Source organism: Lissotriton helveticus, chromosome 3_1 (assembly GCF_964261635.1).
Source record: "Lissotriton helveticus chromosome 3_1, aLisHel1.1, whole genome shotgun sequence".
In the NCBI taxonomy this organism is placed as follows: Eukaryota; Metazoa; Chordata; class Amphibia; order Caudata; family Salamandridae; genus Lissotriton; species Lissotriton helveticus.
The window spans coordinates 1,613,067,544-1,613,139,632 of NC_136061.1; positions in this window are offsets into that span (position 1 = coordinate 1,613,067,544).

Consider the following 72,089-nt stretch of genomic DNA (forward strand, 5'->3'; position numbering starts at 1 on the left):
CATTATTTATGGGAGTAGCTATTGACCTGATAAGCCGAGTGGGAAAATAGATTTTCTTTAATATCTCCAACAAGAAATCCCAGCTTCGCTGTTTGAAGGCTTTCGACATCGAAAAAAGAAATGACACCTAAAGTATTGATATGGTACGAGGAAGCATTTATTGAACAATGGGTTTGAGTAGCTAGCTTGTGCCCAGGTAGAAAACTAGTTTGATCCTTTCCGACTCCATTTCTCAAACAACCGTTGAAAGTCTTCTGTTCTTCAACACACCCACAAGTAATATGAGGGGATATTGTGATTGCCACATTTATGCCCAGTACCCTCCTGTGGAAAACTCCTGGCCACCCACTAACCAATGAGATTACCATTCCCAGATGTGACCCTACTCACATTTGCATCATTTCCTTTGTGTGTTACTGCTGACAATCCCACAGTGACCCTCTATTTCCAAACCCAACATGGCAAAACGTGTCCTCTCCTGTACAGAGGTTCTGTGTCCCTCCTCAAGATGTGGCCAGGGTAATGAGCCACCTTACTTTGTAGTTCCTCAAAATAATTTCTGTTGGTAGCCCTTCTCCTACTGTCCCACTTGGTGCCATACTGCTACTGCTAGGCTCGACAGAGATAGGGGCAAGTCCAAGTGTTAGCTACATCTGCCTGTGACAGGGTGGGCTCCTTTAACATTAGTTAAGTGCCTGTCAGAGAAATGGAAAACCTTCCCACTCCCGAAGCCTTTGTCTCATCTCTGGGAGCAAGTTCACATCGGTCAGTTATACAGCTCCTAGATGTCAGTTTGAAGTACATGCAAATTGGATTCAAGAGGCTTTGGGCAGGCAACAGATACTTTTCTATAAGTACTTGTTTTAAAATATTTCTTACAAATTTCACCATGGAACTGGGTTTGGTATAAATATGTTAAAAAGTACAAACATGAACTCTGTAGCTGCTTTCCAAGTAGAGATAGCAAATATTACATTTAATAGTGTATCCCATTGCTTTCCTATAGTGTGCCTAATCCTGCTAAAGGGAAAATAGTGATGAGGGCTTTTTCTTTGTAGGGTCATGTCTAGTATTAAGGGGCATACTTATTAAGATATCATGCAGTACAGCGCACCAAGTCACATTGCTGCACTGAGCTGTGTTATAGGGAAAGGGCATAAATGTGTCGTACCTAACAATATAAGGCGCATTCCTGTCAGTTCCCGGTTCTGGCACACAATGTGCTGCCTAGAACCATTGCAGGCACTCTTGTACCATGGTGAAACTGGAACACAGGCACTAAATGACTGATCAGCAGGAGAAAAGTGCACTGAGGTCTGATTCTAGCAAAAACACTCAAGACAAAAATCGGGGGGAGGGGCAGCACGCAAAGGATGATTAACTATTGTGTGGTGCCCGCCTCCCTATAAATATGTGTTTCTACTTGCTTTATCACTTTCAGAGCCTCCAAAGCTGTTGCCACTGTTGTGCTGGGAGGAGTCACGCTGTGCTTGGTGCCGAATAAATTTTGAAGAGGCGTCCAGCAGTACGGGATCCTCCAACACTGTTGCCACTGTTGTTCTAGGAGGAGTCAAGCTGTGCTTGGTACCAGAGCACTAGATACATTTTGAAGAGGAATCCCGCAGCGGAGGACGTGCATGGCAATGGCCCAGGCGCTGCCCGGGCCAAGACCGGGCCAAGATGTGCCCATCTTATCCTGTCATAGTTCGGAAGAGGCTGGGCTGGGCCACCCCCTCATCTTTCTGGAGCCTGGACTGGGGAGCCTTTGGAAGTCGGTGAGTGATTTCGGCATTTATGGGGTCTATTTGTGACTTTGTGGCCTCCTAGTTTGCTGGCTCCTTCACAAAGAAGTTCCTGCATTCTTACCCTTCACATTTTTGCAAGCTTGATTTGTGAACTGTGGACACTCCTTAGTATGGGGAAAAGAAAGTTGGAAACAGCGCTTGGTGGTGACACAATGTCCAGGTCCAGGCCCAGAGCTAGCTCATCCATACTGTCCTTCCTGAACCAGGCAGCGGGGGCACTAACTGATGAGACCTCCAGCAAAGAAACAGAGCTGGCGGCTAATCGCCGGATCACAACACATGACCCTGTCATACAGACAGAGGGAGAGGCTGGTCCTACCCAGAGTCAGTTCAACATGGGAGTATCATCTACACCTCTTCTTTCCCTGAATGTCCCCTCAGCTAGGCCCTTTAGCACTCAGGCTTTTCAGACCACAGCCAAGAATGACACATTGAAATGCCCTGATAAACCTTGTAGATCATGCAAAATGGGTGCACAATGCAAAACTTCTATCCCTGGTCAGCCCTCTTCTGTTAAACCCACAAGGAAGACCACACCTGGCCCTAGGAAGTCTTCAGCTGTGTCTGCACTTGCCAACCATACAGTGTGTAGTCAGAACACAGCAGAGGATTCCTTTGTTGTATCTTTTAAAAGTCAGGAAGCCAGGATCGTTACAACCTTTAACGCCCTTGACTCTCAGATAACTGCTCTTGAGCAAATAGTGGGGTCATCAAGTGGGACAGTGAATAACCTCCAAATAAGCATTGGCAGCTGGCTCAATGATCTCAATACCTCTACATCATCCATCGGTAGTAGAACTATTCCTAATTGCCTTACTAACATTGTAAGGGCAGGAGCACCCTCTCAGGATCAGGCCCAAGTGCAGGCTCCACCGACTGTCTCCTCACAACCATCTCCAAGGGTTAGTGCTGATTTTCAACCTGCACCCCCCGGCACAGCTAATCATGAGTAGAGAGCCTCAGTCAACTCCCAGGCTACTACCCGGGGAAGTCGTCCTAGCTCCGTTTTGGTTGCCCCTGTACATCTCTAACCACCCCAACTACACACTGCCCCCTCAGTATTACAATACAGTTGCCTCCGGCGGCTACTCCCTACATCGTTGTGCTGGCAGATGAACCCCCTTTGGAGAAGGATATGCAGGACAACGACAACCAACTTAAGAACAAAGTAGTACACTGGTTGGCAAACAGGGTGAATGCTTACCAGCCTCCCACCCAGATATTGGCAGAAAAGATTACAATGGTCAGGAGGGTGGGTTGGCTGGGTCAAACTCATAAATCATTTGGGGCGATTGCATCATAGTGAATTTTAACAATTCTGCATGTGCTGGCTTGACCCTTCATGCCCTGGGGAATAATGGTACGTCAACAGATCGAATATCTTTTTTTGTTGTTTGAAATCTTTATTTCCACCAATAAGATCATAAAAGATGTACACACATCACAATCACATAAGATTTATACAATTCCTCAAGAACAATGATTATAAAAATTGGTCTCATCGCTATAAGTCAAAATATCCACAATTGGAGCTAAACCAATATCCAAGTGCAATTTATTTAAAACGGAATTAAGAATCCGCGTCCTGCTTGAGAAAGCGTGAACGTGTGTGCCACATTGCCGTTAAATACTTCGCCATTGCGAACACTATCTGAGGAGAAGAATCAGTCTTCAAAATTCTGTATGCCGGTAAAAAGTTTCTGAAACCCATATTTTTAAGGAGGGGAATAAGCCAATATTTTCTGATTTTTTGGTAGGGTTCACAGAAAAATAACACATGTAAATCATTTTCTTGGTAGCCGGCGGTGTAGACCATAAGCTTGTAAATTACCTTAGTGGTAAAGTACCATACCGCCACTGCAGAAAGAGCTTCCTGGTTAGCGCGGGAGTCATACCATCCAAAACACATTCCAAAGAGTAGTAGTCTTTGTTTTGGATGAATAAGTTTGTCAGGGAGCCCACCCGTGTCTCATTCACAGCAACAGTAAGCTTTAGATCATAATAAGCTTTTGATAGTTCTTTCCGTGAGATCCTGGTGCTTGCATTTTCCGGATCAGTCCAGAGTTCTGATAAGCCAAGGGTCTCAAATGTCCTTTTTATATAGGTTAGCCATGGGATAGCACTTGCATTTGGTACAATTAGGAACTCCTGAAGCTCTGTCCTGTATTTGGTGAGATCGTTACTGCTCCAGAGTCGTCTCCAAAAGGTTAGTGGGTTGAGTCCCAATTCATCTGCTATTGGCCTGATGTCCAGGTCGAGTCTCAAAGGAAGCAGCGGCGTACTTGTGGGGAGAGCTACCAACTGCCTGATAAATTTGTTTTCTGTATACATCAATTTTTGAGCAATAGTATGACCCCACAATTTCCCCCGTATGTGACTGCCCCCCTGGCCTGTGATTTATAAATTTGAATGATTGGTCCCAGTGGGCGGTATGTAGAGTTCTTCACCATCCTTGAGATGCCACCCACTAGCTGCACAAGTTTCATGTTGGCTTTAATCTTGTGTGTTTCCCAGGTCATTTTCTCATTTAGAGTTACCCCCAGGTACTCAAACGTGGAGACCCTCTCTAAGCGGACTGTACTCAGCATAGCGGTAGGGCGTGTTGAGGGGGTGGGGTTTAAGATCATGTATTTTGTTTATAAAGCGTTGATCTCGAGTCCCCTTTCTATGCAGAATTCCAGAAAATCATCCAGTACCCTTTGGATTCCCATGGGGGATTTCGACAGCAGCAGGGTGTCATCCGCAAACATGATGGCGGGCACCCTGCTGCCATCCAATTTAGGGGCATCAATGTCACTGATCCTGGACAGGTGGGCAATTACCCCGATCACAAAGAGGCAGAACAGGGTCGGTGCAAGCCCACAGCCCTGTCTCACCCCTCTGTCAACGGGGAATTTGTCTGTGAGGTCCCCATTCCTGCCACACCTGACACGTGCAAAGTTGTTCTGGTGTAATTTAACTAGGATGGATAGGATATCTGCTGGGACACCCATATCTACCAATACGGTCCACAATTTTGATCTTGGCACCAAATCGAAGGCGGCTCGCAAGCCCACAAACACCGTGTACAAGCTGCCGCCCTCGATTAGTGCAGTCTTCCAGTAAATGAGGTTCAGACGGAATATCTGATCGGTTGTAGATATCCCCCTTCTAAAACCTGCCTGGTATGGGCTCAAAATGTCACATTCCTCCATCCAGCTTTGTAGCCGATCCAGCATGAGCCTCCCAAAGAGCTTCTGGGACACGTCTATGAGGCTTATGGGCCTGTAGTTGGCTGGGAGCAGAGGCGAACCCTTCTTAAATATAGGAACAACCTCTGCTCCCAGCCAAGTACAAGGCACATCCATGCCCCTCAGAACTGCATTGAATAATACCAATAGGTATGGAGCCCATACATCAGGCTCCTGTTTAAACAGGTCACCTGGAAGACCATCCAACCCCGGCGCTTTGCCCAATGGTAGGCCCGCAATCGCCGATCTCACCTCCTTTTCTGTGAAGAGGTCCCCCTCTGGATAATTAGTGACAGATGGGGATGGATAACATTTGGCCCCGCTTTCCTCTGTGTAGAGGGACTGGAAGTGTTCCTGCCATACACTTGGTGCAATATTGGGTTCTGTTGCAGGTGCTAGGTCTTCGGACCCCGTGTTAACAATGCGCCAAAACTTTCCAGAATCCCTTGCAGTTAGGGAACTGGACAGTTCCTCCCATTTGTTCTGGTCCCACTCCATCTTGGCACTGTTGACCATTTTCTTGTATGCCTGTCTTCTAGTCTGTATCTCTAGTCTGCTTTTGCCTTCTTTAATAGAAGAGATGAGATCCCCCTTTGCCTAGCGCCATGTGGCGTTATACCATGTCGACCGGTGGTAGGCAGCACCTCCACTATGGGCATTGGAAAAGAGATCTATCGCCAGGGTCCTAACAAGTTCTTCAGCCCCAATAGTTTGTAGGTTTCCCGGGAACTTGGTTCCACACTGAGGACACCAACCTTTTCTAGTATTGGGATTATTCTCGTGTAAAGGCTGGATAATTTTTCCCTACTAGTTGCTAATTTTTCCCACCTTACTCTCTTTCTATTGTTCTCGAGAAGGAGGCCTGGATTTGGGTTTACCGCCACCATGGTATGGTCCCTACCCTCCTTGCCAGGGGTGGCATAGTCCAATTCCAGGGCGTTATGGTCACTGTCTGTTCTGGCTAATACCCTAAAATCAATGATGTGTTGCCAAGAGGACAATTGGACCAAGACGTAATCTATTCTTGACTCCCTACCCACTCTATTAAAGGTGAATTGACTGGGGTTATTAGATTTAGTGCGACCATTGCACGCCCTAAGACCATGTTTAAGAGTTAGGGCGGTGATCTGTAGGGCAAGTGGGGTCCAAGCTCTAGGGGGAGGGGCTACCGTTGGAGGAACTGACCATCTTGCATCCTCTTCTAGTGAGTACCCATCCAGGAGGCCAGCAAGAGGCTCAAAATGTGAGTTGAAATCCCCTCCCACCACGATTGGGATCCCCGTGGGTAGTTCATTAAGGAAAGCTGAAAGTTCCTCAATGGTGGTCGATTCTCGTGCTATATTTACTGATCTAGAGTAAACATTTATCAGGACGAGTCTACGCGAATTTGTCCAATCGAGCTGCACAGCCAATATATCTTGACTTGTCAGCGGGAGGCGTGTGGCCCTGCATCCCAAGTGAGTTGCTACCCATACTGCAAGGCCACCCGAAGGGCGTCCCCTGCCCCCCCATATTGCGGGGATATAAAGTGTTGCAAAGCCAGGGGGGGAATATTCTTCCCTCGCCCAGGTTTCTTGGAAAAGACAAATGTCTTTTGAGTCAATGAAGGATATCCAATCAGGTTGGTCCCATTTATTTCCCAGACCTGCCACACTCCATGATATAATTTTCAGGGAGGGAGGCCTGGGATTTGCGGTTGATGCTGGAGAGGGGGCATGGTCATTTATGTTGCCCGTGAGCGTTGTTGCTGAGGTCAAAAGTCCTCATGCTTCTCCTGCTTCCCTGTTGCTATTGGGGAGCTTAATTGTGGTTTTATTTGAATCCCTACTAAGATTCATTTCTTTGATCTGCCTAGTCTCTATCAATGCTTCATTTATAGAACTACAGGGTGTGGAGGTTCCCTCGAGACCCTCTCTATGGCAATGGAGATACTCCTTGCCATGGGGCCTTACCTGTCATTCCACCATTTCTAGTTCACTGTATCTATTAAATGTGGTAAAGTATATCGGGTGATGGACTCTTGGACGGTATTCTCCTCTACTTCTCCCACCCCAGGCCCCTCCCCTACCATGATAGGTTTCCCAACCCTCCTCCTCCAACATTGGTGGAAAAATCGCTTGTTGTTGGGTTATGGGGTAGTTGAAATTCACTCTCTCGCTATGATCCCACCCACCCCCCCTCTCTGGGACACTACCCCATCTCTACACATCCCTTTCGTAGGTCAATGGGGGATAGAAGAAAGAAAGGGGTAATGACTTGATGTTACTCCCTTGGTTATCCGGGTGCAATCCACAAATATAGGGGGCGGTCCTCGGATCTCTAAAATTAATCAGGACACAATCTCCATGGATGGTTTTCTTTGAACTGCCTACCCATGGAACCCTTCTGACCATCAGGACGTCACCTGTTATACCTTGCGGTAAAGGTCTATACATAGATAGCCAACTAACCACCTTATTTTTCAGGGAAGCTGTTGATTCCTTGAAGGTGGTTTTCAGCTCAGGAACCCCTGCTAAAATCACTGTATAGGGGCTTGCCTCTGGAGGTAAGTACACTGCTCTAAACTTCTTGATATTCCCAGGTGCCTCAACTATAGGGGGTATTGATTTGTGTGATTTATGTGACTCATTTGGGGCTTGAGTATTGTCCTTAGTATGGTTGGGGTTAGTCTAGGGGCGGGGATTCGGTAGTTGCTAGTTAGTGGGTGGATTGGGATTATCTGCCTTGGGCTTGGGTTGGTTAGTCGTGCTTGGGGGGGGGAATTGATTTGGCCTTTTGCACCAGAGGGACTGCCCTATTGTCCTTTGTTGAGCTTGTTGGGGCATCCCTTTTATTCTTTGGCTCTATACCCTCTCTGCGGCCCCCACTATCTATTTTTAGACTGTTTGCTACCTGGACAGTCGATTTTTCTATAGCTACTAGCCTAGCTTCCATCTTTATTAACCGCGCTTCTAGAGGGGTTAGTAGGGATCTCATGAGAGCACCTATATCTGCTAACGTGATGTCCTCACTAGAGGTATCGAGAAGGTGCATGTTGTTGTGTTCTATTGCCTCTACAAGTAATACCTCAGAAGGATGTTGACTCGGTTGTATGAATGGGTCTATTTTTTGTTTTGATAATGCCAGGTCTGTTGGTCTCGGGATTAGGTTAAGCTTGGTAGTTTTTGTCTTCTTTTTCCCTTGGTTTTGGACATCTGTTTTCCTTTTGGGAATAGCTCCTTCCCTTGCCCCCTGCAAAGAATTATTAGGTATGCCTTTGTCAATGATTACCTCTGGAACGAGGGCTACAGTAGTTGGTGGGATAGAGTGTGGTTGACTCTGCGGCAAGTTTAACATGCTTATATCAGTATATTCACTCAGGTCCTTTGCAATACAAAATGAGGTAGAGTTTAATGTATCTGTAATCATAGGAGACGTGACAGTGCCCAATGTCTCATTATTAGAGTCAATGTTTGATGTAAGATCGGCTCTGTTGGCAGGGGACTTAGCATGTGCCAGGGGGCCCTTAGAAGATCTCCTCGCCCTATCTAGTTCTTGTGAAATGCGCCTCTCTAGGACCGTGATTTCATCAATCAATTGAGTGCCAGCTTTAGCAAAATAGTTTTCCAGCGTACCTTTAGCAGCACCTGCTGCAGCCAAAGTGCTTTTACTCCGTGTCTCTCTAGTGGTCATCTTGATACAGAGGTTTGTCCACTCTTTGTATGTAGATGTGCCGGATACACAATAGAGCCAAAGCAAGGGGGGTGGCCCTGTCCCGGTCTCTCCCGTCCTCTAACGGCCTCAAACGGCCCGCCCTTTGCCCGGGCTTCGCCCCGTGCTCCGTCCCGCGCGCATCCCGCGTCGCGGAATGGGCTGGGTAGTTTTATACCTCCAAGGCAGGTGGGCGTAGCCGCTGCGGGAAGAGGCTGCAGGTGTGTCCTGTCCCTGCCTCGCAGTCCCGCAGCGGTGCAAACAGGGAGAGCGGCACGCCCGAGAAGCGGGAGCCGCGCCTGATGAAATCCGAAGGTGAGCCTCCAATGGTAAACAAGAATCCGCCCGGTTGTTCAGCAATGAGTGGCACCCGCAAAGCGAGTGCCGCGAAAAGTTATAGGCAGGCAGGAGTGCGTAGCCGCTGCGGGAACAGGCTGCAGGTGTGTCCTGTCCCTGCCTCATAGTCCCGCAGCGGTGCAAACAGGGAAAGCGGCACGCCCGAGGAGCGGGAGCCGCGCCTGATGAAATCCGAAGGTGAGCCTCCAATGGTAAATAAGAATCCGCCCAGTTGTTCAGCAATGAGTGGCACCCGCGAAGCGAGTGCCGCGAAAAGTTATAGGCAGGCAGGAGTGCGTAGCCGCTGCGGGAAGAGGCTGCAGGTGTGTCCTGTCCCTGCCTCATAGTCCCGCAGCGGTGCAAACAGGGAAAGCGGCACGCCCGAGGAGCGGGAGCCGCGCCTGATGAAATCCGAAGGTGAGCCTCCAATGGTAAACAAGAATCCGCCCGGTATTTTCCCCGTGGGATTTTTATACCCACCCATAAACCTCGATGCCTTGTCCAGAAAAGATTGTTGTTTCACCCAGTTAAAGCTGCGCTGTGAGCCAACTATTCCCTGGGCTCCCATTGGCACTCCCATCTTACAACTTTTTAACCGTTTCCTTCCTTTGAGTGAGCTTGAAGACCCGCTGAATAGTCCCTACATGGTAGGCAAGGCACAACCCTACCTGAATGAGGCCCTGACACAACAAGCCAGAACTAAAATCCTCTCTATGAGACTGTGTACTCTAGGAATCACTGAATTTAACCCCACATGGGCTCGTAATGGGGAAAAATACAAGCTGCAGACTGTGCCCCTAAACAAGAGAATCCTGGCTTCACCTTTTATGCTGCTGCCCCTCCCTTACGAATGAATGCCGTCAACTTCTCCGCCCAGTCTGCATCATCAAGGGAATCTAGACATGTCGCGAAGCATCAGCCTTGTGCTTTTCTAGAATAACCACGATGACCTTGGCGAGTCTTGGGAAATTCATTCATCTGATTAGAATGGCTTTAAAGGCAGCAAACGATCACAAACAAACCAGTAGTACGATAAGGGGATCAAGGCAGCCTCCCCTCAAATGAGTCATGATCCTATCCATCCGCCCTAAGAGAAATCGCACCACATCAATGGCTCTCTGTAGGAGAAAACCATCAAGGCCTACGAAGCTGTCTAAGAAACTTGGTGTAAGGACTTATGATAAAGACATCCGGGGCTGACGGTCCGAGTGGGTGCAGCGGAGAGGGGCTATATTACTTGAACAAAAAACTTTTTAACCAGCAGTCTTTACAGTTTTAATGTGATCATTGTTTTACTCACCAGTTTTATTCTTTCTCACTGCAATGATTATAATTTATTGAACAGTTAATAAATTCATATCAGAGCTTGAAGACCCCAACTGACTGGATCCTTCACTTCATATTGGCACTCGGATCCCTGCTACCCTGAACCAGGAACCTATTATTAGGAAATGATACTCCATTGCAGTTCTCAATTGGATCATTGCCGGGGTAAAGAGTAAGCTCACAGATGTTGGGTGGCTAAGTATGATAAAGAGCTATGGGCCAGATGTAGGTAGCCCTTTACTGGTCGGTAACGGCCGAAAATCGGTATTTTCGGCCGTTACCGACCGGTATTGACCATATCTTTGCCTTTGACAGAGTCAACAATTCCAAGCTCTGGTCCTTGATGGAACAGATGGATGTAGACCCAGTTTTTATAAGATTTCTGTGTGGTTTTTACACTGATCTTTCAGCCAGGATCAGGTTTGGCCCCAATGGGGAATATACTGAGCACTTAAAATTGCAGCATGGAGTGCGACAAGGATGTATTTTAGCCCCCTTTTTTTCTATATCAATCACACAGAGCAAGCCTTGATAGTACCAGGTGTTGATGTTCCAAAAGCAGGAGTTTGTCTTATACCTGCCTTGCTCTATGTGAATGACACTGTTTTAGTTGCCCGTATAGCTAAAAGCTTACAAAAACGTCTTATTATTTTTATTAACTTTATGATCAGCCTTGATTTGTCGATGAACTTCTCCAAGTCCCATGTTATGAAATTTGACGCCTCTAATACTAAAATGATTAAACATGTCATTGAAGGCCAACACGTCAGTCAGGTAGAAAACTTCAAGTATTTGGGGTTTTACTAGACGCAGGATTAAAGTGGAACTCACTTATATCTCAGAAATTTTTGTCTTTTAACAGAGTAACATTCAGCATTAAAGATTTCTACCATTGGCTCAGACGCACAAACATCCAATTGGTCCTTGAAATTTACAGGGGCAAGTGCATCCACTTAATGAGCTATGGTAATGGACTATGGGGTTATGGATGGGTCAACCCTCTCCAATTAGCTGAAAACACATTTTTATGAGGTCTTTTAGGGGTCCCTCAAGCATACCCTGATATTGTCCATGAGGAGTTAGGCTTAGACTTCCTCATCGACCAGCTACGCCTTGACCCTTTTAAGCTTTGGAACTCGATTTGGTTAAAGGAGGTTCTTAGTTTTAGCAGATTAATTCTGCAGGACTGTCGAAACTTGGAAAAATCCTCCTTGATCCTGTGGCTGGTGTATGTGGCAGGTAACCTGTGGGCCTAAGGGTGGTCCTATCTGTATGACAATCACTCTGTTTTAACTTGCTCTCAGTGGGCAAAAAGGCTGTGACTGCTCTTAGGGCAAGCTGGCATCAGAGCGCGAGGACCTTTCACTCTATGCAACATGCAATTTTAGTGCAAACTGTCAGCAACATAGAACCATATTTAACCTTTTAACACATTATCAATGTCTTCGGTTGACCTATTTCAGTTTGAATTTATTTCCCGCCTTATCCTCTCTAATCACGGTTGTTTTCCATACTTGGACTTGTTGTGCTGTGATTGTGACAATATAATGATTAATGATACTTTTTTTCTTTTTCTTTTTTTGAAACTTTCTTTATTGCTTTTGTGGTATAAGAAACATGAACATTACATTCTCTCATCACTCAGCTACAAATGTACGGTACATTCTCAGAAATGACAATCATTTGGAAGAAACGACTTATGCAAGTCTGCAATAATACATGTAGTGCAATACATCTGGGAGGTAATACGGAAGTCCGGAGTTGGTCATTCAAAGTACATCGTGAAAAAGCAGTGATCAATTCAAATGCAGTGTGCATAGATTATCATGGAGCTAGCGGGGCCAAACTGTATACATCTACAATGTGACCATTCCGTACCCACCAGAAAATACATTAGTTAAGAAAAAGCCAATGTGTATAATCTTCTGGACGATGGGCCTAGTACAATCAGAACTACACATGTATCCTCCCCTCATTGTCATCAAGCTCTGCACTTTCTTGTCCTCCGGCACACTCTGTTAGATACACCTGTAACGGGCCCCAAATATCTTTGGGCCTACTACGAACAGGTTGTAGTTCGGCATAAACAGCATTCTGATCTTGACAGTATATAATGTCTTTCAGCCAATCTTTAAATTTCGGAGCTCTCCCCCTCCCCCACCGACATGCAACCCTTCGCTTCGCAAGCAAAAAAGCAAGATCAAGAAACTTTCTAGTGGGCCTGGGTGTCTGCAAAGTGTAACCAAGGAGCATGATGAGTGGGTTCCTGTCCAAGTGCACCTCCAGCATAGTTTGCAGTGCAGCATGTACTTGGGTCCAGTACTCGTATACCCCTGGACACTCCCATGCCAAGTGGAGGAATCCCGCTCCCTCTGCGTGGCACCTTTCGCATCTATCATTATCTGAAAGCTAGAATCATAATTTCCTGGCTGGCGTGTAATAGAACCTCTGCAAGAACTTATAATGAATTATCTTAAGTCCACAACTAGATGAGATGTTGGCAGTAATGCCACAACAGTAGGTCCACTGCTCTTCAGAAATGTCACTACCTAAATCCGCGCTCCATAACTGGCATGCATTGTTCGCAACGCTATTTTGTTGCATTCTAATAGCATTGTATAGTCTAGAAACTAGATGACGACTTTCCGACGGCGTGAGCATAGTGTGAAGTGGCATCACTATTTCCGGCTCATCCAGGTAGTGCAGCAATATATCTTTCAGTGCTTGCCTTAATCGTACATAATAAAAAACCTCTAAAGGTGTAGGGTGTACCTCCTGAAACAGCTGCTCTTGTGTGTGAAATTGCCCATTTAAAAACAGGTCTCCCCATGTGGCGATCTTGAGGCGTCTACACAGCAGTCGGAAGCCCGTTTCCTGTAAAAGTGCTATCCGGGGGTGATAGGCGAGCGGCATACGTGGAGAATACAGCAGGACAACGTTTAAGACCCTCGCCACCCTCCTTCAGGCATCTATAGTGCAAGTCACCGTAGTGTACGAAGTCTCCAGTATGTCTATTGAGCCATGAATCAGGCCATTTAGCGGAAGAGGCTTTGCTATCCAGTCCTCAACCGCTAATTGCGGCATGAACGGCGTCGGATTAATCCAATGATAAGCGTATTGTGCTTGTGCACTCATATAATATATCTCAAAATCTGGGACATCGAATCCTCCCTTGCTATAAGGCTGAGTAATGACGGACCATTTCAACCGCGGCTGTCTGCCGCCCCAGAACAAACGAAGGAGTTCCGATCTCAATCTTTTAAAAAAATATGCACCTGGAAAATAAGGAATATTCTGAAAGAGATATAAAAAACGTGATAGTATGACCATTTTGATTAGGGATGCTCTACCCGCCATAGACAGTGGCATCGCCATCCAACGGGTAATGTTATCTGCCAATTTGGTAATAGCAGTGCCATAATTCAGTCGAAGAGTCTCCTCCCTATCCGTAGACACCATGATACCCAGGTAGCGCAAGTCTGATCCACACCACTCAAGCGCGTAATCCAGCGGAAATCGTGTAACCGCTGGCGTGAGTGGAAAGAACAGCGACTTTTTCCAATTAATATGTATACCCGAGAGGCGCCCAAACACCTAAAATTCCCTGTAGGATAGGGTTAAGGTTAGTTTGTGGGTTCACGACATACAGGGTTACATCATCCGCATATAGTGACACTCCTATTTGTCGTTGACGACATCTAAAGGCACTCTCTTTATGTAATTGCTGAATACGACATGCTAACGGTTCAATCGCTATCGCAAAGAGCAATGGGGATAGAGGGCATCCCTGCCTGGTGCCCCTTGTGATGGGCATCTGCGTAGATAAACCTCCATTAATAACCACCCTTGCTACAGGTTTAGGATAAAGCAATTTTATCCATGCTACAAACAATTTAGGGAATCCCATACTATGTAATATGGCGAAGAGGTAGTTCCATTCGACTGAGTCGAACGCTTTAGTAGCGTCGAGGAATATTGCAGCTACCAGGAACTCTGGAGCTATAGTGTGAACTAGGGAGAAGAGAGTGCGTAGATTATGGTTGGTGGACCTACCAGGGACAAATCCGGCTTGGTCCGGCAAAACAATCTTCTGCATAATGAGGGTCAAGCGCGTCGCAAGGACTTTTGCCAGTATTTTAGCATCACAATTAATGAGCGAGAGTGGCCGATAGGAATCGCACTCGGCTGGGTTCTTACCGGGTTTCAAAAGCGATGTTATCACCACCTCCCGCACGGAGCAGGGCAACACTCCTATCTCTAATGATTCCTCATATACTTCCTTCAATACAGGTGCCATGATGTCTATGTAGCATTTATAGAACTCGACAGGAAGACCGTCGAGGCCTGTTGCTTTACCATTACTTAAGGACATGATCGCATCCCTTATCTCATCCACATCAAGTGGAGCACTAAGGAATGATCTGTGGTGATCGCTCAGCCAGCATAACGCTATATCATCTAAAAAAAAACGTATCTCTCCTCTCCTATTTGGTTTGTGGTGTATTATTGGCCATAGTGCGCCAGAAAGAGGTCCTGTATCCCTTTAGTATCTTGACACCTCCCACCGTCTGAGGTATGTATCTCCAAAATGTGTGTATTACATCGTGGGTTCCTCGTGATTGTTGCTAGTACCTTACCCGGCTTTCCCCCCTCACAATACTTTCTTGCAGTCCAGTTCTTCCCCTGATAGGTTTTAGTTTTCCATGCCCCACCCACTTCCATAGTGTGCTTATAAGTTAGCAGAGTGTGTCTAACAATGATATGTTCATTTATGCAATTTCATTTCTATTCTAACAATAGTTATTCATTTATGCGTGTGACATTATTACAGTTTTCTTAGCTTAGCCTGTGTGCCACCATTTTGAAGCATCTCCCTTTCTGTGCGAGTTGCACTTGCTCCTTCCCCCTCCCGTAGGAATAGGAATATTCCACATGTCAGCAGTTTTGCCTCTCGGCCCACTGTGACTGAAACTACTAGCGAAACTCCCTTATCAAACTGTTCTCATGTGCTGGAAATGCTAAAGCCTGGCTCCGTGTCCTTGGGAGGTGATAACAGAGCAGATGCAGATGCCTCTTGTATGAGGCCATTGTTCACCCTCTCTGGGGTCCAGTACTTTTCCACTGTAGGCGTTACTTTTCCACTGTGGGCGTGTTTTTCTCTGTTTTTGTATTAAAATGTGTTACTGTGATGATATGAATCAGTCCTCTCGATGCATTCTCTAGAGTGCAGACCTGACAGGGCCCATCTATAGATGAACATTTGTATTCAATAAATACATTTCTAATCCTTCTCCACTGCCTGGCTGGCTTATTATATGAGAATGATAGATGAGTGAGGGTAAGTCGCTCAGGTGGATTTGAGCCACGCTTATCAGATGGCACCCCAGATGGGACTCCGCGATTAGGACCTTTCTCACCCGTAAGTGGTTAGCAGAAGGCCGGAGACCCCCGGGTCGGCACGGTGGGTCTGGGTACCCACTTTGATGCCGAGCTTGGTTCTCGCAGCACTGCCCCACCCTGCTGATCGAGAGGTCCCGGTCCATGATCCTACGCCGGAGTCCAGAAGGCAGAACCTTGGAGCTGACCGTGTTGGTCCCAGCAGCCGGCGGTGGAGAACGGTGGAGGTGGGTTCTGCGAGCAGAAGGTGAGTGGTCCGACTGTTGATTGAGGGAGCTGGGATGCTCCATGAGACCGGTGTGTCTCTGAGACCGGTGTGTCTCTGGTGATTGGAGGAGCCGGTGTGCTCCTGGGGCTAGTGTGCTCCGGGGAACTCAGAGTGCAAGTGGCGCTCTGACAGACTATTGGTGATGAGGGTATTGGGTGGATGTCTGTTTTAGAGCATCTGACCGGGTGGTACTAAGACTGGAGTGTGGCTCACCACGGTTAAATACTGGGAAAGGACCCAAACCCCTGGTGTGAGTGGTTTCAGGGAAGAGTCCCAGATCTTCCGGGGTAAAGTGCGCAATGGTCTGCGGTGCCACCCGGGTGGCGGATGTGTCCTCCAACCTCTGAACAGTTATTGTACTGTTCGGTGTGCGGTAGGGTCCAGGTTCCCCAGGACTTGGTCGACGGGCCTTGTCCCATTATGGTAACACGTGTTTGGCAGGGACTCAATGCATAGGAAGTGCGTGTGCGTGTGTGGTTGTGTGTGGAGATAGTTGTTTGGTTCTGTGGAGATAGTTGTTTGGTTCTTTTGTGCCAGGAGATGTGTGGGTTCTTTGGCGGTATCTGATTGAGTGAGTTTGGTGGTGTTTGATTGAGTGTGCAAGATGCCGTGTTTCACTAGGTTGCAATGTTTTAGGTGTTGCTGCAGTTCAACTGATGTCAGATTGGCCAAGAGCCAACCCGCTCCTGTAGAAGACTCTTGATTTTGTTTAATATTTCTGATGCAGTTAAGATAGATCACTTGCAAGAGAGATCGTTTGCTAGGCACTGCTGTCAGAGCATGTTGATTTCCTAAGGTTGTGGCAGAAAGAGGAAATTTTAGTTTTAAAAGAAGACAAAATGTGTACACTTAAAGTTGCTTTTAGTGGCTCAGTGAGCCAATGTGAGCAGTGATTAAGAGGATGGGGTATGTATTTCATGTAACATGTTTTATTTTGTTATAATTGGTTTGGGTTGAGAGCAGTCTGTGGGCTGCCTTTTGGTTGTGTAAATGTTTGTTTGAATGAAGTGAGTGCGTCTTGTTGCATAAGTTAGATTGTCTGGTCCTTGTGAGCTATCTGAGATGGGTGTGCCTGACTATCAGTGCGTTTTTCGTGTAGTTTAAAAGTGCATGCAGGGCTGTGCTCTATGGGAAAAGAATTTGGTTTCTTCCATTCCCTCAATTTGTGAACAGTAGAAGATGGAGTAAAAGGGATTTGATTACCAGTAATTAGAATGTATATTAATAGCATGTGGGAAGAGTGTAAAGTGAAAAACAAAAAAAAATAGAATGAGAAATGTATTTGCCGAAATAGTGTTAAATTATTGAATGTTACAAAGAGTTAGGAAGGCTTATTGGCTTTGTCAGCGCCAGACCCGAGCGCGAGGCAGATTTGACCTTGGTGGTGAATGCCAGGGGAGGCGGAAGGCTGGCTAGCAGCCCAGAATTCTTAGCAGACGGTGAAAGTGAAATGCAGTTATTTAGTTCGTTTTAAACATGACTTGTCGAATGAATGTGTTTCAGCCCACAATTTAGAATACCAGTGAGGGAATATTATTAGGTTCTGGAAGGGTTGAGTGAAGGGGAGAGAGTGTGGGCAGAGCTGGGAAGATTATGTACAATGAAAATATAGATGCTGGTAACACAGCACAGTAGATGTGACCTTGTGTGATAACCACATTCCAATGGGTTCGCAGAAGCACCGAGAGAGCGAGAGAGGAGTGCAGGCAGAAGATTATGGGGGGGGCTAGGAGACTCTGCTCCTGGCACAGAAAGCAGAGATACACAGCTGGAGCCAGCATCAGCGAGTCTGCATAATTATGAGGGTTTAGACTGAAGTATAATGCAGTTGTTCAGAACACATGTGATTTAGATTTAGGAACAAAATTATGAATAACTTTCAACAGGTTATTCCATTTGGACATAGAGAATTACACTTTAACATGACCCAGCCTGAGAAAATAAGGATTGTTTTGAGAAAAATTAATTTACTCAATATGTTAGTGAGTGTTACTGCTATTGTTTGGATGGTATTCAGTAAGTGATTAATTTGTGTGCAGTTTAATGGCAAACAATAAAAAGAGATTTATTGGTTGCCTGTTGTGTCCATTTTTGGTGTTGATTTTTGTTTCAATGTTGGACAATGTCCTAGTATAACATTTTTTCTATTTCAAAAATAATTGAGTTGGGGGGTCCCTGATTGGCATAGTGATTAGTGTCTTTGCTAGTGGATACCAGTGGAGAGTACTGATGATGCGAGGGCAAGTAAAAATATTGATTGTGTTGCTCATAGGAGCGGCCTGGTGGGAATGTATATATGTGTGTAATGTCTATATGTGTGTAACAGTATTTGTATGCAGTTTGTCCATGGGACACCATTACAGAGGGCCCTGTTCCAGTGCCCCACCCGCTGAGTGTGCAGACGTCTGCTAGTGTGCACTGGAGTATTTAGTATGTTCTGGAGGTGAGAATATGGCGCCCTTTTGTTTAAAGTTAAGAAATGGCATTGGTTATAAGAGGGCTCATTTACACAGCGACAGATGACTATGCAGAAATATTTGGTATTTTAGTAACAAGAATAACATTTTTACGCAAATATGGAAATTCCTGGCTTATGACAAGTGAATGATGTGAACGTAAATTTATATATATTTTTCCCTTTTGATGCTGCATTAAATGCCATTACCAGATTGTCATGTGATTTTCAATGCTGCTAAATGTTTTATATTCTTGGCTGACGGTTAAAGAGGTTAGAAATGGTTCTTATGTGAGACAGCAGACAGGGTTTTCAGAATGGAAAGTGAACGGTGAACTGGTGTGAATGAGCTCCAAGCATAGGTTTTACGGTAAGTATTTGTGAAAGGTATTTTTACTAAGTGGTTGCTTTTTGTCCAATATTTTCGGTGTTGTTCTTTCTTTTGTGTGTGTTTTGTTTTGATTTGTTTCGTTTCAGTGCAATGGGAAATATTTTTTTTATCTGTGTGTTACGGTGAGTATTGATGCAGCTTTGTGCTAGACAGATTAAGTGTGCACTGACACCGCATGATGCGAGTATATGCATGAGAAAAAAAAATAGTCCTTTGAGTAACTAATATTGTGTTTTCTTTTTGTGGCCTTTGTGCTATTCTGTGTTTTATGTTTTCTTTGGCTTATTGTGCATTGCTTGCTCTGTTCTGCGTGGATGGTAGGCTGATCGATCTTAAGCTTGATAAATTAAGTAGGCCAGCACGCTGGGTTTTGGGCCACAGGCTCACTGTACATGAAATGCATGCCATCGTGTTGTGCGTCACAGCTCATTTGCATGCGTTACAGTGAATTTTCTATGCTATCTGTGCTTAACACAGCAAGTATACCTGCTGCCTTGGTATGCTTGTTTTTTTTTTTTTTGTATGTCTCTGTATTGTATTTTTTGATAATTCTATTATTGATACTAGAACAAGCTCCTCTATGGGGAATTTGTTCTGGTCCCTAAATTTCACAGACAACACTTCAGCAGGGTATGTCTATTTGGTTAAAAGGGGTATGGAGGGAAAAAAATACGAGAGTTCTACGGTGTACTCATGGTGTTGTGTCACAAGCCTGACCATTACCTCAGTAATTTTTGTTCATTTATAGATTTTCCATTTGCCGCCATTTCTCTAATGAATGTCGCATAGTGCCTAGTTATGGGGAACTTCAGCTGTGTCCCAGTTCCATTCCCTTTTCCTTACTACTCTTCCTCAGATACGTTGTATTAGATATTAATAGGCACACATATCATTTTATGGCAATGACATTTCTACATGTGCTAAAAGATGTTCTAGCCCTCTCAAAAGTGCTACGTATCCCCTAGAATTTTGTTTATGCTCAAGGCTACACCCAGTGGTTGATGGTATTGACCGAAGTGAAATATGTTTCAGATTTCCTTCTGTCAAAAATGGGGTAGGAAGCTAGCTCCCCGCTAGCTCTCATATAAATTAAAACTAGGTAACATGTGTATTGCTCCCTCCTGTCCTGCTTTGATCTAAAAAGGGAATTAGACGTGGGTAGTTTTGTTCTACAAGTGTTGGGTAAACTGAGAGTTTTAGAATTAGCGTGCTACTCACCCGGGAGGGTCCCAAGGCGCTTGGGGGGAAGGGGTCCGCTACTGCTCGAACAGCCAGGTCTTGAGTTGCCTCCTGACTAGTGTTTCCTTATTTGACCTTTGAAGGGAACAATAGATCGGTACTTTTGTGTCACATTCCTAGGTAACAACAACATTATTGTGCAGCACTAAGTAAAGGTGTACAAGTTTCTTATCAGTTAGCCGGTAAAGTTCAGCTGATATTCCCTGTTAGAGCTGGTGAACAGGTTTTCCCCTAAATAAAATGTTACATGGTCTAAATAGTGAAAAGGTGAAAAGATGCTTGTGTGATCCTCAGCACAAATATTTTTAGAAATGAAAGATTTGTAGAAATTAGTTTCCTGCTGCCTCTACAATATGTGAGCATGGTCATGAGCAAAAATATAGTTGTTTTGAGTAAAGAAAAAGAATATTAGAAGTGTTTGAAGTTTTGCACAACAGTGAAGGTTCATAAAGTAGACGCTGTGTACTCGCTATAGGAAGAGCGGTTTGAACTTCCTTTTTGCTGTTTCTCAAGTGCAAATGGGGGAATACAACATGTCTGTTTTGTTTTATTTTTTTTCTCTTCTCTTAGAATTCAATAAATGCATACGTCCATCTACAGGTAATACAGCGAAAAGTCAGATATGTAATGTATTACCTAATGTCAGTGCACAAATTTATTGATAGGTACAATGTGTTCACCTTCAAATTGACATGGGTAAAGAAATATGAAAGCACAGACTAGACCTCATTTGGTTTCTTTGAATTTGAATTTTATTCATATGCCTTGTCTAAAGATCTTTGTTCTGTCCATCAATAGAAATGAGTCACACAGCCCGAGCCAGAGGGGACCCAAGCATCGGATCCAACTTCAAGTGCAAGTCAAGTCCCGTCGTCAGAAGATACCAATGGAAGTTTAGCTTGGAGCCAAGGTACCGCTGAAGCTGCTGTAGGTGTGTGATTCCTGGGTAAGAAAAGGGCAGGCCTGACCGAGATGGAGGACTCACTCTTTGCAGTTCTCCAGTGGTTGGTTTCTCAGAAATACTTGAGAGAGACAGTTCTGTCTGTGCAAAAGGCTGCCGCCAGTTCTCCAGTGGTTATGCTTCAGGTTTCCCTGTTCCCCATCTGTTTGGAATCTACAGTTTTGTCTGCTAAGGTACCTGCTCACACTTTATACAATCTATGGCCTCGACAGAAGAGCGGTACACCAGGAGAAGAAAAGTAGGAGATAGGGAGAGACTTTAGTCTTAGGGTACAGATACAGTGCTCTTAGTATCTGTTAGATTCATATCTGGTGTACTGAGCGAGACACTGGACAGAATTTGTAGAGGGCACTACCTGGATTGGTGGTTGCTAAAATTCTGCAAGAAAGACTTTGCATCATTGGCCAAGATTGTTTTCCATTTGAGTTGCTAGCAAGTGCAGCTCCAACGCAGATGATTTTTGAATTTTTGATGGATAATACGAGCTTACCTGTGAGGCTCAGATGGACACAGGGAGAAGACCCCCCTCTGGCTGGCTGTGTTGCAGATTGTTTCCTTTAGTTTAATTTAGACATTTTAGCTAGGAAAATTTGTGTTTTGAATGTTCCTATTCCCATGGAGGAGCAGCCCCTGCGGCTCCTTGTCCAGATGTCCCTGATCATTTTGGTTCTCATGGTCGACAAATTTAATATTGAGTTTGTTTGTATCCTTACTGTTGCTTTCATATTTCTCTTTAGAGAATTAGTTTCTTGTTGCTTGACACATACCTTCATGAGTATTTCAACGCCACCTGATAATATCATTGGTACTCTAGATCCACACGAAGAGGAGCACTGGGAAGTTCATTAGGATGATGTAGTATTCAAATGTTGCACCTGACACATGTTATTCATAGAACAGCAACACAATTATTGGGTGTGTGGGTCATTGCCTTCATACACACACACAGGGGTGGAAAATTGTTGCTTGTATTCTTGCCCTATGGAAGTAGCTGTGAGGGTTAGTATACTGTGAGTGGTTTAGTAAAACACATTTCTCAGCCTGATAAAATATTTACTCCAAGGATGTTAGATATAGGTCCTACCTGATAATGCAAGTGAGCCCTCAGTATTGGATTCAGTAGGGTGTTTTCCTTGATGATGACAGTCTGATCTTATTTGCATTAATTCCTGCTCATGACGTAAAGTGTGATGTATTTAGATTAGTCAAAAAGGAGGGTGCCTCACACCCAGAGAATAATTATTGTCCTAGTAGGTATTGCAGGGGTTGTTCTTTTACTTGTTGCCTCTGCATTTCTTGCCCTATAGTATGCTGCACTACTTCTGTGACCATGACCATGCTGTGTAAGGTGACAGATTGCTGGGTCTGTGGGTTACTCCTTTCCGCTGCATATAAGAAGGACAGGTTACTGGCACTTCCCTTGACACCTGTGAATAGTTGCGTGGGCTGGTACACTTTGATTGGTAGGGTGAAATTCTTTCAACAGCCTGATTTCCTGACTCCCCGACTGGGTTGTAGGAAATGTAGGTGTATTACTGACTTGCTGCCTCTGTGTTTATTGCCTTCCCCCTTGTTGCTCTATGTGTGCCAGTAACATACGAGCCCCTAAAAGACGGACAAAACAATTCCTTGCTTCCAATGATGTTGAACTTTATGACACCCGTTGGCTGATGCTTATTGACGATGATGATCTTGATTAATATGCTATACTGGCCCTTAGACTTGATGTAAAGATTCTCCTTTTGGCTAATAAAGGTATCAATTATGTTAGCCACACTTGCTAAAAGGAGGGTCTGATAGGTTTTAGTTTTCCATGCCCCACCCACTTCCATAGTGTGCTTATAAGTTAGCAGAGTGTGTCTAACAATGATATGTTCATTTATGCAATTTCGTTTCTATTCTAACAATAGTTATTCATTTATGCGTGTGACATTATTACAGTTTTCTTAGCTTAGCCTGTGTGCCACCATTTTGAAGCATCTCCCTTTCTGTGCGAGTTGCACTTGCTCCTTCCCCCTCCCGTAGGAATAGGAATATTCCACATGTCAGCAGTTTTGCCTCTCGGCCCACTGTGACTGAAACTACTAGCGAAACTCCCTTATCAAACTGTTCTCATGTGCTGGAAATGCTAAAGCCTGGCTCCGTGTCCTTGGGAGGTGATAACAGAGCAGATGCAGATGCCTCTTGTATGAGGCCATTGTTCACCCTCTCTGGGGTCCAGTACTTTTCCACTGTAGGCGTTACTTTTCCACTGTGGGCGTGTTTTTCTCTGTTTTTGTATTATAATGTGTTACTGTGATGATATGAATCAGTCCTCTCGATGCATTCTCTAGAGTGCAGACCTGACAGGGCCCATCTATAGATGAACATTTGTATTCAATAAATACATTTCTAATCCTTCTCCACTGCCTGGCTGGCTTATTATATGAGAATGATAGATGAGTGAGGGTAAGTCGCTCAGGTGGATTTGAGCCACGCTTATCACCCCCTAAACTTTGCTTCCCTGGTAGCCTCCTCTTCATACTGTGACAATTTATCTCTAAATACCCTATGTAACCCTGCATCAGCGCCTCACGCCATCTGCAGTTCCAAACCTCTCAAGTCCAGCTCCAATTTCCTGATAGCATTCTTTATGCTCCTCAGTACTCCAAAACTCTTAGATATACAGTACCCTCTCACAGTGACCTTAAATGCCTCCCATATCATTTCCACACTATCAACAGAGCCTTTGTTCCTGGGAAAGAAGGCCTCAATCTCCTCACCAAGCTCAGTTTTAAAAACCTGATCTAGCAGTGCCGTAGGTATAAGCCGCCACGCGGGTCGTGTCCTGCCATATCCAGGCACAGCAAGCTGTAGCAAAACCGGACAATGATCCGAATAAGTTCTAGCCAGATGTGCAACTTTTCCCAAATCCACAACCATGCCTCGAGACAGTAGACAGTAATCCAGGCGAGCCCATGAATTGGCATATGACGTAAAATGTGTGCCTTCTTTTTGCGTGGGGTGAGCAAAACGCCAGACATCTATCAGTCCACTCTCGTCTACAATTCCATTCACCACATCCCTGGCTCTTCTGTCATATTGCACACATCCATCCGATCTGTCCATGCCCAGCTTCAATGCCACATTAAAATCACCCCCCCAGATAATATGCATTGATCCAATGCTGACCACCCTTCCCCACAGTGTGGTGAAAAAGTCAGGTGTATCTACATTTGGAGCGTAGCAATTAACAATAGTAATCGTATCAGTGCAGAGTCTACCCCACAGCACCACATAACGACCATCAGGATCTAACATATCCCCAAGGAGCTGAAAAGGGACTGAGTTCTTAATTAACACCGCCGTACCTCTGGCATATGAAGAGTATGAGGAGAACTTCCGAACCGAAGCCCATCTAGCTGCGAATGTGGAACTGGAGCGCGGGTGTAGATGTGTCTCTTGTAGCATGGCTAATTGCACTCCGTGCCTTTCCAGATATGCCAACACATTTCTACATTTTCTAGCATCATTCAAGCCCCGCACATTCCAGGACATCACCGATACCCTCCCCGCACCATCATCATTCATTATTGTTGGTGAGCACATCAGAACAGAATGATTGTCTAAGACCCAGCACATAGTCGTTTCCAGCATCTCGTAGCTGTATGGAGATATGTATCCGCACTTCCACCCACTCAACTTTAGAACCGGTCCCCACCCCCCGGCCACTGACAAAACCCAACCATGTCAGATCGTCCCCCCAGTGCCCTGACCCCGTCCCCCAACATTCCAGAGGCATTCCCATTCAGCGAACAACAAAAAGCACAACTCAGTGGAAATCCACCATACTGTAAACTCTCCCACTCCCCTCCCCTCCCCCCACTCAGGCAACCCCAACTTTCCAAGATACCGTATCCCTCCCCCAGTCCACAGACCCATACACAACTTCAGCAACTTACAGTCAATAGTTCGTATTAAGGGGGATACCCGTTGGGGGACAGAACTAGTTGGCTACACAGCCACCTCCCCTCTCCAAGCCCTACGACCTGGGACACCTCCGGGCTCTATAAGGGAGGGGAAGTGGGGCCTGGTTTACATTACCACCGGCACGGCCGGAGTCCGCAAGTTGGAACAGCCGTCCAATTATCCGTTCCTCGGTAACATAGTCAAACCTTCTAATGACAGCAGCATACAGCCCCCGAGGGGGACCTCCCCCCGGTCAGACAGCGGGATTTCAAGATTCTTCATCGTCCTCAGGTGAGTGTGCCTGTCCTGCCGGACCACGACCCGCCGGCCCACGTTTCGCTAGCTTCAGGGAGCGCAGATAATCCTCTGCCTGTTGCGGATTAGTGAAGAATCTCTGCTTCCCTTGATGCGTGATCCTAAGCTTGGCAGGATATAGCAGAGCATAGTCTATCTGCGCAGTCCTTAACTTTCTCTTCACCTCTAGGAATTTGCGCCGTTCCTCTTGGACCATCGGAGTGAAGTCTGGATATATAGAAAAAGATACTCCATCATAGTTCAGTGTTTGTTTAGTACGGGCCGCCTGCAGTGCTACATCTCGATCTCTATAGTTCAGTAAGCGTGCAATGATCGGCCTAGGCGGCGTACCAGGCTTCGGCACCGGGCCGAGAGAGCGGTGGGCTCGTTCCACAATAAATTGAGTAGAGAAGGCATCGGAACCAATTGTGGACAGCAGCAGTTTCTCAACATATTATTCCATACGCCCAGTATTTGTGGACTCCGGCACCCCCGTTATGCATATATTATTGCGTCTACTGCGGGCCTCCAAATCCTCTTTCTCCGCCGCTATGACCCGCAGTAGGTTCTCCATTCTCTGTAGCTGCGCCGTATGCCCCGTAGTGATATCAGTATTATCAGATATCCGTTGTTCCGTCTCTACAATGCGCTCTTCATGCTGGTCCATTTTATGTACTATGGCGTCCATCCGGGATGACATTTTATCCACTTTGTCCACCACCGTGGCAAAGCCTTGCCTAATTTCATGTAAGAGTTGCTGGTTATTCATCTCCGCGGTTGATGATCTATCCGTCGCCTGGTCAGCCCTCTGTGAGTGTGCATTGTCCTTACTAGAGGTTGAACCTTTTTTGGTGTTATCGAATGTGAGTTTTGGTTGGCGGGAATCTGGACGTCCCATGTCTGCACACTTACACGTGGTATTCACGCAATTGGCCCCTTGTGCAAACAGCAATGTCCGCCTCTCCACCGTCACTCCAGTTCTTCTGTTGGAGAGCGGGCAGCATGGCACTGAGCCCTCCCTGCGTTATCCCAATGCCAGGGCCAGCGACGCACACTGAAGGGGAAAAGGACGAGGAAAGAGCAAAACCGCTGTAAATCCCGGCGCACCGATGTGAGCACCTCCCTGTGCAGCGTTATAAATTCACGATGGGCAGCGTGCACGGGCACTGTGGTCAGTCCAGAATGCAACACCACACAGTAATCGTGCCTGGGCTCAGTCAAGTAGGTCGTCAGTAATGCTCCACTGCGCCCGAGCACCACGTTACATTCCCCTCCTATATCCAGTGCAATTTAACCAATTCAGTAATTACACTTCTGTGCCACACACGTATCGTTCCAAATGCCGAATATTTTGCCCAGTTCACCGCGAGTGCGTGGAAAGCAGGCCAGCCATGCAGCAATGCAGGCCACGCTCAGGATTAGTTCTCCGACCAATGCGCCACATCCACAGGTAAACCGCCGCTTTCAGCAGACTCTTCAAGCACTGCTAGCACCCTTCCGACACATACGCCGTCTTACCAGGATCTCCAAAGTGCCTCTCACCGAGTGTCCACACAGTGGAAAAGCGTCCCGATGCTGTGCACGGCCACACACCGCCGCGATAATGGAAAATGGCGCCCACGGGTCTACCACAGCCATCCGAGCGTGTATCCCCACAGGCACAGACGTGTCCTCCTCCCAGCGCACACCGCAGTCCAGCTCCAGGCAGGCGCAACGCTCAGAACTCTCCTCCGGGTCACGTACTAGCCCTCAATTGCCGAAGTCCTCCTTCTCCCCCAGGGTGTCTGCAGCGTAGTGCGGCCTACATCACACGTGTGCAGCCACGGTGTTCCCTAGCCACAGTACCCGGCAGCGGCTACTCACTGACCTCCAGCGCCAGTCCCGGAGAATCTTCACGGGGTCCGATGCGATAGTTCCAGCGGTCCGATTTTCATGAAACTTTCACCGAGGATAGGTTACAGCATTATGCATAATCGTGCACAGTTTCAGCAGACTCCGTTACCGGTTAGATAGGATAAATGTCGGATAATGAACCAGGCTACAGGAGCCTCACCCTTAGGCGGCAATTCTGCAGTGCGCCCTCTAGAGTGCAGCAATGATTAATGATACTTTTCATGCCACTATGTTTTGTCCAAAATACAATAACCTGCGGTACAAGTTTCTATTTTTGGTTCAAAAGCCAATGAATTTTACCCAAGTCAGGCCTGCTCTTTTGTTTTTACAGCATTTAAACTGTCCTACTGTTTGCTTTTTTCTTGTACTTCTTTTGTTGGGGGTTTCAAAACATGAATGAGTTTGACTATGACAACTTGTATGCAAACGTTTTAATGATATCCTATATCTTTTATGATTTTCCCTGTAAAATCGAATACAGAATTTTGATGATGATGATGACACTTTCAGATCAGAGAGGAACAAAGCAGGTATCCCCTTTGTGATGAGCTGATATTGACAAGATCTCATCATTTTTAACAGGTTAGCAGAACTAAAAAAGTAATAAAAATAAACAAGGCATGAAAATCCATTTTGTTGATGTAAATCACTTTTTCTCTCCAGCAATGGATACGATTCTGTCCTTAATCAAGATGTGTCAGCAATACAAAACTCTTACATGATAACTTTAAAAATGATAAACACATCTCAATATTTTATACAATAGATAATCTATGAAACCTAGGCCAATGTCAAATATGTAAAACTAAATACACAACGGTAAGGGTGATTCCAAAAGCACTGGGAGACAATCAACATAATAATTACAAAACAATATAAGAAATCTGTGCACTCTTCTTCCAGGGGTCTACCGTTTAGGCCATATGAGATCCAAACATAGAAAGATTGATGGAAGGAGTGTCGTGTGCACAGAAAGTCTTCAGTCCAGTACTGTATTCCAACATTTTATTATTTGAAAATCCAACACATTTTTTTCCAACAGAACAAGTGCCCAATCAAATGTGAACTCAGCAACACAAATTCATCCGAATCAATGCTTCTTGATCCATAAGCAATTCACAACTTAAAACAGCCAAAGCGTTTCATCCAATTTGGACATCATCTGGGCTCACTGGGTAGGTTTGTATACCTATCCAGTATGTATACATACCCAGTGTCGCCGGCTTAGATCTCGACTAACATTACCTTTCTTCGTCCAGAATTTGAAGAGAATTTATCAGAATAACTTACAATATCCAGGCCAGAATTGAATAGGACGCCGTTGAGTTGAGAATTTGAAGAGAATGTATTATAATATGTTACAATAGTCAGGCCAGAATTGAATAGGACGCTGTGGATGTGAGAAGATTCAGCTGGGAGGGAAATTGTCAATTTTGTTTGGGGATCGCGGCGAAGATCAGACGTTCTGGATGTATATACATAACACAGGCCACCACACCATTGTGAGCCCTGATGATGTCCACATTGGATGAAACGCGTTGGCTGTTCTAAGTTGTCATTTGCTTATGGATCAAGAAGCATTGATTCGGATGGATTTGTGTTGCTGAGTTCACATTTGATTGGAGACTTGTTCTGTTGGAAAAAAAAATTGGATGTTGGATTTTCAAATAATAAAACAATGTCAAAAATGGATGCCTGATGGGACATTCGTAATGTCCCCTAAACAATTGACTCAGTTATACACCATTCATGGTGAATATCAAAACACTAATATACCATTCATATATGCCATTCTACCTAATAAACAAAGTAGCATTTACTAAGAAGTACTAAACCATATTAAAATTAAAACAAACTACTCTCCACATAAAATAGTAAGAGATTTTGAACACAACATGTTTCAGACACTCCTAAAACTTCACCCACACATAGCCACATGAGGTTGTTACTATCATTTTAACCAAAGTATTTGGAAACACCTCCAAAATACTGCACTACGTGTAGAACATGCAACAAATAGCCAGTCTGCCTTCAAAATTCAAATAATGATATGCACCTATCACAGAGGTAGCTAACATCTACCCCTTACTTATAGAAATACCATCTATTAACAAAATGAACAAAAGCAAAGTCCTCTAATAGACTATCTTGTACCCACCTGGGTTGGCAGACTGCACAGCTCTGATCACAGATGCCAACCCAAAAACCAAATACAACAGCACCAGGGCTGCAGAAGCCAAAACCTGCAACATAGTGGAAGGATGGATTTTTTGTTTAGAAAGCTTTATTAAGCAAAGAGAGAAAACATGGTACAAAGATATAATACTTTGAATAACAACAAAACCACCAGGTGACATGTAAAACGGCTTCTGAAGGAAAAAGGAGAATAATCTAATACATCATAAATCACTAGAAGATATTAATTATAAAAGGAAAACATAATGACAAAGTACCATACTTAAAATAGCATTTTTGATTTTGCTTTTTTTGTTGGATGTGGAAAAAGAGAAAGAAAAAAAGGAAATAATGAAAAGAGAGGAAAATGAAGGAAAGAGAAGAAGGAAGAAAATGAAAGAGGCAATAGAGAAGAGAGGAAAAGAAGAAAGAGAGTAAAAGATGGGTACCGTCAATCACAGACTATATAATTGATAAAGCTTTCCAATGACAAGTAATATAGAGAATAGAACAATGTAATAATGAATATAGAATACTTAAATACACAAAGCATATAAAGAAATAAACAGAGCAATTCATGTTGGTTGAAAACCAAAATTAATAGCATTGGCACGTAAAGCAGAAGAGGAAACATAATTAGTGAGGGGAGACCAAAAATTCTCTTTGCGGATAAGCTGCTGAGATGTGGTTACAAAGGCCCTATTTAGCCTGTGATGCTGACAGAGTAAGTTCACCAAGCTGCAAAGGCAACTTTGGAGGCATCCTTCCAGTTCGAGGTTATAACCTGAAAAGCAATTGCAATTGCTAAATCTATGAAAGTGCCAATTTTATGGCCACCTACCCAATGTGTGGAGGAACTACCCCAAAAAATTGAAGTGATATCAAAGAGAAATTTCAGAGAACAAATTGAGGCAATAGAACTGCAAACTTTTGTCCAAAAAGTGGAGATGTTAGGGCAAAGGAAAAAAGCTTGCATTTGAGTATTAGGGGTGTTTTGACATGACCAGCAGTGGGGAGATAGGGTAGAACTGAATTTGAATATAGCTAACGAGGTTAAAAAAAGTCTCTGATAAAAATATTAAAGTGTTTGAGTAGTGCTGGCGTTACAGGAAGTGTTATATATCCGAGTCCAGATAGAGTTGTAAGTATGAGTAGGAAACGTAGGATGTAGATCTGTTTCCCATAAAAGTTCAGTCTTACTTTTAGAACGAGGCGATAGAGGGAAGAAAAGGAAAATTATAAATGTGAGAAGCCCTAACTGCAGGGGAAAAGGATAACGCTTGAGTAAAAGCGGAAGAGGAAGAATCCAAAAGAAGAGAGAGCTGCTGCGTTACAATTTGTCTCAGAGACTCATATTTTGAAGGAGAAGCAACCGATGCATTGTATTTAGACTGAAATTCCTGAAGAAATAGAAACTGCTCATTCAGCAATAAGTGTTTGATCTGTAACACACCTTTGGTAATCCATACTTTCCAGAAAATGGTACGATTGGAAAGCCTCATAGATTTGTTGTGCCAGATAGAAGAGTCTAAAAACAACTGAAATGGAGAACGTGATTTACTTCGTATCGGGTGAAGAATAGATATAAGATGTGAAATAGTAGAGGATTTAAAGGAACAGGGAGGATAAACAAAATTAGCTAACGAGGAGAAGAGGAAAGGATAAATGATGGATTCCTCTAATTAGTGCAAAACTGATGGGAGGATTGTCGATAGATGAGAAAAAGGGCATAATTTGACAAAGTAAAAATGTGGAATGGTATTGGTGAAAATTAGGAAAATTATCTCCACCTCTATCTTTAGGGGCGGAGAGAACAGAAAGAGAGATACGAGCTTTCCGATTGTTCCAAAGAAATTACTCATAATACTGTTAAGATTTTTGAAGACTTTTAAGGGGAGTCCAACCGGCAACATAGAAAGATAAAAATTAATTACCAGCAACATCATCATCTTAGAGGTGTCTAACCTACCCCACCAAGACAGAAATAAAGGAGACCATTTCTTCGTTATTGCGGAATTTTAGATAAGACGTCATCCAAGTTCAATTGAACAGTTTTAGCTATAGAAGCAGAGTATTTAATTCCTAAACAGGTGATGCAGTTATTATTCCATTTAAAGTCCATCCCATCGAACATACTTCTGTGACAACATTTATTCAGTGGAAGACTTTCAGATTTGGAAAAATTTAACTTGTATCCAGAGATGGCGGCATAAGAGGATAGAAGATCAGAAAAGGCATGCAAAGAAGTGTATGGATTAGATACATATAAAAGAATGTTGTCTGCATAGGCAGTAAACTTTATTTTAATAGATTTATGAGTAAAGCCACCGAAAGTAGGTGAATACCTAAGAGAATAAAGGAAAGGTTCCAGAGATAAAATAGAGAGCAAAGGAGACAAGGGGCAACATTGATGGGTAACACGTTGAAGAGTAAAGTATGAAGAATGAGAGCCGTTAACAAAAACTGAAGTGGTGGGTGAAGAATACAACAAACTAATAAGACAGAGAATAGCAGGACCAAATCCATGCAATTTAAGGCTTGCCATGCATCATAAAAAGCCAGTGAACACAGTTGAAAGCTTTCTCAGCATCTAGAGTAATGGCTGCATAAGGAGTAGAGCTTTTTGAGGCAAGATGTATGATGTTTAAAAAAGCTCTGGAATTGTCTGCTATAGTTCTACTTTTAACAGAACCTATTTGTTAATATCCCACTGACTCAGGAATTACCTTGTTGATGCGAAGAACTTTAGCAAAAAGCTTACAATCTAGATTGATCAAAGAGCTAAGACGATAGTTAGCACAAGAAGAGGGGACTTTACCTTTATTAGGAATTAAACATATCATTGCCTCCAGGAAAGAGCCGCGGGCTTCCTTATATGACAAAAAGTATTGGAATAGACAAAAGATGAGGGAGTAAAGACTGCGAAAAACAAGAATAAAATTCAGCAGTGAAGCCGTCTGGACCAGGAGATTGGTCCTTTGGCCATAGGAGTAAAGCGGACTTGAGTTCAGAGAGAGAGAGATCGGCCTCTAAAATTGAGCAATCAGGAAGATCAGAGGAACAAGGAGGAAGAGTTTCAAAGTAAGAGTCCAACTCAGCCTCTGATGGGGGGATTCTGGAGGCTATAATGTCTTATAAAAATCTGTGAAGCAGGTTAAAATTTTGTTGCCTTTAAAATGATCTATTCCGCTAGAATCCGTAATTTTAACAACCTTGTAACGTTGGGACTGGACCTTTAAATAATTAGCTCGTAGCTTACCAGCCTTATTTCGACCTCCATAGAACTTAGAATTGATTTTGAGTAATGTGCCAGAAGCTTCCTCAGTAGATTTTTTATTAAAAGACAACTTAGCTTGAACTAACTTTTTAAAGTTATCTTCGCTATTGGAGGTACAATATGCATGTTCCATATGTTTACTAGAAGTTAATAAAGCAGCAGAGTCTTTAGAAAGTTGCTTACTTTTAGCCGCCACATAATCTATAATAAACCTTCTGGCTGTAGCCTTGAAGGCATCCCAGGTGGTGGAAAAAGGGATATCTGGGGAGGTATTCCTAAGAAAGAAGTCCGGTAAGAACACTTTAAAATGTACTAGGAAAATATTATGTTTAAGTAGATAATTATTGAAGTGCCATCTGCGTGATTAATCAAAACTGGAGCATGATCAGAAATGAGGATGGACCCGACGATATCTGCATGATCAAATTGGTAGAGAGAGGAGTGCTCAGGAAAATGTGGTCTTTTCTAGATTAGGATTTATGAGTAGGTGTATAAAAAGTGTACTCTAATGTATCCGGATGTGTAATTCTCCATGCATCTACCAAGCCACTCAAGTGAACTGTGGTAAAAAAGGCTTTTGGCATTTTGTTGGGAGTGTATCTAGCATTGGATTTCCCATCTATGAAAGGATCCAATACCTGATGTCAGTCCCCACCCACCAATAAATTAATATCAGGACAGGAGTGAAGAGTGAATGACAAATCCTTCAAAAATAGGACATCCACACCAGTAGGGCCATATATATTTAGCAAGGAAAGGGGAGAACCATTGATAAGGAGATTGATGGAGGGTCAGGATCACGCTCTACCATCTGATGGCCAAGAAGAGCATTTTTTATCAACCTTGATAGCCTGAAGGTCCTATATGGCCCTGCCAGAGAGAATCTGAAAATATGCTGAGAATCTCACACTTTTTGCCATGTACAATCAGCAATAATAAGAGCAATCGACAATCCACATCTTCCTCCTCCATCTCCACAACAAGAGTAAGTGATTTATGAACCAAAGTAATAACACAATTTTTCCTATCCTCAGACTGGGAGCAAAAGATATGGCCGACCCATTGTTTTTCAATGAAATTAATCTCAAGTTCATTAAGATGAGTCTCCTGAAGCAAAGCTATTTTACAATTGAGCCTGGATAAATGAGTGAGAACCCTCTGTTTTTTAACAGGATTACGTAAACACTTCACACTACATGAAATAATAATGTGAACTTTTCAGTCATGACATTCAGAAAAAATCATAATCAAGCAACAAAATAGGCAATTGATAATTGTAAACAATAACAGTAATAGAAGATGAAGCTGAAAATAAATAGGATTATAAGAAAAATATGTAAAGATAAAAAAGTGAACAAAAAATCAGAAAAAGCAGAGAGGAGGATAACTAGAAAAATGAATGGAAAAATTATAGTAAAGGAAGCAAAAAAGAAAGATAGTGATGATATAAATTGTGTTGCAAATTGTGGAAAATCTAATGTCGAATAACAGTAAGGAAAAAAAAATAGAATAGAAAACCCTAAAGAGAAAAAGAAGAAAGAAAAGAAAAGAAAGAGAAAAGTGATAGACATGAAAAAGTAGACAAAAAGCCGGGAGACTTTCATCAAGAATAACAGGCTACGAATAAAGAAAATGAGAAATAAGCACGAGGAAGCGGGAAGCCGCGAGAAATAGGAAGACGCCCAATCTAGCCAGAGCAACGAGAACAGTCAGAACCAATAAGTTTAAACAGAAGTGCTAACACAGAATATAACAAAACGCATGTGAACATTTTTTGACACCATATACAACAAAAGAACATATTTAAGCAATAAAACACAGAACAGTCATACAAGAAAATAAAAAATGAGAGAACATTACTTAACACTTACCAACATAAGGGCAACCGAAGACAACTAGGAATGAGGTGGAAATGTAGGGAGGGAAGAAACATCTGGGGTAAAGATATGTACAGGAAAAACACATCTGTGGGAAGAAATGGGAAGAAAAAAAACTGTGGTGAGAAAAGACCAATCTATAGGAACATGAACCTACATAGGGCAAGATAACAACAGCAACAAACAAAAACAGAAAGCCAAATGACAAGGAAAAGGCAACGAGTTAGAGAGCCAGCAACTTAAATCTTAAGAACAGTTAAGGCCCCTCCATAATCCATCCCTTCCCCTTTATGACGAGAAATAAAATGGTGTAGATCTTCAGGACGATCAAAGGAGTAAGACCTCTCCTTATTAGTAACTTTGGAGAAGCAAGGATGAACCCGACCATATCGTGCGTTCATGGCGCGAAGAGCCGGTCGAAGAGGCAAAAATTCCTTGCGACGAGCAGCAGTAGCGCGGGCGACATCCTGAGAGAAGAAAACCTTATGACCAGACCATAGTATCTGCTTTCTTTGTTTTGCTGCCAAAAGTACCAGTAACAAGTCAGTGTATTCTGAAAACAGTATAATGATCCCTCTGGGAAGAGTAAAAGATGCCGAAGCAGCCTAACCATCAGACTTGGAACCAATGCGATGAACGCGTTGCAGATTTAGAGTAGTACCGTCTTTAAGAACAACAATTTTAGGGATTTGAATTTTTAAGAAGGTCAGCAGGTCTGACCCTTCCTAGCCCCCAGGAATGCCAAAAATGCAGAGATTATTGCGACAATTACAATTTTCTAAATCTTCTGTTTGTGACTTAAGGAGAGCAACCTCTTTAGACATTGCCGCAACCTGAGGTAAAACATCTTGAACATCGCTATCCTGCTGTTCCACCTCAGACATTCTAGAGTCAAGGTTAGACCATTTTGAAGAGTGGCGTTGGTGTCAATGACAAAGGGTTTCATCAATTTAATCTCCTCCATGAGATCCTCTAACGTGATAGGTAAAAGAGATTTGGTGGGGGAGTTGGGCTCTTTCTTGTGGTGCTTAGGAGGAGTAGTAGAGTTAGCGTCTTTGCGATCGGACGACATATTGATGTTGCTTTTCTGCCCAAAGGGTGATACAGGATCCATGTGAGTGAAGGAATTATATATTGAGCAGCAGTGAGCAGAACAATCACAGCGCACTTCACCAACTCATAGAAATTGAGAGAGGGGTCAGAACCAGAGCTGAAGTAGAGCTTCCCCGCAATAAATAATGGCCACAGGTAGGGGGGAAGGTTAACTTAGTAGCATATATCAAGTGTAGAAGAGCAGTCTTACAGAGGTAATCGCTAAACACCTCAAAAGCAGGAGAAGTTGTGAAGAAAGAAGCCAAAATTGTACATAATCAGGCTCCTGTGCTTGAAAATGCATGAGAGTAAAACAAAACTCTTCAGGCAGTGTATATTTCTTGACTGCCATTAAAATTTACCACTTGCAGGCACAAAAAAGGGAGAAATAACTCATATCCCTCCCATTGAGGGAACAAATGTTGCCACAGAGCTCTGCGCCGCTCCTCGAGTGACGCGGGAAAAGCAACACTCCACCGAGACAAAATGGCATGCGCCGCCGGTGGCACTGAGGGAGACGGAACGCGATGGGGACAGGGCGAAAGGCAGCACGGAAAAAATACATTAAAACTGCTACCTGACCCCCCCCGCGTCTGCTCCTCGGGTGCCGGTAATTTTCAGGCTCATATCTTCCGGTGAGAGCTGAAGTGGGTCCCTAAGCTCCGACCGAGTCGCGGAGCTCTAACCAGATGCGGCCATTTTGGTGGCAGCTCAAGCCACGCCCCCATGGAAGGATGGATTAATGCCTTACAATCCACGCTAGGCAGAACCCAACCAACCCTGTACAAATCTATAAATGCCCTAAAAAATTAACAAGCTGCCAACAACTACGAATGGAGCAATCAGTAAGTCGAATTAAACTGAAAGTCAGCAAACAAACCGATAGAATGTATGAGATGCTACAATGTATAGTAAAACTTGTTATTAAAACACAATAGAGTGCACTACCTAGAATCAAAAAACTAAAGCATATTATAAAACAATATATTTGCTAAACAGCACTCAATAAATCAAAACAAAAACCATAAACAGCATAATTCACATATTTTTTAACTAAGTATTAAACAGATTTTTTTATAGATATGTAAAAAAATATAATTTTAAATTAGACTGATGAATAAAATGAATGTGTATATGAATTAATTAAGCAACTAAAAATTCAGCAACCTGAAAGCTTACAATTTCAAGTAAAATCAAATAAAGACAATTCACTACAAGTTGTACAGTTTAATATAACAAGCGCCAGTCTCATAAAATACACATACAAAATAAAATATAACATGTTCCATTCAAAAAACATAACTTGGATATAGCTTATTGTTTTGTAGCTGCAGATTTTCCTTTGTAATCATGTAGCCTAAAAATATAATCCGCCAAAAGGGGAAAAGGAATACAAAATAATTGCCCCCAAAAATTTTAAAATAAAATGTGTCCAAAACAAATCTAGTTAAACCATAAATAACCCGAAAAATGGTTTAAAAAAACACAACTGGAAACCTGAAAAACCCTTGAACCTACTGCATGGTTGTTCCCTCTGCTTGCACTCGTGTTAGAGAATCACAAATTTCGTTGATAATTAGCTTCTTCTGCCATTACCTTTGAGTGCAACCATTTATGCTTATTTGTTCCACCTGCCTTGGTCATTGGTGCCAACTGTCTTGACCTATTTACTCCAACAGCTTGTGCTCTTTGGTTCTGCCTGCTATAGTTAATTGATATCAACTGTCACTTGCATCTAGCATTGGCTAAAGTCACATTCATTATTTTTACACATGCTCTTTCCCAGGTTTCCTTTGGATCTTTCCACCTTCCATGTGGGCCATGTGCCCTTTTGGAACATTCTCTTCCGTCATGTATATACCCCTTCTGAACCTTAGTCAGGGCTTGGTTTTGTTCCAGACCGGTGCATGCATCTTCTCTGCAACAATCTTCTGAGTTGCACATAACCCTCCAGCACTCTAGTCTTCCAAGCCTTCCTGTTGATCCTGGGATATTGACTCCTTCGACGTTTCCAGTGTCTTCACATCTAGAGCTCTGTCATAGTGACTTTGCATCCAGTGCTATGATTCCAATTCTTCTTGGGCTCCTTTCATCACAGCCTCTAGTCTACCTCCGGATTCCAGTTGAAGAATTAAAGACAAGGCTAAGTACTTCATTCTCAGGTTACTGTGCACTAATCCCATTGATAAGTTTTGAGATTAAGCCAATACTGAATTCTTTGATGGTGAAAACCTATTCTTGGGAATCAGACATTATATTATTTCTACTTTTCTAAAAAGCCCTAGCACACCGGACAGCTTTTCTCATGGGTATACCAAAGTTTATTTGAATCTGAACTAAATGTCTCTACACCATTGTTTCTTTATCGGTTTGGGATCACGAAATTGGAAGGACTTTGAGCGCACATTCTATACATTCAAGTTTGAATGGAACATTGCGTGTTAAGACATTCTGAGGAATGCCAGAAACTACAGATTACTTTTGAATTGTATCTGCTCTCACATATAATTTGTGATGAAGCCTATAAGTGTTATTAATATTGTATATAACTGTTTAAACACTATATGCTGAGAACTGTTGTTAAACACCTCTTTTTTGGGTTTTTTATTGCACCAAACCGGCATCAACACAAAATGGTCCGAGGAGAATAGATCCTCTTGTGCAGTGTTGCAGGGCAGCAGAGCAGACCCAGTGATCTATCTTTTTTTGTTTGTCCCAACCGCCCTAAGGGGCAGTGGGTGATTTAGGGTTATAGTTACTTGTTTCATTCGCTGCCCCAGGGCAGGATTTGTGGCCCAGCATCATCTCCACAGTCGGAACAAGGTTAGTGTGTGACAACACAAAACTCTAGTAAACCAAATTGCCAAAACTGCAAATAATCTTTTCAAAAACCAAAAAACAACACTGTAACTACTGCTTGCTAGTGCCATCTACATTCCCGTGCCCTCAAATCCCTATAACAAAACTTGAGAAAAAGATTGCACCTTTTTGTGACTTAGAACATGAAAAACAAACCAAAAATTACACAAATAGCATACAAACATAAACTAGGGGTAAAAATAAATGGCAGCTCAAATTAAACTAACAACAAAAAGACTATCTCCTTTTAGAAGACAATGAGGATTTAATTCAAACATGTTTAAAAAAATGTAAAAATAATGAAAATATGTAATACATGTCATAAAGTAATTTGAAATTATGAAACATTTGTGAAAAGTATACAAAATAGTACTATAAAACTGTCATGCCCCGAATTCCCTACAACACTGTACCCTTAAATGGTACCGCTATTTAAGACACCAACACTCATGGAGCGACGCTTTACGTTCTTGCGTCTAGCTCCGTTTGTTCTGGTGTTCCGTCCTGTCCCTGTTTGCCTGACTTCCTGTTTTGTGATTCCGGCTCCGATAATGCTGTGGGAGTGTTTCCTGCCCTCGCGCTCTTGTGAGGGCTCTGGTTTTCCTTCTCCCCTCAGTGTTCTGGTGTTTAGCGGGCGTCTCTGTCCCTGACGCCCGCTTTCGTTTCGTTGCAGTTTACTCAGCCTCAGTCCTTCAGTCGTCCTTGTTGCTCCGCCCGGCGGCCGGGCTTGGTCTCCGCCGTCCGGCTGGGTAGCACTTAGGCCCCCTAGCTAGTTAGGTTCCTTTCCTTCTCCTTTAAGTTACACACTGGTGCTTCGCCCGGCGGCCGGGTTATTCTCCGCCATCCGGCTGGGCCCTTATCCCATTATATATTTTCCCTCACTCTATGTTGAATCCCTATTGGGAACATCTTCATTTTATACCCGTTCCTTGGCCAGCTTTACATGTGTTCTGGGGTTCTTGCGTGGACCTGAGTGGGGCGCAGATATCAGCCATCTCGACTTAGAATCACGGTAACAGCGCTTTTGCGCTGCATACATATATGTTTGCTAATGTTATGAATCTAATAGAAACCTGAATGTATGTCTTGTTTCATAGATTTCCATGCAACGATCAGTGGTGTTGGTACCAGCGCATTGTCATATTCATCAGAATAGTGGATGTTCCCAGTAGTCTTCTACAACATACAGAGTGAGAGTTTAACACATCAGATTCTTGACACTTACCTGTACAGGGATAGAAGAAAGTGCTTATTATTGGTTTTCTGTCATCTTTGTAACAGCTCAAGACGAACCACTAGAATTATCCCACATATCAGTTTTGCGACATAGACAAAACAAATGTGGTATGTAGTGATCATATACATAATATTAACAGGGTGTATATGTGTATTGTGTTTAACCTAGATAGATTGTATATGTACCTTTCTTTACAGCCCACCTGTTGCCAAGTGTCCATTCTGAGTTGCCACGCATCCACTCTGAAGACCACCGTCAAGCTCTTTTATTTCTCCCCCAAACCATTCCTTGTTTTGTCTCCCTGTTTTCCCCTGGCGTGCCTTTCGATACTCTAGTGTTTAATAGAGTCGGAAGGCCGTAGGGGAAGGCTGTGGAATATTCTTCGGATTCCTGACGCTCCTGCGGAACCTGCTTGGAATTCATTACAAAAACGTACTATTATTTAAATTATGCTCAAGGTACACTTAAAGCATGCAAAAGCTGTATAAATAATGTATGTGAAACAGCTGTATTAACGTGAATTTTTTTTACCACAGTGTAAGGTGTAGGAATGTGCAACATTGTTAAAATATATTTGCATGTTTTATTTAATATTTAAATGTAATAAAATATGGTTTAAATATAAATATGATTGTTTTCTTCTATGTAAAAACATATATGTAAACACATTCCATACATACATATTTAATAACTATTACAAAAACAAATAAAAATTACAAACTATGCTAGGTACTTTTATTAGTATAAAAAAGAAATTATGTATGTGAACTCTGCAAAACCAACACCTATCTAAACCATTTTGGGGAATGCTGAGGCCACTAAAGGGTATAAATTTACCTTTCCCACTCCAATTGAAACCATTTGGGGAAAGTGTTGGACACTAAATGGGTTGTATTTACTATTCCCACTCCAATCTAAACCATTTTGGTAAAAGTATTGACACTAAAGTATTGACATTTAGGGCCCCATTAGGATGGCAGGCGTATCGCCCCCCCCCCAACCTAATGGGGGCGATAGTCTCCACCGGCCCTGCGGGGGTGAATCGCCCGCCATCCTTGCAGCAAAGATTCCCCGCCATATTACAATGGCTGGGGTTCCGCGGCGGACGGTGCCGCTTTTCTGCCTGGTCGACAAATGACCGGGCAGAAAAGGGTTCAATATGATGGCGGTATCTGTTAGACACCGTCAGCCATATTACAATGTGGGCGGGAACATGCCTTTCAATGCAGCCATGGAGTCTGATTGCGGTAGCCCGTTGCGGCCCCCAGGGACTCTGGGGGGTGGGGGTGTGGGTTGCACATGGGGGGTACCTATGGTACCCCCCTGCATTTCAATGAACAACGTGGCAGGCACTGCGTGGTGCCTGTTACATTGTGCATTGAAAGGCACAACCTGCTTTCAGCACCACCCGCGGCAATGTCACAAATGTACCATGCTCCCGCCAGCGTGGGGGGGTGCATCCTAATTGGAAGTGCGGGACCGCCGCACCCTCAGCAGGCGGTCCCGTTTCCCGCCATATTAATGACCCCCTTAGGATTCCAACTCCAATCTAAATCATTCTGGGGAAAGTGTTGAACACTAAAGGGGTTACATTTGATATTCCAACTCCAGTCTAAACCATTTTTGGGAAGGTGGTGGGCACTAAAGTGGTTACATTTACTGTCGCCATTTTGATCTAAATGATTTTTGGGAAGGTAGTGACTCAAAAGTGGTTACATTTACTATGCTCCTTCTGATCTAAACCATTTTGGAGAAGGTGTTGGAAACCAAAGGGGTTACACTTATTATTCTTAGTAAAATATCATAGAAACCCTTGTTTTCAATAAATAAAATCATTACTTATAACACACTCTTACCTAATAAATATTTGCTATATTTAACATGAGAGATTATCATATTAAATAGGTATTTAGAAATTATAACCTTAAATTAATTGCCCATTACATTTGATATTATAGCTAAATAATGTAAAACAATTACATAAAATCAAAATAAAACTTTCAATATTTTGATTACTAAATCGAAAACATTTTAATATTATATATTGAATACTCCATTTATAAATAAAAATATGTATATAACATAAAATCACACCAGTCCATAGTCCAACTCTGTCATCCACTTCTTTCTGACTTTCAATTTAAATCTGCAGCGAATGCTAACATTCTAGTTGCACTCAATTCACTATGTGCATGCAAAGAGTTTGTAGATATCTCCTAAAGTTTCTGGCCTACTTAGTTAAGCAACATAACTCCCAGACACAGAACAGCTAAGAACTAAGGCAAGGAAATGCCTGTTGGCATTGCTCTTTAAGGGCCACTTTTGTCCTGTCCCACCTTCTCCTGATTGACACTCTTGCTGCTTAACTCACTCTTAAACCACATCCAAAAGAATTTTGTACCAGTATATCACCCTCTCACAAGCTCAATGGATGACACAATTGTCAGTAAATTGGATGCAGTACCATAAGTCCAAACCATCCTTCAAGGCGCCTTTCTCACAGAAATACCTTTAGCTACCAGCCTCTGTACATACCCTTGCACCCTTATCCAATTCTATTAATTATCCCATTCATTTCATTCATGTATGGTAAACACAGGACTTTTTTTTAAAAGTCACACAGGCATGATCCTTATGGTACAGACAATATCTACTCATTGGTTTAACCTAGGTGTCTCCGACAATTGAGTGGTAGCACAGAAGGTTCCTTGGACTCTGATCTTGTCATTATTGGCACAATATACACCTGACCTAACAATTTCTTGAACTTACCTGTCCATCGTTGGACTCTAAAAGATTCTCTTATTTTGGTCCCTTCTATTCACATGAAACCATTGTGTGACAATACAATAATTTTTATTCTGACTTAACCCACTGGAAGAAATATTTTCCTATTCACCCAGTAAAACATATATTTTCCTATTGAAATATTTCTCTCACACTCACAACCTTGTCCGCTCTTCCCTTTCCCGGACCACCCTTTATCAATGATTAAAATATTTGCTTGATTCTTCCCAGAAAATCCTCTTCTCTGTAAGGTTTATACAATTCTTTATTGCATAAGGCAAGATGTGGCATCCTGAACAATATAGAATTGTACCATATTCTTCTTCTAAACTTTGATAGGCATTATGGAAAAACAAGCAGCAGCTTTGTTTCACTTACCTTAAGTATTCCACCATAAAATTGAATTCCTGCAGGCCTGCGATACACCTTGCAATTTTTGAGGTCATCCTATTTGAATTAATACACATAAATGTGACTAACATTAAACCCTTCCGAAAGCAAGCCCCATATTCCATGCTCCAGTAACACTCAAGTATTTCTCATTTAATTACAATGCAGATGCAGCCATAACTAAGGTAAGGCCAACCCAAACAGCTCCCGGATGCCCTGCAGTGACAGATTTTCCAACGAAGAAGGTGCTTAGAATGACCTCTAGTGTTAGCCAAATACTTTGGGCCCGCTTTACATTTTAATTTGACATATAACACATTTCACCATATTTTATAGAGATTTATATTTGCTTGCTTTTGTTCACTTTTTTTCTATAGTTCAGATTGAACGAGTCCTAGGTAAACAAACAGTACATGTTAAATGCCTTTTGTATTCAGTCCTACCATTCCCATGGTTAATGTGTTGGAACCAATTGCATCCAGAGACTTTTCCATTGTCATTCCTTACCACCTGTATTGGCACCACACCATTTCAGCAGTTATTTTCTGTTATTAATTATATTGTATGTGTTCTAGTTTTGTTGCTGCCATTTGTTTTGTGAGCTGTATCATTTAAGCTGTCCCATGATCATTAAAAGTCTTACGTTTTGTCAGTCAACATAAGCGTTGGTGCGCTTTTAGAAGGAAAAACGCTTAACATCTTGGGTTCATCAAGTGCTTTCCTTCTCCTGTAAGTGCATTACTAGTGAATGTTGCCATCCGTTTTATTGCTTTTGTCCAGATTATTTTTCAGTATGCATTTTATGTTATGTGCCTGCTTGGGTGATGTCAATCCTTTGGTCTTAAGCTGTGTCCTGTTGGATTTGGATGAGGATGTAGGGCTTGTGGGGCTGTCTAGTTGGCAATACCCCACTGTTTGGTATATATGTTTTCTGGAGTATTCTTTAGTGACGGCTTTGGTTGACTGCCAGGTCACTAGGATGAGTTTGTTTTGTTTGCGAGTATCGCCAGGGGATAGAATTCAGTTTTTATGATTTCAGATGTGATAGTTCATTATGAGCCATTAATTATAGTTTAACATTGTTCCTCCCATTTTAAAATAAGAAAACTCGTACAGACTTTATTAGGGAGATATTAGTAGATTGTTCGTACATTTTTTTCTCTCATGCAATGAACCATTCAATTTATCTTCTATTGTAGGCCCTTGCTGGTATTGTGTGGGGGCCCTGCATGCTGGAAGGAACTATTATAATGTGTTTTCCGTTTCAGACATTTACTGTTAGGATTTGGGAAGTTGATGCTTCAGGCACAAACCTAAAATTACACCCAGTTTTGCCAGTCAATGTCTTTGTTATAACAGATTCACAATTGCTTTAGTAACCTTCCTGCTTTCTCAAATTTGCTTGAAAATGCACCGTTTGCCCGTTGTTTTTTCAAAATTTTCTCCTGGGGGAAAACCCCTCCGAACCCCCTCTTAGGTGGTTCGGGTACGCTCACTACACTGCCTTACTGTGTCCCAAAAATGATGCATCTCCAAAAAGTGTGTCACCGACATGAGAAGTTTGGAAAGCTGTGATCTAGGGGAAAACATCCTCTTTTGAATGCCCCTGAGAAAGCCAGTACTCTTTCCACACAATCAGTTGTAAGTTTAAACCCATTGTGCTAGCATCCAATGCCATTTCTGTTGGCCATAAGTCTATACACTTAATTCCTGCTAAACAGTGGTGAAGTGCAAGTGCTCTCCCTTTTAATCATGATAACATTGACATATACCTAATTGACACATTTAATTTACTTGTAAGTCCCTACTATATGGTACAACATATATCCAAAGCCTGTAAATGAAACGCTTCAAGTGGAATGCAGAACTCATTGTGCCACCCCCTACAGTTACACTGTAAAATATGTCTTTCGGTCTGCCATTGAGGCCTGGAAAAATTAAACATTTGCCAGGGCTAATCCTTTCTTTTGAATAGTTACGAGTGACCCCTAAATGCCCATGGAGAAGGGTGCATGATATTTACAAAGTAGGACATGTTTTTTTTATATTAAAGGTTTTGCATGTCCTGGCAGTGAAAAACCTCGAAAGTCGTTTGTCACTGTAACAAGGCAGGTTCTCCCACAGGGAAACACTGTATATCATAACAACTTACAATGCTTAATTTCGACTTGGCAGCAGCTAAAAAAATGATTGAAGTACTTATTTTAGAAGTAATTTAAAGTCCAATTTAGTAGTAAATTTGGATGTTATATAACTTTTTTGAAAATTACACTTTTAAAAAGATTTCCTGCCAAAGCCAAATGTTCCTTTCTGTTACATGTCATATGACTACGGTGAGATGCAGATTGCTCCCAGATAGTGGACAAAAGGTTTGGCTGTGGTTAAAGGTTAACGTGACATTACAGTTAGATGAACATGTCAGTTGAAATGTAACATTTTAAGCTTCAAAAACCACTGAAATTCACCAATTATAGTTAACTGAAGGAATTATAAACTGTGAGTCCCATGCACAGTTTTATGATATTATCAATGATGTCACAGAACAAGTCATGAGTGATGTAATATATGAGGCCATAGCAAGCACAAAGGGATGATGGACGGAGCTCTGACACTTTTCAGGCACTCACACCCAGTCACAGATCTGGGTTTAATCCATCATTGTTCTTTAGCTCACTTTGCAACCCCAGTTCAGACCCAGCTATGTGCAAATCAGTCTTGACCTGTGCCTCATGAAACTGTTCAGCCTGAACTGCTAATCCAGGTCTTCCCTGGACCGGAAACACGAATCCTGGGATCGGTTTTGGGGTAACACCCCTCATCAGCCAGGCTAGCTTGAATCCAGTAGCAAAGTGAGCAAGGGACCCACGTCTGGGCATACCCTGCCAACTTAGGTCAAACAAGGCAAACACAAGGAGATGATGGATGGAGCGCTGAAACTTTTCAGACACTCACCCCCAGTCACAGATCTGTGTTGAATCCATCATCATTCTGTAGCTCACTTCACCACTCCAGTTCAGCCCCAGCTACATGCAAATCAGTCTTGACCCTGTGCCTCATGGGAGCAGTCCAGCCTGAACTGCCAAGCCAGGTGTTCCCCGGACTGGAAACAGGCATCCTAGGACCGGTTTCAGGATAACGCCCCTCCTGAGACAGGCTAGCTTGAATCCAGTGGCAAAGTGAGCAAGGGACCCGCGTCTGGGATTACCCTGTCAACTTAGGGTGAACAAAGCACACACAAGGAGATGATAGATGGAGCACTGAAACCTTTCAGACTCTTACACCCAGTTACAGATCTGGGTTGAATCCATCATTGTTTTTAGCTCACTTCGTCACTCCAGTGCATACCTAGCTATATGCTAAACAGTTCTGACCCTTTGCTTCAAGGGAACAGTCCAGCCTGAACTGCCAAGCCAGGCTAGGTTGGGCTGGACAAGCTTTCTGGGACCGGTTTCGGGGTAACACCCCTTATTAGCCAGGCTAAGTGCATGGCAAGGGTCCAAGCTATAGTTATATCTGTTAACTATAATTGGTGAATTTCAGTTGGTTTTAGAGCATAAAATATTATGTTTTAACTGACACGTTCACCTAAGTTTAATCACCCTTTAATGTTTGGCATTTTCTGTGAATTTTCGTGTTCTTTTTAATGTAAAGTAAGATATTATTACCATACCTAAGTATAAGTTCACTTTAATCTTGCTTTTTCAATTAATTAATGAGGTTTTTGTGACATAAGTTAACAATATAAAGGGGTATAATTCTAAGGAAGCAGACCTTTTGACTTTGTCAAAGGTTTAAAACCTAATTATATAAAAGGCAGGCCTCTTAACTTTGTTAGGGGTTCAAAACAGAAAAAAGTTGTATCCACCTCAGCTTCGTCCTGGAAAGTGTTGGGGTAATACATATAGTGGGGCCAAGGAAAAAGGGAGTGTCCTCAAAAGTGCTCCCCATAAAATGACACAGTGATACTGTAAAAACAGAATTTCACCAAATTTGGCAGAAAGCTAGATCTTGCTACAGAAAACATGAGTTTTGTGATATGGTGTAAATCCGGTAACTCATTTTTGAGAAAAAATTTCTCCAAACATTTTAATTTTCAGGCCGCAGAGGATCTTCAGAGCTGACAGATCTGAAGCTAAGATTTGTCTGTCTGCAACCACATCTACAAAGTTGGGGCCACAGCCATTTTAGGACTAAGGGACTCAGTCCCCTGTACTGAAAAAAGTACAAAAGCATATGGGGGTAGGGATACCTTGAAACCCAGGCATGGTGGGCGGGGTTGAAGAGACCAAAAAATAATGATTTTAATGTAATCAGTAACGCAAATCCATAGTGGATCCCTTAGCGCAGAATATTATATTTTTTTTATTTCACCCTTTTTTAAAGTCCTTGGTGATACCAAGGTTTATCTGCGATAAAAATCGCCGCAGCTCAGCGGTAACATTTTGGGGCATATTACCAACAACTAGCGATAATTATCGCTATGTTGGCTTAGCGGCAATAATTTTATCGCCGTGTTGCGGCGCTTTTTATCGCTTAGAAGCCTTGCTATTATCAACGTTTATCTCCTAAGCGATAAAAATCGGCCGAAATGCATGAATATCGCTGTAAAGTCAGCGATATTCATGCATTACCGAGCTAATGCTCTTACCCATGTTATCCACCTCCCATTGGATAACATGGCTAAGAACTGCTCAGGGCAGGTGTTAGCTTTTGGAGATATTCGCGCTTAGTGCGAATATATCCAAAAGTTGGTAATAGGAGATAGCGATGTTAGCGACTGTTTCCAGTCGCTAACATCTTGGCACGCCCACTTTGCATGTCATTAGTGATAAATATCTCTGACATGCAAAGCGGGGCCCAAGATGGTCGCTATCTCCTACTAGCTGTCGCTAGCTGGTGTTAGCGACAGCTAGGTAATAGGGAGATCATTTCATCTCCCTTTCTTGGCTTTTAAAGCCAAAAAAGCGGAGAAAAATCCCTTGATAATATGCCTAGTCTCTAACCAAGCAATAGTGATAATTATCGCTATTGCTTGGTAATATGCCCCTAAATCTTAAATGGCACTCCCTTTCCCTGATTCTAAGTGCAGACTATGTGGATATCAAATGGAAACTTGTAACCACTTAATGTTCTGCTGACCTGTCCTCTTGAATGCTCTTCATGCCTTGTTAAAACCTCTGTTCCTCAAAAAAGGGATAAAAAACTGAAATGATGACACAAACTTGTTTTTTTCATATAATAGAGCCATGAGACCTCGCAAACTTTGGCAAGTATATTTTCCTGTTGAAAGCAGCTTTTAAAGATGCCGATACATTGGACTAACATTTTAACCAACAACGTGAATCATCACAGGCCCTTTCTGCGTATGGTAAAAATGAGATGCAACATGTCAGATTTGCATGCCTGTAAGCACTGCTAGTATATTTAGTCCATATGGCTCTTAGAAGATATCACCTGCCTTTTGTTAGCCCCCTGAGAGAATATTCAATTTTAACTCTACTTTTCTTGTATTGAAGACACTATCTGGATATTAATTATATGGTTTTAGTTTCGATTTCGCTAATTAATTGGCAGTTTTACGGAGCCCACAATAAAATTGATCAGCATTTTTAAGCGCTGCATATAACTTATTTGATCTACACTTATATTTATGTACATCGATGGCAAATAATTTTAATTAATTAATGCAATAAAAGATTTTTGACTGACATGGTAAAATGAAGTAATAATGAGAGATACAAATATTTCTCCTTGTTACCCGTCTGTTCGATAGATGCAACATTTTTGCATCTAACTACATGGATGGATGCATCGGAATGCCCATGCTCTTCTCAAGTAACGCCCACCTGACACAAACTAACACATGGTATTGATGTGCACTACATTACATTACTTTGCATTTACTAAACCACACAAAGCAATCTAAAGTGGTCTTGGGTGGCTTAGTAGATGACAAAACTGATTTTGTGTCAGGGCTGTGCCACAGAACTGATGGAACTCTGATGCAAAATCTAAGTAAATATAGACCTTCGTGGAGAAGTGTGGCTCAATAGTTAGAGCGGCAGACCCTGATGCAGAGGTCTGGCCCGGGACCAGGGTTCAATTCCTGCCTCGGCGGGTCTTGGGCTCAATTTCCTCAGACCTGATAATTCTCGCCTCGGTGCCTATTCCAATCATGGAGTCCAACTCTGGGCAATAGCTTGCTTAATCTCCACAGCGGCCCCAACAACGCTAAGGATGCCTGGCCTCCACCTTGGGGTTGCCCAGGAGTGGACACCTCACGGGGAAAAGCCAGGAAGGGTTCCACAGCGGTATTCGTACAAGCGCCTTGAGCCTTGAGACCCTTGAGGGTGAGTAGTGCGCTATACAAGTGTCAATTTACTTTTTTTTTACATTTACCGCAGCTTTGGAGCAGAAGTGCAGTAAGGGAAGATGAGGGAAATGAGAAGCAGCACATCCCCTGATTCTTTTGCACACCTTTAGTTACCCATTCAGGAGGCTCCTGCTATGTGGGCAGGTGAGTTGGAGAGCAGCAGATATTGTTTACACTTTGTTCAAATGTAGCATTTCTATGCTTTTAGTAACTTGATCAGTACCATTTCAGTGTGAAACATTTCGCATTTTTAGTTACCCTTTAAGTACAAGAAACCACTAATGCCCAAAAGAAGAGAGGTTTAAAAATCTTCTTTTTTATCATGCAATGTGATGGCCTCTAAAAGGACCTAAAACGGTATCAACCTTCCTGGAGAGTCTATGCAAGGACACTGAGATAGGTCTGGAAGTGGGTTCTCTCAGAATATCGACATTTGATTGTGTATCCTGGAATAGACCTAAAAAGTAAATGTAAGCATTGCGGATTGTGCTAATGGCACACTTCATCGGATGAAGATAATGTGAACATAGCTCCTTTTCCTAAGTGTACACTAAAATGGAGCACCTCAGACTCCAATTAGAAAGAATGTATGAAAGAGCATCGTAGTTAAAAAAAACGTGACTCAAAAGAGCACTTAAATATCTACATACAAAAAGTGTAATGACATTCATGAAACTATAGATGTGCTGACAGATGGTCTGTTCCCCAGTTTCCCTCCATTTGAGTATAGAGCGCTCAGACTAGTCGGCTGATAAATAAATGCATTTCCCTCTCCGGAGCTGGGGGAGATTAAAGAAGGAGAAAGTAGAACAAACTGAGCAAAGGTGACATGCATAATTCACTGAAAAGTAAAGATATCTGCCTGAAGTAGAGAATAGTCAATTTGTGGCGGCTGAAGCATGCACTCTCTGAATAATTTATTCACACAACATCATTACCACAAGGACAGTGAATGCAACTCCTCTCTATGAAATACCTGACTGTCACATTTAAAGTAGTTTAGACCTAATGCAACACCCAGAAGACTATCTGTTCTTCTCCCCAGGAGGGGAGATTACAAGCACGCCTGCAACACCAGAGGACTACAGCGCCCAGCATCTCTCGTGCACCAGCGAGTATTTAACTCACGCGCCAACCCGCATCGCGGTGTAAAGCCACAAACTGTTCTTCTCCCCAAGAGGGGAGATTGCAAGCCCGCCTGGGCGTCCAGAGGACTACAGCGCCCAGAATCTCTTGTGCACCAGTGAGTATTTAACACGTTCGCTAGCCCGTGGAGGCTGGGCCCTCCCTTAACGGGTTGCTTTGTAGATTTATCAAGGAGGACACTTGGTGACATCTGACATCTGAGCTGGGGTAGTGGAAGTCCAAAAGCTGTGACCAGGGACACGAGACGGTTAACATCCTGGACTCTTTCCTGCTGAGAGCAGATGATGTTTTAATAAAAGGCATCAAGAGGGCAGAATGAAGGTTTAACAGTAGGGGAGGTGAGCGCTCAGATTTGACAGACATCTGGTACTATTGTGCCTGTTGTGCCTGCTAGCTTGAGCGCGCTGAATTTAGCCATATGTACGAACCCCCAACCAATAATTAGTGACTGTTCAAGTTCAAGTTTAGCATTTGTATAGCGCACTACTCACCCAGAGGGTCTCAAGGCGCTTGAGGGAGGGGAGGTATATTACTTGTCGAATATCCAAGTTTTAAGTTGTTATCTGAAGGAGAGGTGGTTCTGTGTGAGGCGAAGGTGGATGGGGAGAGAATTCCAGTTCTTAGCCGCTAAGTAGAAGAAGGATCTTCCCCCATGGTGGATCTTTTGATGCGTGGAATTGCGGCGAGGGCTTGATTGGACGATCGTAGTTGGCGGGTGGGGGTGTAAAATGACAGGCGCGTGTTGAGGCATTCGGGTCCTAGGTCGTAGAGGGCTTTGTGTGCGTGGGTGAGGCGGAACGTTATTCTCTTGTTGACGGGGAGCCAGTGGAGGTCTCTCAGGTGACCGGATATGTGAGCTTGGCGGGGGATGTCTAGGATGAGTCTGGCTGAGGCGTTTTGGATGGGTTGGAGTTTTTTCTGTAGTTTGGCTGTGGTTCCGGCGTGTAGTGTGTTTCCGTAGTCCAGTCGGCTTGTGACCAATGCATGGGTGACCGTCTTTCTTGTTTCGGTGGGGATCCAACGGAAGATTTTTTTGAGCATACGTAGGATGTTGAAGCATGATGATGAGACGGCGTTGACTTGTCTGGTCATCGAGAGGGAGGAGTCCAGGATGAAACCCAGGTTACGTGCATGGTCCGTAGGTGTGGGTGCGATTCCCAGGGCCGGTGGCCACCATGAATCGTCCCAAGCGGAGGGGGATGATCCTAAGATGAGGACTTCCATTTTGTCTGAGTTAAGTTCTAAACGGCTGTTCTTCATCCATTCGGCTACTTCTTTCATCCCTTCGTGCAGGTTGGTTTTGGCGGTGTTTGGGTCTTTGGTGAGGGAGAGGATCAGCTGGGTGTCGTCTGCGTAGGAGATGATGTTGAGGTTGTGTTGGCGCGCGATGGATGCGAGGGGACTCATGTAAATGTTGAAGAGGGTGGGGCTGAGTGATGATCCTTGTGGCATGCCGCAGATGACTTCGGTGGCCTCTGATCTGAAAGGGGGGAGGCAGACTCTCTGTGTTCTTCCGGAGAGGAACGAGATGATCCAGTCCAAAGCTTTTCCTTGTATTCCGACTTTGCTGAGGCGTTGTATAAGGGTGCTATGACAAACTGTATCGAAGGCTGCAGAGAGGTCAAGTAGGATGAGGGCAGCTGTTTCTCCGTTGTCCAGTAGAGTTCGAATGTCGTCTGTTGCTGCGATGAGGGCGGTCTCGGTGCTGTGTTTGGCTCGGAAGCCGGATTGCGAAGGGTTGAGGGATTTGTTGGATTCGAGGAACGCTGAGTTGACTGTTGACGGCTTTCTCAATGACTTTGGCAGGGAATGGGAGGAGCAAAATGGGGCGGTAGTTCTTGAGTTCAGTGGGGTCTGCTGTGGGTTTCTTCAGGAGGGCGCTGAGTTCGGCATGTTTCCAGCTTTCCGGGAAGGTAGCGGAGTTGAGGGAGCAGTTGATTACGTCTCGGAGATGGGGTGCGATAATAGAGTCTGCTTTGTTGAAAATGTGGTGAGGACATGGGTCGGTTGGCGATCCTGAGTGGATGGAGTTCATCAGGCGGATGGTGTCTTCAGTGGTGATTGGGTTCCAGTCGCAAAGGTTGTTGGAGGTGGGTTTAAGTTCGGAGGTGGGTGGGGTGGACTGGTCTCCGGGCTGGTCTTCAAAGCTGTTATGTATGTCAGCGATTTTGTTGTGGAAGAATGATGCTAAAGAGTCGCATAGGTCTTGGGAGGGAGTGATGACGTTGGTGCCAGTGGTGGGGTTGGTAAATTCTTTAACGATGTTGAATAGTTCCTTGCTGTTGTGGGCGTTGTTGTCGAGTCGATCCTTGAATGCTGATTTCTTGGTGGATCGGATCAGTTGGTGATGTTTGCGGGTGGCATTCTTGAAGGTGGCCAGGTTGTCAGTGGTTGGGTTTTTACGCCAGGCTTTCTCGAGGGTGCGACAGATCTTCTTGGATTTCTTAAGGTCGTCATTGAACCAGGGGGCTTTTTTGCAACCTTGCTTGATTTGGTGGTTTTTCAAGGGTGCTAATACGTCAGCGCTGTGGGTGATCCATTGTGTGAGGTTGGTGGCTGCTTGGTTTGGGTTCGATGATTTGGCAGGAGGGTTTAGGTGAAGCGATGTGAAGAGTTGGTCGGCGGTGATTTTGTTCCAGTTTCTGCGGGGAATTGGTTTAGGGTGGTTGTGAGTCGTAGTCTTTTTGTAGTTGAAGTGAACGCAGCTGTGGTCCGTCCAATGGAGAGTTGTGGTGTGGTTGAAGGAGATGTGCTTGCTGGAGGTGAAGATCGGGTCGAGCGTGTGTCCGGCATAGTGGGTGGGGGTGTCGACAAGTTGTTTGAGTCCGAGGTTTGCAAGGTTGTCCAGAAGGGAGGTGGTGTTGCTGTCGTTGTTCTTTTCCAGGTGGAAGTTGAGGTCTCCCAATAGAATGTAGTCCTTGGAGATGAGGGCGTGTGGGCTGATGAAGTCAGTGATGTCTTCGCTGAATTGGGTGCGGGGTCCTGGTGGCCTGTAGATGAGGGTGCCTCTGAGTGTGGTCTTGGGGTTGGTGTGGATCTGGAAGTGAAGGTGTTCGGCGGCTGCGAGGTTATGGGCGGAACTGGTCGTGATGCGGATGGTGTTCTTATGGACGATGGCGATGCCTCCTCCTGTTTGGTTGACGCGGTCCTTTCGGATGATCTTGTAGCCGTCAGGGATGGCTATGGCAATGTCGGGCATTGATGAGGCGTTCATCCAGGTTTCTGTAAGAAAGGCGACGTCCGGCGATATGGTGTCGAGTAGGTTCCAGAGTTCAATGGCGTGACTGTGGACCGAGCGGGTGTTGAGCAGGATGCACTTCAGATGGTTAGTGTCGGAGCTCTGTTTGGAGTTAGTGGATTTGGTGTGCGTCCTGATGCAGTCGAACTTGCAGGAGTGGCAGGTGAAGGGTCCATGGGTGTGTCCTGGGGCGGCTTGGCAGCAGTCTGGGGGACGGCCGGGGTTGAGGGCAGAGAGGGTTGCGGCGTCGTACGTTATGCGGGCGGAGGGGATTTTGCATGGACCAGGGGGTCTGGTGCTGGGCGCGGTCCAGGAGCGGACGGGCGTAGACGGGCTTTCCTTTGGCGCACCTTTGGGGCGCGTCCGCTGCGCGTGAACGCTGCGCGTAAGTGTGACTGTCATAAGTGGATAGTGGGGGGGGGCGGAGCGAGGGAGGGGCAGCTGGGAGGCGGGAGCGGGGTGGAGAGGACGGGCTCCGAGGCACAACAAACAAAATGGCAGCAAAGCAAAGCCGAGTAAGGCTGGGGCACAGAGTGAGATAACGCACCGGCAACAATCAGGCACTGAGAATATTTAGTAACAAGCAATGCGAGTGCCACGGGATCAGCTGAGCAAACGAGCAAATGCACAAATTACCAACACAGCGCAAAGAAGTCTAGGCAGCACAAAAAGCACTAAAGCGCTATGAAAATGAGGCGGCACAAATGGGCAATAGAGCGCTATGAGCGCTATGAGATCCTAGCAGGCACCAATTATTTAAAGGGACGCAAAGCAATGTGAGCGAAGGCACAACGATACCCCAAGGAGACCAGGGAGACCAGGGAGCGTGGGAGCGACCGCTTCTGACGGAGTCAGGACAGACAGGACTGTGCTACCCACGACTCTTCCGAGGAGTCTCCGAACTAAAAAAAACAGGGGTGGTTGGCCCTCAAGACCAGCTAAGACTGTAAAAATGGTTACGGAGGGAGGGGCAGGAAGAGAACTTACCGTAAAATCCTTATCTAGCCCTGTGGTAACTAATTTGGAATTGGAGCGAATTGTCTCATGCCTCCTGCAGCCATTGATCGAGAGGTTGGAGAAGATCGAGGTTAGCCTAGCCCTGATCAGAAATATGGGGGGGTAGTATATTTCAGAGTATTGAGAGGCTCACAGAGGACCCTAGAGTTGTAACCTGGACATGCAATTATAAAACCCATTCTATTGATAACATATCACACAGAGGAAGTGCTGTAACCACACACTCTCAGCAACACCTTCAGGATAACAAAGGGGTAGAGAGAAGCGCAATTAACTTAGAAGCAACAAGAGGTGATGGTACAGGTGACGGCCAGCAAAGACATCTGAGAAACAAACAAGCAGGGTACTCTAATAGCCATTGTCAGCCTATACATATAACTAGTTGAATAGAAACGCCTAGAGAACCCAGGGTGAGCCAGGATGTAATAGAGGATGGACGGGGAGTTTATACACAAAATATTGATGTCAATTTAACTTTAAACCTCCCCCAGCTGCATCCCCATTCATAATTATACTAAGAAAACCCCCAAAATTGCATCAGGCACAGCTAGAAACAACCCAGCAATTGATGACTAAGTCATTGCATTGGCTATCCAAGTTTACTGACCCTTCTGATTGCCCCTTTACTTCAAATCATATTATTATGGCAAGAAGAGTCCAATGGCTGGGTTATTCTCCGCAAAACAAATGGGGAGGACTGTATAGTTATTCATTTCATTAATCAAAACTGTGTGAAATACCTTCTGTACAGACTCCCTTGCATTCCCACCATGTTACACAAATTTAAGCAGTTCCATTAGGGTTCTTCTATAGGCCACAGGGGGGGGAGGCATACAGAGAGCAGAATGGCCACCACATTAGATACTCAACCACCCGCTGCTCCCCTGGTTACCCAGGAGAGATGGAATACGAATCCTGTAATCTCGCTGGTTAATAGATTCGCGGCTCTGGAATGGCTTGACTCTTGCGACTGACAGGAGGGGGACAGGGAAACTCAGCGTTTACTGCAAAATTATGATCAGAATGAGAGAAGTTCTCCATTACCTAATCACCCCCCGGACCGGAGGGAAGGTATGGTCAAAATCTTGAGCTGGAATATTGCAGGTCTCAGATTGAAGGTAATTAATGATGATTGGCTTAGAATTACGGACTGTTATGATTTAGTATGTTTGCAGGAAACCTGGGAAGCGGGGGATGTTTATATTAATGGATACCACTCAATTCAAACCCCAGCTATTCCATTAAGGTCAGGTCGAGCTAGTGTGGGTTTATTGACCCTGATTAGAAACACATGTGTAAAAATTTACCAGACTGATGTACAGTCCATTTACTTTCATATCATAGTGTGTAGTGGTCCGGGGGAAGAGGATATCAAGATAATTAATTATTATAATAATCATTTTGAGGGTAATACGGTAGAGGTATTTGAATCATTAGAAGGTGCTATTGATAGGGTTGTAATTATACACCATAATCCTATGAACATAATCTGAATGGGCGATTTTAATATATAGTTGCCCACATTTTTTAAAACCCATATGTGGGCTGATAGAAGAAGAAAGTGAAGTTCCAATACTCTTGTCACATACACCCTATGGGGAAAAAAGGAATAGGCTTTAGGTCGTACTCAAACCAATTGACAAGTCCTTGGGCACCTTGGAAAAAACTTTTGGGGATCCCATATATGGTTCTACGTTAGATTATCTGTTGGTTGCATTTGCTTTAAAGCCTTTATTTAATAAGATAGAAGTGCTTGGTTTAAATTTTAGCGATCATGCTGCACTTTCCTTCCAGATTCGATGGAATAACCCTTTTAACCAGGCTGAAAGAAGAATGCAATTGGCCACAATAGCTAGAAGAAATGGTACTGTACTTAAATGGGCAAAGATAGATAAGGATGTATTTGTCCCTAATATAATTGGCTGCAGCCAGCAGGAACTTGAAATCTGCCTTGATCTGAATAGTGACCCGGCCTCCATTATAGAGGCTTTTGTCTACCTGCTTAAGGCAGTGGATAGTAACGTATGCCCATGTAATAAGAAACAGCATTCTATGGCTCCATGATGGTTCGATACAGCCTGCACTAAAGCTCTTGGCGATCTACATGAAGTATTGAAAGGGATACCAAGAGACAAGGAATTGGTTGCTTCTGCTCGTACCCATTATAAGGAGTGATGACGACTAAGGTTGAAAGCACTGCTAAAAGATTAAAGGAAATTCTGGGCCGTAGTTAACTCTCCCTTTTTAAACCAAGATGCAGGCCCTCCCGTAGACATCCATGTAGGAGAGGGTGAATGGGTGGACCATTATTCAAGTATTTTTGGCCTGGCCCCAAACGAGGAAGGATTCAATTGTAGTTGTTCTAAATATGGAAGTATGTACCCCCATTGTCTATGGCAGAAGTGAAATGTGGCCTGATGCAATGCAGTGGCTCTAAATCCACAGGCACCGGGGGCCCCTGTCGATTTCTTCTTTGATATCCCTGATCTTTGGGTCCCGTTTTTAACAAATGTATTTAATGCAATTACTATAGCAGGCCCTCCGGCATTATGGAAAATGACTACGATTGTGCCAATCCATAAAAAAGGGGACACGTTCATGCCTAAGAACTATATACCTATTTCACTACTAGATGGTACAGATTAGAAGAATAGCTACAGCAAAAAATATTTTATTATCGGTGTAGAATGGTTTTAAGAAAGGGATGGGCTCCTTATATTAGTGCATAAACCTGAATATTTAATCCCAGCTTAATACTCCCAAATTAAAAAAGGATCCATTTACATGGGGTTTATGGACCATTCGGCAGCTTTCGATTCTGTGCTACACAGCAAACGATGGAGAGAAATGGTAGTTGAGGAGAATATAATATTTTTCATCAATCAATTATATTCCCAATGTACTGCATGTGTTAGGTTTGGTAGCCAAGGCGAATGCACTAGATCATTCCCTATACCGAGAGGTGTCAGGCAGGGGTGCGTTTTAGCCCCCTTCCTGTTTTCATTGTATACTAATGGCATTGAAGCAGCAGTTGACCAACCTGCAGCTGATGTCCCCATGATTAAAAAAAAAATGGGTCTCCATATTGCTTTACGCTGACGATGCCGTCTTTGTTGCAAGGACTGGCTTATCTCTTCAAAGCCTGATTAATAACTATGTGTCTTATATGGCCTCCTTGCATCTAAAGGTGAATGAGTCGAAAACTTTTATTTTGATTATGGGAAAGGAACCAAAAATAACCCTCATTTTATAGTGTGGCACGCAAAGTTGAGATTGCAAAGTCCTTTTTTTACCTGGGTGTACGTTTTAACACTAGGGTATCATGGGCAAATATGATTTTAAACAGATGCAATGCCCTAGAGAAGTGCACTGTGGCTATTGTTCTCCTTTATAAAAAAAACTGGGCAGTAAGCCATTAGAGCCAATTAAAAAGATGTATTCGGCCAAGGCCATTTCTTCCGCAATACATAGAGTTGGAATTTGGGGAATATCAAAGGCTGAACACCTACAACGACTAGAAGATGGTTTCTTTAAAAAACTACTATCTCTACGTAATAGCTGCTCAAGCTATATGATGCATCACAAATTGAATTTACCATATGTAACAGACGCCTGTCTTACTATGGTTTTCAATCTGGCAAAGGGATATGGTGAGCCTAACCCAAATCATCATTAAGGATTGTCTTGATTGTGAACATGCCCACAAGGCCCTTTGGCTCAATTATGTAAGAGAATACTAGTAAGTCTGGCCTAGAACCATTATACAATGATCCTCATAATTGCCAGAAAGTTCCCAAAGCTGAAATGAACTCTTGCTTCTAAACGTTCAGTGAAAAAAGGAAATACACATCAAACTGTAACAAAACAATGGCAGTACTATACCTGGGAATGCTGTCTGTTTCTGTGGGCCCAAATTCATACTTGGTTACTGTGACCAACATGCGCTACTGATATATATTATTACGATTTAGATTAAATCTTATCCCTTGTATGTTGGGCTTCCCCTCTGGAGTGTATTCAATTAGTGAACTGCTAGCATGTCCATGTGAGGGTACTTCTCCTCAGTCGAATATTCATTTTATATTTTTTTTTGTAAATTTTATATTACTGAGCATGAAAAGTATATTCGCCCAATATACCTGAAATATAAATGTATCCAATGTCGTCCAGCACTGTTTTTCCTCCAAATGCTACCTGATCCTTATGTATGTTTCTCCCTTGCGTCCTATCTATGTATGGCTTTCCTAAATCGGAGACCGATTAGCCCATAGTTCCCACCTTAACTGATGATGTTACTGTCTTGTATGTATTCTTTATATTTCAAATTAATTTACCTGTTTTAATACTATATGTTTAAACTTAACTTTTTTAACCTTGTTTTTATTTGTAATTACTGATTATTATGCTATGAAAATGAGATATATTAAACGATTGTTTGTATGACTTCCACACTTTTATGATCTTAATGGTTAAGGTCTAATAAAGTTAATTGAATTGAATTGAATTGACTACTTAACCAATATTCATCCCTGGCCACTCATACCTCAACTCAGTGGCAAAAACTGTGTCAGCCCATGGGACATCTTTCTGTCGGCGACAGCATGTAGTTGATTTGTGTGGTTTTGATAATGAATGCTAGGTACTTCGACTGTTTAATGTCATAATTATACATCCCCAAATCTCACAACATGCAATCATTACAATTGAAAACTCATTCATCTAAAACAGACTTGACCTATTGACTCTGTCAACGCTTTTTTGTAACTGTTGCAGCAACTGGAAATGTAACTGCAGGTAGTGCTGTGCGTGGTCACCAAGATCCCTGACCTCATCAGCATGTCAAACAAACCAGTATCATTTAGTAACAGATGTGTCCATTGGATATGCAGCCTTGCTTCTGATAGATCATAGAGCGGGCGTAGCCAGTTGTGACAGTTGGGGGTGAAAGGATTTTCGAAGGACCTCACAACTTTGGAAAAATGCATTTTTTAAATTGCACCAGCTTCGCGATTTGTAAAACAGGCAAATAAATCAAAAGTAATAGGGGTTCTAATTGGAGAACTTTGCTTGTACAGACACGATGCTGGTGCTAATCATGGCTGTGAGCATCAACTGATCACCTTTATGGTCAGCAGTACTGTGCTCCATTACTTCCATCGCTATTGGACGTCCCAGAGCCGGAACAAGGAAGTTGAGAAAAGAGACAACACATCAGAGTGGCAGCTATCCATGTTGCCACTTAGCTGACAGCCTGGAAACATAGATTATGAACGTTTGTACGTGGAATAATTGTCAAAAGATTTGGATCTGAGATTTAAAATGCTGTGTATGTTTGATCAGGATTAGGGATAAAGATAAATGGAAACCTAACAATATCATCCAAACCCAGCTTAAATGATTTGTAGTAAGAGTGAGTGACACACAAGTGACTTATGTTTGTAATTACTGACCCTGTCCCTTTTTAGTTAGTTCTACTGTGGTGATTTGGACTGGGACCCTGGGCGTTCTCAAGGGAACAGTGTGTCATCACCACTTAGGATATAGTGAAAGCCCACAAAGTTGTAACATATTTGGAGACATTCCCATTGCTTTGTAACACTTAATATGCACTAATAGCTGGTAATGCTAAGTAGTCTGTAGTAGGTGAGCAACTCTAGAGGCAGTGAAATTCACAAACACTACCATTTTTGTCGTAGAGTATTAAGTATAGGGCTTTTTCCAAATGAAAAATCTTTTTAAAGGGTGGGAAACAAACGTTTAAATGCATACTTCTGCTCATTGGCTGCACTGTAGAAATGTGGCTGGGTTATAAAGCAGTGGAAAAAAAGTAGGCTTGAACATTCAGACATGGTGTCGTTCTCGGTGTACTCTTAATATCCTGTAGCGGGACAGCCATGAGAAAGAGTTTCAAACAAAGCTGCACTTGTATGTGATCACCATTGAGAGGTGCTGGGGAGACTGCCTTCATGGAAAATGCTAGACTGGGCCAATGTAGAGTGTGGTTTGCTAGTGGGGTGGACATGTGAGCCAGTGGATGGGTGGTGCTCATAGTTGGGTTGATCAGGAAACTTTGCAGGTAAGGGAGGGAGCCAGAACAGCAGATTAGGGCCACTGTCAAGAGGCACCAGTCGCCCTGCTGCTAATACATTGACTCTCCTGGCAGCTCACTTGAAAGGCCCTGCCACTGCCACTTTTTAGTTTACATTTCAGAGCTTCATACTTTGTGAAACTCCAAAAGGAACAACAACAACATGCAGGGCTGTTCGTCCAAAGAGATGGCACATTTTGCATAACCCCTAGCAACGCTGTTCAACCTCTTCAATCCTTAGCAATAAAACTGCAGTGCTTTCTCGCCCATTGAGCACTGTAGAGGGTTAAGCAGGTATAAGTAGGCATCAACATATGGAAAACTGCTGAAAAATTACAGTATGAACTAACTCCTGTGGTGGATTGTACAATTTGCATGTGTTTACATCAATCCCAGTCGATGGGAGCTTTTAAACTGTTAGTGCTGCGCTCTTTCCCTATGCCGTTTTCAGGCATTTCCATTTTATTACTTCTTTTGAAAACGCAGAACCCACTGTGTGTGAAAAGATCCATCTGTTGGGAGCCTGGTCATTGCAGACAATTTCTGGCACATATATTCCAAATGTTTCTTTTTCTTTTTGTTAATTCCTTTTGGATGAATTTGTTCACCTTTTTCATTTTAATAGCTGCCCTACCAGTCACATAAGATGCATAAGCCAGTTTCCACAAAGAAATGAAAATTGTTCCATTGTGCCCAATTAAATTATCTTTAGTTTCTTGTTCATTTTTAATGCAGAGTGGTGTGACGTTGGACTTGGTTTACACATGCATTTCGTTTTTATTGTAAAACGTAAAAGATATTTAGAATTTTACAAACTTGAAAAGCTGTGGAATATACACCTTTAAACAGGAGAATAAAAATTGGCGTCCCTCTTTTTATAGTTACCCATATGTGATCATGAATATTTACCACGTAGTTTAAATGACAGTCACAAAATACATGATCAGTACTACCCACAAAGGACAATCCCACCCTACTGCATCTTACTGTCTCCCTTTGCTTCAAGTTGTCTGGCTGGAGTTCATGTGCTTCCATCCAAGTGCACCCATGGAGGATTGCGACTTGAAGCTCTGAGCATTACCAACGGAAACCTCTTTCCTGCATTTCCGTCTGAGTGATTGACAGGACATTTTGCGCCACAATTCAAACTTACAGTGGGTTTACCAGCTAATACAAAATGGGTCTTATTACGATGTCACACTGTTGGGTTCTCTGGACCGACCTACTTCCGGTCGGCGGTCCCGACGCCGCCATAACAATGCGACCACCCATGAAATGGGAGTTTCTGTTAATTCCAGCACTGTGTGGCAGGCACCTCATGGTGCCTGCCACACAGTGCAGAGATTAATGCCACCTCAGCCCCTAACCAGAGGCCGCAGGGAGAATGGGCCCCCTAAAGTCCCTTTCCAACAGGCTTTCTATGTCAGAAAGCCCGACATGAAAAGCCTGTCATAAACCGACATCGTAATCCCGACAGTAACGCCGTTCTTAGGGACTAGCCGTTCTTAGGGACTACGGTGAGGCCTCCGACTGCCTGACGAGCACCTTGAGCCTGTCAGAATTTAGCCAGAATGACCGTCTGGTTCCAATTTCATACGCCTGCATTGTAATGCTGCGGTCAGAAGTGAAAACTATGATGTGACTCGGAAAGCCTCAATCACATCACGAAGTCCAATGTGATTCATGAAAGTTCACTCGAGTCATTTGGGTTCCTTATTCATCCTTGGTTGCTGGAAGACGATAACAATACAGGTTTGGTATTGCCATTTGGTTTGGGGGCTTATAGCATATTTCAGTAACGAGTCCTGATTTTAAGAGTTTTAGAAAATGAATATTGTAAGCAACACGTGTGTTGAATCTCACTTATATTTAATTAGTACTAGTGCTAACGTTTACAATGAAACAGTTCTTTGTTTTCTGTTTAAAAGAAATACCTATGCCCTTTTCCAAAAAGAACTATACATGGGGCAAAGATTAGCCTCTTACCACATATTTATTCAGTAGAAACTTCGCGAGGCCAATGCTATTAGCTATGTTAATTGTAATATTTGGCGATTAACATTTTTTTAAATTACGTATCAAGGAGGATTGAACTTTTATTGTCCTCAGTCACCGATGCTTTTTCTACCTGTGTATTATTTTATGGAATTGTTTCTTAAGCATCTGTCATGTTAGTAAGATGATGTTATGAATTTTCAATTGTTCTCCTTTTGTTATTTTTATTGTGTAATTAGTACTGATTGCACTTTTTTCCAAAGAGAATTGTTAACACGTCCTCTCTTGGGAGGGAAACTTGACGGCAACCTGATTGATTTTCATTTTGAAAATGTAAAGTTGACTTTGCTGTGATTGGGTATTGATATTCTGTCAAATGTCCAATGTTGTTAATAAAAGCTGGAACTCCCTGAATATTATCCGAAGATAAATCTGCGTTGACCCCTTTTTGCAGAACTCCGTTCAGATTAAGGGAACAAAATGCTACCCACTTCTTCATGGCTAGGATTACATCAAGTGTCTGTTGAATCTCTGCTTGCATTCATTGGTGCTACCCTTGCCCAATGTGGACACCTGGAAGCATATCTAATCAGCCCTGCTCTACACAAGCCTGAAAGTTAGACTGGGCTCACTTAACCCTCACCATAAAACGGCAACGTGCTGCAAAGAATTCTGTGTCATTGGACACTATTGTTAATATTCATCTCCTGGTGCCCTTCGAGCACCACACACCTGAGACAAAGACAGGTTGCCTTAGAAATAGACTCTGGAGATGTCATTTAGATAGTGGTTATTCAGTGTAGTGAGCACATGTCTCTTTTTAGGTCGAGCCTACAGAAAGCATGCGCTGTATGCAAGACCTGCTGTAATCACGTAACACAACATTATTCCCGCCTGCTGCTTGCCATAGCTTCACTCCAGGGCCCCTCTTATTTGCTGCATCTTGACTCGTTCTGGCAGCTGATAGCTCATTTCCATTCAAGGCAGAGGAGCACAGGCCAATTACAGTCTCCTTACGGTTTCATTCTTTATCTATTTTTTTTTAGAACTCTTTTTTTAAACTATTGCTTTCTGCCTGTCGCTGCTTTTTATTAATAGCCTGACCGAGATCAAAAGTCAGAAGGTGGATGTTTATGAACCAAATGCCCTTATGGCTGCTTGTCCCTCCCAACATATCAAACTCTTCATTGAATTTGGTTCACATCCCTGCAGAGACTCTAACCTGGTCCCTCGGTTTAAAAGTAGGCCCCTCTAGCGCTATACTCAATTATTCGACTTATTTAGCTAACTTGCTGCGAGGCCACTGCACCCACAGAGACACTGGGGTATCAAAAGATATACAGTGGACTGGATCGCAGGTTCCTCGTCTGTCCTCACTAAGGTGAAAGCAGCCCTGCTAAGTGCCACCATCTGGGGTCAGCCTAACGCATTTGGTCATTTTTGTAGCATTGTAGCCGACTTTATCATGCAATTATAAGTAAGATGTGTGTGGGGTGGTTGTGCCTTAGCACAGTCTTCCTGATTTCCCTAGCTTGGCCACCTACAGTGATATATGACAGCTGCTTGTCTTGGCCTCTTGGCGAGGTGACATTGAATGCAAATTTGAGTCAGTTGATGTACTAACTCTTATTGGACGCTGCTTGTAAGCCTACCCAGGAGTGACCTGGTCTTGATGAGCAACTCAGACTCTAGTGTTGTTTTACACCCACCTGGTTCTGAACTAAGCGAGCCGCCCACCAGTGTCTTCGTTTGCCTTGAGGGAGAAAATGCTTTCTCATACTGGCACATGAGTCATCAGCCGAGCTCCAACTTTGTCCTGGGCAACTGCCGGGACTTCCAATGTGGTCACAGACTGTCCCATGCCGATCCGACAAAACACTGTCCTGAGCACCTGGCACCTCAACGCACATTATTTCTGCAGCAAAGTAGGATATACATTTTATGTAAGCACCGAAGAGCAGCATTGAGTTATCAGGTGCCTGTGTACTGCAAAGCGCAGTTACTGTCCACAGCCCTACTTTGACTGCGATGTCACCCCCTATGAAATCTCAGAATTATGCCTTTCACGCACTCATGCCTTTAAAATAGCATCCAAGCTGCACAGGGATGGATGGTAATCCTATTTAATCCCTAGGAATACAACTGTCTTGCAATCTGTTTAGTCAAATGAAAGGGGTTAACGTGGTTGTGCATTAAACTAAAATGTGGACATTACTTTGATGTAAATGAGACAGAGCCAGAATTGTGAATGAATAGCTATTGTCATCTTACTGTTTATACATTCTTTCTAGGGGTAGCAAGGAAAGCTTCACTGAGACTGAAAGCTGATGGCTTTGATATGGCATAAACAGTTTCAGCTCACCTTAGCACCTGAAGTCACACTATTATCTAAGACAGTAAAATTATAAGGGTGAATCCTTTGGACTAGCTAATGAAGCATTCGAGAACTAGTGGGGTGGAGAGTGGAGAGACAGCTCATGCACTGACATCAAATGAATAGTTCCCATCTTTTATGTGTCAAAGGATTCGATGATGAGCTACATAAAGCAGCAATGAAAAAGTCCAACCCATTCTAAACACCTCTAGTTACACACACTGAACACGTTACAAAATTTTTACCTTTAATAGTGGCATGCCCTATTTCAGCCCTTATTTCATCCTATCTGTTGTAATGTTATTTGATTCACTGTGTCATCACCCCCATCATCTATCGAGAGGTGACTACCAAATGAAATGCTAAATTTGCATAGCAAGTCAAATCAGTATATTAATTTTACATAAGGTCGAAGCTTGGGGACATTTAACAGGAAAACACTTTCATAAGTAGCAGTCCCAGTCTGACCGCTTTTCTAATCCGCAAATGTGCTTTTCACCTCATAAGGGTTATGGGTTGCTACAAGAACCTAATTACAATACAATACACTCTGGCCACCCGCTGCTTTCTGTGCAATGGTGCTTTTTATCTTTTTTGTTTTTGGTCTTATTGTGAAACACAAAGAGAAGCTATGCTACCTTTAACCAGTTTTTGGTATTTATCTTCTTCACGGTTAGAAATGAGGGTCAATAATTGGCAATGGTTTGCACCTTTGTCCAAGTAGGGACACTTCATTCTAGTCAGGGTAGGGGAGTTACACCCTTAGACAACCTTTGCTCACCCCCATAGTAGCCTGACACTAGCAGACAGGCTTCCTCAGAGGCACTGTGTAAAAAATGTGTAAACGCATACAGTAATACAGTGAAAACACTACAAATGAACACCACACCAGTTTAGAAAAATGAGAACTCTTTATCTAAACAAAAAAAGACCAAAAGCTAAATGATCAAACTCCCACCCTTCCTCTCCAACACCACCAAAATCAACTGCTGAGTCCCACAAGGCTCATCGCTGAGCCCCACCCTCTTCAACATCTACATGGCCCGCCTTGCAGCCATCGTCCGACAACAAGGCCTCACCCTCATATTCTACGCCGACGACACCCAGCTCATCCTCTCCCTCACCAAAGACCCCACCTCTGCCAAACTCAACTTCCTGAAAGGAATGCAAGACGTCGCAGTCTGGATGACCAACAGCTGCCTGAAGCTCAACGCTGAGAAGGCAGAAGTCCTCGTTCTTGGTACCACCCCTTCTGCATGGGACAGCACCTAGCGGCCAACCGCCCTCGGAAGCCCACCTACCCCCTCAGACAACACGAAGAACCTCGGCATCGTACACGACTCACCACTCACCATGAGCCGACAGGTCAACGTCGTCACCTCCAGCTTCTTCACCAGCTTCTGCATCCTCTCCAAGACCTTCAAGTGGATCCCCATTGAGTCAAGGAAGACAGTCACCCACACACTCATCACCAGCAGACTGGACTATGGAACCGTACTCTATGCCGGCATCAACAAGTCCCTACTCCACAAACTCCAGACAATACAGAACACTGCCGCCAGACTCGTCCTCGGCATCCCCCGCCACCAACACATCAGCCAACACCTACAAAGTCTCCACTGGCTCCCCGTGGAGAAAAGAGTCACTTTCAAAATCCTCACTCACGCCTACAAATGCCTACACAACAACGGACCCAAATACCTCAACGACAGAATCAACTTCCATATACCCAATATAAACCTTCGATCTTCCAACCTCGCACTGGCTGAAACCCTGCGCATCCACAGAGCAAAAGTAGGCGGAAGATCCTTCTCTCACATTGCAGCCAAGACCTGGAACGAGCTATTGGCACATATCAGATGCGCCACCTCCCTGAACACCTTGAGGAAGACCATCAAGCCCCCCCTCAGTGCCTTGAGACCCACACGGCTGAGTAGCGCGCTTACAATTCCCTTATTGATTGATTGACCTTTCACATACACTGCACCCTTTACAGACCCTGGGCACACACAGTGCACTGTACTAGGGACTTAGCAGTATATCAAATAAGCCAATCATGGAAACACCAATCCACAAACACAATTTACATGGAGAGCATATGCACTTTAGCACCGAATAGCAGTGATAAAGTGCCCAGAGTCGTAATACCAACAAAAAAGGGTCAAGCATATGAGGCCAAGAAGCAAAATGTTTGGGGATACACCTGCTGAAAAAGCCAGGTAGCTCTAACATTCATCTTCTTTATTTTCCATACAGAAAGGGAAATAAGCCCCCTAAAAGGACTATGCATGCGAGTCAGTATGTGTGTGTCTCTATTTTTTCTTTATCACACTGTATTTAGATGTTAGAGGCCACCTAAATCATGCAAATCTGTTGACAGGCTTTCAGTATAATTATGGACCTACTGCACTTACCACATATTTCACCATATGCTGCATTATTTTAGATGTCAACAAAAAATGTATCTAGCGCAGACGGGTCACAGTTACTAAAAGGTTGCAATAAGTGGTGCTGTAAAGGGGTGGACCATTTTGCAAAGGATAACTGGTTACCTTTAATTTGATGGCACTGATGAGGTGAAACCTTTCCTCAGACTGTATTCATTTGAGTTATAATGGCAAATAAAGAAATATTAACACCATAAAATGTGTTGCTTCATGTTGCAAAATCTTTCAAGGTTTCCGTCCCTGAAACCCATACTCTCCTCTTCTTGAGTTGTGTTCTGCATACACAGGTCTTACCTCTTTATGTGTCTGTGGCCTGCACTCCCCTTTTTTCACACTCTTTCTGCTTCCCTGTCTCGAGTTCATTCACCACTTCCTGCACAAACTGCCTAACCCTTTACATCTACCTTTCTATCTGTTGTGTACAGCTCCCGCCCCAATCTATTTACATTGTCACATAAACCCACTGCGCAAATATACCCCACAGCACAAAAATCCATCCCAAACAATTTCACTACTAACAATTCCAATACAATGTACATAAATCCACTTCACACCACATATATACACGACACTCCAAATCAAACCACCTAGGTAAAAGACATTGTCATTTACAACTCCAGAAGCTCTAACTCTCACAAATGTGAGCCCTATTGCATTGCAAATGCTTGTTTGCTACAGTCTTGACATGATGTAGCAATATGGTGCAGCATCCTTTTTGGTTATCCATCTAGTCAGCTCCAGGAACCTTGCTGGACGACTGTGATCCCACTGTGCTCTTGAGCAGTTGCCATATGTTTCCCTTCTGGTCAATGTGCATGCCACACCGCATACCTACGAACATTAAAAACACTGTCCCCTTGCCTTGCAATTACCTATGATGTTGTTTTTGTACTTGTTCTTTGTCCAAGCAATGAAATGTTCAAAAATATTTATGATTGCAAACACATTAAAGCAATCTAGAATGTGCACAATGTGGAGTTTTGGCATAATGGTATTAGGGGTGTCAATTTTTGAAAATGTAGTTAGTATAAATAAAGCTTAACAAAAATAATAATTTGCCGACCCTGAATGCTGAATGTGGCAATCCGGTGGTTCAGAGGGCTTAGCCATATCTACAAGGCCACATAAAGCCACCCTGCATGGCTTACGGGGTAAAACAAAGTAGTGCAAGTCGTTGCCTTGCCATAATCTGCGTGAAAGAGGTGTTCCATGGAAGTTGCTGTGGGTGTTCCCACTCAACATCCATGGAATTTAACGATGCCCCAGATTTACAACATCAGGTAAATCTGGGTCAGAGCCAACACCATGTGCCTTCCTAAAGCAGGCGTAATGACGAGAAATGTTTACATTTCTCCTCCGTTTTTTCCTCTTCCAATGTATGCTGCATTCTACAGCACACATAGAACGAGGAAAATGCCTCTTGTGATTGTTTTTCTGCAGGAAGGTCCCCCTACCTGCACAAAAACAGTTGTGCCAACAACACAGACACCCTTACACCATGATCCAAGGGTGTCTGTATTGGTGCAGAGCTACAAGACTTGTGCTGGCCCTGGCTGAAAGAACAGAATGCATTGTATTCTGTAAATATGGTGTATTTCTCTCCTTTCAAATTGGAGCAGGGCAGCGCAGCAAAATGATTTGCGATGCTGCTCTATGCAAATAAATGGCAAATATGCCCTGCTTTATACATATGGTATTGCTGCTTTGTTTTTTTCCTCCTTGCAGGTTTTTCTACACATCACCTGCAGTTCACATTCATTAAAGGTTCACAAACATTAGGATTTCGCACTCGCGGTGTAGTGTGCTTAGCAATGGTCACTGGGGGGCTTATTCATGAGTGGCCAATGCTGCAAGAGTGTCACTTTGTTTTAGGCTCCAGTGGCACGGGCACAGGGCCATAGCCAAGGGGGGGCCGACAATGGCCGGGCCCCTCTTTATTTCAGTGTGGCACCCCTGAGAGAGCGCATATCTGAAAAATGTATAAGTGCACCATATTTACAAGCACATAGTATTAGTTTAGATATAGATTGCACCAGAGTGTTATATTCATAGAGTGAAAATATAAAAGTGTTTAACTAGAATAGGGATACATATATCTGTGTGAAAACTAATGTAGAAGTTTGCAGAAATGTTAGGATGATGTGAAACCTCATGTTCCTCATGTTAAGTGACTATGTGAAGGAGAAACGAAACTCTACAAACCATTGAAAATGTGTAGGCCCATGGCAATTCACAGTAAATGTATAAGTGCTGCTACACTGACATGAGACGTGGACATAACATTTTTCTGCAAAGTATTATTAATCATAGAATTGAAATATATGTTTTATATAGATGTGTTACATTATAGTAATGTGTGTTAGTTAGAATACTGTTTAAACCAAGAAATTAAATGTGCAGAGTGCAGAGGCCTGTTTCATGTAATTTAGTAGGCCTGAATAGATAAAGTTGCTTCTTTGATCTGCATGTGCTCGTTAAGGAGAGATCGCACAGAGTACAAACGAAGACATAGTTTACGACTTAAAGATATGGTGTAGGCCGGAATTTGGGGCCCACAGTAGAACTGTCTATTTGCAGGTGCGAGGAGCCCTAATCAGTTTGGTGATGAATGGGCTTTGTTCAAAGATGCCTGGCACAGGCCTGGAGGAGGCTTCAGGAATTTCCTGGGGGGTACCGACCAGCGGAGAAGAAGCCTGGGAAGCAAGGTCAACTTTAACGAAGGGTCCAGAGGAGCACCAGCGTGGAATTTGCCGCCAGAACCGATACCACGTGAGGGGCATCTCCAGGGGCCTTCCTATTGGAAATGTGATTTTGTATTAGGGACAGCACCCCGGGGAGGAGACAGGGCAGAGGGTCGGAGAAGCCTAAGAAAGCGGATGGGTAGGCAGATAGATTGAACACAAGAGAGCGATTCACCAAGAAGACTAAGAGAAGTGCGTGATCTTCTTAGGAAGTCACCACGGCTGACACCTTTTTAGGTAAAGATCTTGTTAAGTAGGGATGTCACTTAGTCTAGTGTAGGGACAGACTAATCTGAACTTTTCCTTTCTGTAAATGACTCTTAAGTTGCAACTTATAGCGATTCTTGCAACACTCATGGTATTTGAGATATTTTTGATCATTTCCTTTTGCCGATTGAGAGCATTCAGAGAATTTCTTTTTATATTGATACCTGTATATCTTTTGATAGGTCAAGTCTTATTTGTAGTCAGTGGTTCTTTAGAGTGGTTTAAGTTCTTAATTGATTAACCTAGTAGTGGATTGCCTTTTACTCAATGACAGGTACCAACGATTCATTCGACTTGATTTGGGGTTTGCATTTATAACTATAGATCAGAAATCCCGCGTTAACACCCCTAAAAATGACAGGCTTCCTGTTGCTTAACAACAGAACTGGCTGCCCACTTTCAGAGCGGGTTCAGCCTTCCTAGCCCACAAGGTATTTAATACACGCATTTGAAATGTTGCAGCAGCATTCAATTTTCACCAATAGCCGGCTGCTGTGACATTTCAAATGTATGCCAGTTCCTCCTTTCTCCAGAGCTTCAGCTGTGCTTGCCTAGAATGCATACTGTAAACCCCAAGCCTGGTAATCTAAACACGTGTGTGCCCTGTGAAAGCGCGTGTTACACCAAGCGGAACAGGACCTCCTCAAACCAAAGAGGAGAGCTGTGGAGCTCCTTGCGGACAGGGAGAACCATTGGAAATTGGAATATGCCCCTGAGTGTTGCGATGCCTTGTGATTCAGCTGCAAGTCTTGGTGGGCCTGATACAGGTTTTTAAACGGCAGCAACAAGAAGTGAGTTAGTTAGTTTGCTTTTTGAGCTAATTAAGAGGGTTAGAGTGGACTTTTAGAGGGCAGAGGTGAATGGCCCTCAAATCAGTTTCAGATAAATTATTTACATAATACTTGTTAATGAATTTAAATACTACTGTAGAAACACAATATTGAAAGAATTGCATTGGATGATGTTGAGTGAAGAACTGTGTTGTTTTGCAGAGTTCACTTTTGCCAGAATTTCCACATTTAATTAAACAGTTCTTGATGTATGTGGAAATTCTGGAAAGATTGCTCAGTGAGTTGTACCCTAGTCCTAACACATTTGCGAGCACTCCAAGTCATAAGCTGCAATCTTGGTATACTACCTCAGATGTCTATCCTCCTGAAGTTGATACATTTAATCCCAATGTATTTGGTAACCATGCCATCTGGTTTGTTTGGCAATATTGCAATACTCAGCTCTGTATCAAAACAAGCTTTTTACTGTCAAAAGAAAATACCCTCAGTAGAATTTCCACATGTGTGAGAGGGTTTATAGACTCACTGACACTGCCTAACACGTGTATAGAGTTGGGCATGAAATAATGTTGGTCATTTTTGGGATAGTGTGCGCTTCTATGACTACAGTGGTGATACATGGGCACACAGGGTAGAAGAATCTTTCCATGTGTGGCAGTAGTTAATAATGATACATTTTAATAAA